The 56524-nt window shown below is 37.3% G+C and overlaps 5 protein-coding genes across 12 annotated transcripts; 3 read left to right on the top strand and 2 right to left on the bottom strand.

Moving 5' to 3' along the window:
• Window positions 1-9425: 9425 nt before the first annotated feature.
• On the bottom strand, window positions 9426-13709 carry LOC135612919 (putative chloride channel-like protein CLC-g). The gene is made up of 7 exons (XM_065109745.1): window positions 13416-13709; window positions 13113-13313; window positions 12863-13040; window positions 12055-12317; window positions 11369-11638; window positions 9997-11125; window positions 9426-9811 (listed from the first exon to the last, which is right to left on the bottom strand). Exons 1-7 carry the CDS (start codon window positions 13586-13588, stop codon window positions 9665-9667), a joined length of 2361 nt encoding a protein of 786 aa, XP_064965817.1. The 5' UTR covers window positions 13589-13709; the 3' UTR covers window positions 9426-9664.
• An 11426-nt stretch (window positions 13710-25135) lies between these two features.
• Window positions 25136-31437, top strand: LOC135585063 (pyrophosphate-energized vacuolar membrane proton pump-like). Of its 2 annotated transcripts, none has more exons than XM_065109743.1 (8): window positions 25136-25508; window positions 27882-28456; window positions 28680-29059; window positions 29133-29219; window positions 29310-29640; window positions 30412-30822; window positions 30974-31033; window positions 31103-31437. In XM_065109743.1, exons 1-8 carry the CDS (start codon window positions 25271-25273, stop codon window positions 31307-31309), a joined length of 2289 nt encoding a protein of 762 aa, XP_064965815.1. In that variant the 5' UTR covers window positions 25136-25270; the 3' UTR covers window positions 31310-31437. The 2 variants fall into 2 exon arrangements, with proteins under 2 accessions (XP_064965815.1, XP_064965814.1); XM_065109742.1 differs by having other exon boundaries at window positions 30412-30909.
• A 1-nt stretch (window position 31438) lies between these two features.
• LOC103985416 (arogenate dehydrogenase 2, chloroplastic-like) lies at window positions 31439-32786 on the bottom strand. Its single transcript, XM_009403100.3, has one exon. The coding sequence runs from the start codon at window positions 32602-32604 to the stop codon at window positions 31525-31527; it is 1080 nt and encodes a 359-aa protein (XP_009401375.2). The 5' UTR covers window positions 32605-32786; the 3' UTR covers window positions 31439-31524.
• Window positions 32787-33881: 1095 nt separating this feature from the next.
• Window positions 33882-46999, top strand: LOC135612916 (uncharacterized). Of its 4 annotated transcripts, none has more exons than XM_065109734.1 (16): window positions 33882-34096; window positions 34576-34845; window positions 34940-35068; window positions 35736-35943; window positions 36631-36777; window positions 37406-37480; window positions 38452-38523; window positions 38677-38748; window positions 39276-39347; window positions 40650-40721; window positions 41227-41298; window positions 41973-42044; window positions 42837-42980; window positions 45103-45174; window positions 46286-46432; window positions 46526-46999. In XM_065109734.1, the coding sequence occupies exons 2-16, from the start codon at window positions 34654-34656 to the stop codon at window positions 46708-46710; spliced, it is 1731 nt and encodes a 576-aa protein (XP_064965806.1). In that variant the 5' UTR covers window positions 33882-34096; window positions 34576-34653; the 3' UTR covers window positions 46711-46999. The 4 variants fall into 4 exon arrangements, with proteins under 4 accessions (XP_064965806.1, XP_064965804.1, XP_064965805.1 ...); XM_065109732.1 differs by having other exon boundaries at window positions 33886-34096; window positions 34525-34845; XM_065109733.1 differs by lacking the exon at window positions 33882-34096 and adding an exon at window positions 34153-34283 and having other exon boundaries at window positions 34525-34845.
• A 498-nt stretch (window positions 47000-47497) lies between these two features.
• On the top strand, window positions 47498-55198 carry LOC135585050 (protein ANTAGONIST OF LIKE HETEROCHROMATIN PROTEIN 1-like). 4 transcript variants are annotated; one of them, XR_010487148.1, is made up of 4 exons: window positions 47498-47652; window positions 52245-52388; window positions 52761-52883; window positions 52989-53289. XR_010487148.1 is itself a non-coding variant. In XM_065109737.1 (4 exons), the coding sequence occupies exon 4, from the start codon at window positions 53600-53602 to the stop codon at window positions 54914-54916; it is 1317 nt and encodes a 438-aa protein (XP_064965809.1). In that variant the 5' UTR covers window positions 47499-47652; window positions 52245-52388; window positions 52761-52883; window positions 53594-53599; the 3' UTR covers window positions 54917-55198. The 4 variants fall into 4 exon arrangements, 3 of the variants coding, with proteins under 3 accessions (XP_064965809.1, XP_064965810.1, XP_064965811.1); XM_065109737.1 differs by lacking the exon at window positions 52989-53289 and adding an exon at window positions 53594-55198 and having other exon boundaries at window positions 47499-47652; XM_065109738.1 differs by lacking the exon at window positions 52989-53289 and adding an exon at window positions 53590-55198 and having other exon boundaries at window positions 47499-47652.
• Window positions 55199-56524: the final 1326 nt, after the last annotated feature.

Raw genomic sequence — 56524 nt, 5'->3', positions numbered from 1 at the left:
ATATATTAAAGTTATTCAAGAATGAAATACTAAAAAGCTACAAAGAAAATAATAAGATATTTAAAAGGAACGAAAGATTATATGCTCACATATATTAAAGATAAGTTTGAAATGATAACATTTTTATATGTTAATTTTATAAATTACCTTAATAGTAGGAAATATACTTTATATTTTATAATTATTAGTTGAAGGGGTAATTTACGAAAAAAAAATTTAAGCAATATATTATTGCGTTATCAACTATAGAAGTTGATTTTGTGATATGCTTTAATGTTATTAATTAAGTTTTATGACTATGAAATTTTATCTTGGAACTTGGTGTGATCAGACTCAATTGTCAAGTCATTGAAGATACTTTGATATATCATAATAATTTTCTTCTTTAGGAATCATAAGTACTCTAGCAATTTTATGTATTATGATATAAAATACATGATGGTTAGATAAAATATTTAAAAATAATTAATATTAATTAAGAACTTAAGTCCCACTGTATTGATTGATGATCTATTCACTAAGGTCTTATGGTATAAAGTGTTTAAAAAAATATGTTTTTATAATTAAATCTATGAGCAACCCATAAAAGATATAGTAATATATATTTGAATAGATATTATAATTGATATTCTTGTTTACGTCGTTAAAATTATTTATTTCTGTTATTCATATTCATATATATACATATTATGATTGAATATGTATAATATAATTTTTTAATAAAATAAATTATAATGGTTATTTTGGACTAAATTAAGAAGGATTAACAATATTGTGACATATAGAAAAAAAATAATATTAATGATATACAATCGCTATGACACACGTTGGTAGTTAGACTCAATGTAATATAATATTTATTAGATTTATTGGCATATTTTATAAAATTTTTATGCATGTGTAAAATATTTTTTCAAAGTTTTCTAATTTAATTAAATAAAATTATTTTTAAATAAATTTTTAATTTATTTATTTTGATTTTAAATTTTTTTATATCTTACCGATTAATGGACTAAGTAAGAGAATGTTAGATTATATAATCCTTTCTAGTTAACTAATATATATTATAGATATGATTAGATTCTAATTATGATAATCGACTAATAAAAAATTTAATTATGATAAGATTCCATAGAAGATTACCTTGATGGCATGGACTCTTCTAATTATCATTTTAGACTTTTTGCTCTTGTCTATAAAAAGATATGGCCTCAAACAACTAGTTATTGAGATATTATAGATCTTCTCTTATCGTTCTTTTGCCTCTAATCCATTGATATAATGGTCCTATGAAGGATGAAAAGAGAGAATAAAACGAGTCTAGTTCTCTTTATAGATCAACATCACTATAGCTTTCAGATTCGACGACGGTGCACCTGCAAATCAAATAAAAACTATGAGCAACATCAAAAGGTACCTATCATATATTCGATCTATTATATTTTATTTTAATTTTTAATATTAAAATTTTTTATATAATAATAGTATAATCATGATTTTTATGCTTATAATAAAAACTCAGTTTTTCTTAGATAAGACCTACTTTGTTTCATAACTCTTTAAACCTAGAATAAGTTTTGAAAGGAAAGAGAAAAGAGCATGACAGGTTTGTTTATAATTATATTTAAACACAAACACTAAAGTGAGATAAAATACACTATAATACGAGTAGTAATTAAAAAAAAATTCTCAGTACTCAGTGATTTGTTCTCTTTCATGATAATACCAAAAAAAATTAGATTATATCATATCAATCTCATCAAGTAGAATTTATAATCGAAATCATATCAAAAATCAATCAAAGGGTTATTTTAAGTTTGAATTAGTAATTTTTTGAAATAGTTAATCTGAATCTTTGTCCACTTTTGATATAGGATTAATTCGACATTTTAAAAGTTTTACGTCCTCGTTAAGGATCAATAATAGTCTAGAATTAAATTCTAGTATTATACCTATGAGGTCTAGCTGAGTGATAACTTCATACTATAATATGCTTTAGCGCTTTAGCCTCGGATAATCCTTTCTTAAGTCGCTCACCGTGCTCCGATATTAAATCAATTTTAATATTATTAAATTATCATGATTCGTCCTAATGGGATGACCAACTCATTAGCTTCTTGAGCATATATCACTAACCTAAAATATTTAGACTCATAAACTAACAAACAGTAATATATTCATTAAATGCTGACTCAGGTGGTGCTAAATCACGATGGTACAATATGCTCATTCAAGTTGGCCTTAAGTAAGGTGAATTCCTTGTCATTGTCACTTGCCGCACAACGTACTATAGGGGTATGTCCAATAAAATCTCTTTTAACGCTTAAGTCGATTAAAAGTGAGGTGTTATTACAAGTGCAGAATTGTACGGCTCTTATGTTCTGCGGCCACCGTTGACCAACAGTATCAACTGTGAAATAGTGTGCTGACCAACGACAGATCTAAGCAGAATAAAAATGGTGTCGAATTTAACTCGCGATAGGAAGGAGATGGCAACCTAATTTTTCTCTTAGGATTCTTGTGAATCCCGAAGCTTCCTTTGGGAGACAGCCTCTACTTTTTCTGCTTATATACATCTCTTTTAAGGAGGACAGCCACCACAAATGTGTTCGAGGAGGAAAAGACTGAAGCTGTGGGGGCACCGGAAAGAAGAAGTGGGGTGTAGGGTGGAGTGGGCTACCGATGGGGCCATGGCAGCGGCGCCGCAGACACCACCACCAAAGCTATCACCCCTCCAAGCTTTGTTTGGCCATCGGAAGTGGCACCTCCCACCACCATCAATGAAAAAAGAAGAGAAAGAAACCACAGCTTTATTGGAGGGCCCTCACCATGTGATGGCAACCCATCCATTATCACCTCCTACATCTCAATCTTTTTCTTATATATTTCTATACATATAATATTAATAATATAAGTATATATCAGGTCAAGATATTTCTAATTCAATACTCGAATTGGACTAATCAAGGGTCTGATTCTTAATTCTTGATTCATAGCAATTCTCTTGATCGGATCATTCAATTCGATTTGGTTCTAACAATTAGAAGCTTAATAGAAACACTTGTCTCTAGTCGAAGGATTAAATGGTGGAAACAACACCAAGTCAAACATGAGAGACAATTTTGCTTGAGAAATCTGTGGATGGATCATAGGATCTGGTGGTCTTATTGCCTTCTCCATATGTTCACTTGGCACACACATGCACCTCCTATAATACACAAACAAGATGGCAATGCTACTTAGAGGAGTGAACTGGAGTTGTGGAAATCTTATGGTATTCATGCACAAACAATGACCTAATTAAACACCAAATTTTGTAGTAATAGATTATAAGGTATTTATTATAAGAATAACACATGAAAGAGGTTTGATGTTATTATAAGCACATCAGACACCTAAGCATTTCTCATTAAATTGTAGTGCATATTAAACGCCATCACTATTTCCTACTATATGTATGCATGTATGTTTTATTTAGACCATATGCAAGCTTTTTATGCCCTTGAGTTGTGGTGATTGCTTTGCTTTCTTGCATAGATTCAGTGAATCTTGTATCAGATATAGTCTAAGCCTACCTTCCATTGGCCCTAACTATGACCTAGGATCTTCTTTTTTATGTCTTGATCTTTTAAGATTAGAGAAACCTAAGCAATCAGTGATATTGTTGGATTGTAATCTCTCCCTTGTTATTCCACCCAAAACAGAGTCTTCATTTGAAAATTAATATGGAAGGAGTTCCAAGGAAAGAAGAATAATTATGTTGTAGTCACTTTATGTACTTAAGGTCAAATGTGCATCAGATGCATGATCCATTTCTAGTGCACTTTTAATATTAAATAATAATAGTGGATTCATATGGTCATCTTTCCTCTTGAAATGGACCTAATTAAAATGCTAATGCATAACCCATTACTAAAAGGATAAACCTTGATTTGTCTTCATTCCATGCACTGAGTGAAAGGAGCATTCTCATTCCCCTCTAATATCTACATACAACTATCATTATTATTAGTATTAGTATTATCATTGGTATTATCATAACCAACCTACCTGAGTAGTGGCTTACATCAATGACTAAAAGTGTCAGCATATTCCTAGTTTGAGGTGCTGAGTGATTCAAATAATCTAGGGTTTGTGATGTGTGAAGTTGTGGTTGAGGAATATGGTAGTGAACATTGAATCTTTCATCCTAAATCTATCAGAGCTTGGCAAATAAAGATCCACTAGCAATGAAGAGGTGCCTTCAACATCACACTTGGGGTCACCCATGCACTGATGCTGTCCCCCTTCCTTGTTTAGCCATCATTCTCCCTACTCCACCTCTGACCCCATCTTTTTGCCCCTCCCTCCTCCCAATTTAATCTCTCATCACCTCTTCCTCCCTCATCATTCGCATCTCTCTCTCTCTCTCTCTCTCTCTCTCTCTCTCTCTCTCTCTCTCTCTCTCTCTCTCTCTCTGTGGGTGCAGAAACAGCTTACTCTTGACAGGTCTTGACATGGAGAAGTGCAGGTCCTTCCCGGAGAACTCATCTTCCTCGACCGGGGGGTTTGGATATGATAACAGGTGCAACTCCTACAGCTTCAACGGTCCCAGTGGGAAGGATGATGGCTTTGCCAGCTCCAGCGATCCCGAGCTGAAGAGGAAGCGGCGTGTCGCCTCTTACAACTCCTTCGCCATGGAACGCAAGCTCAAGTCTTCGGTGAGGAACAGCTTCAAGTGGATCAAGAACAAGTTCACCGACGCAGTCTATGGAGTCTAACTACATCCCTATAAACTCCTATCTCATGTATATATATCTATAAATCCTTTCTGTTCTTCATCTTCTTTTTTGGTCTTTCCTCAGCAGGAGAGTTGCTTGCTTGTTCTCTTTCTTGTCATTGTAAGAAACCCCGGTGCTACTTCTCTCTCTCTCTCTCTCTCTCTCTCTCTCATGAACTGTTTCTTCCTGATTGAAGGTAATCAGATGGTATTTATCTTTCATGTACTTAAGCAATACAGTTTGTGAACATGGAGTGGTCTCTCTCTCTCTCTCTCTCTCTCTCTCTCTCTCTCTCTCTCTCTCTCTCTCTCTCTCTCTCCCATGAACTGTTTCTTCCTGATTGTAGGTAATCAGATGGTATTCAAATAATACTGTTTATGAACATGGAGTGGTCATGAAGTCTCTTTCTCCAGTAATCAATCATGAAAGATGATCTCAAGAAACCTTCAACAACAAAGCTTAATACTTCATGTCTACTAATTGTTGAACATATCCTTAAGTATGCATTAATTTAGAGTTCAATAATAACCACAGGAAGGCCAAAAGCTTAGTTCAGAGCTCAACAGAAAAGTTACTTGGTATGTCTATTACGATCATGATTACCTATTTTTGTACATGACCTTAAGCAGTCACTTGTCACACATACAACATGATGAGGCTTTCGAAAGCATGATTTATGCTTCTTGTAGTGCTTTATTTATTGATGTATGTATGGATGGATATGGGCCAGAATGATACCAAGAGAGGAGTGTGCTCCTACACAAGTAATACACAATGAACAACGATTAGCATGATCAGAAGCCACCACCAAAGATGCTCACAGTTTCTTTTCAGTATCATTTTTCTTGTGGGTGTAGTTTATGCATGTAAAAGTAGAGTTCCTACCCAACCAATTGATGACATCGACAACCTTCATTTTACTGTCCTCTTCATCATCCAACACTATTTGTGGAGCCTCAATTTCGTCTGATGCTACTCCTAACAAAACGTATGGGAAAACACTTCTTCTCTTACTTTCTAATTCATGTTTTACTCTTGCTGCATGAGCTGCTTGTCTTCCTTGGTTGTAGCAACGGTAACACATGAGATTTATTGGTGAACAAATGTGCTCTGGCTGATGAGTCGACACGGCTTAGTCCACGGGTCGATGTCGAGAGTCTTCTGTTGGCTTAGCTGGATGTCGAGGTAGGTCGGGCCCTCTCGATGGGGTGTTGATCGGCGTTCCTCGGTCCGGGCGCCGTCTATGTTGAGCAGCGTCTTCTCCATCTTCAGGCTGGTCTGCAGCTCACCTTCGTACACTGGATGGCAATTCCCAGGTTAAGACGCTCGCGGCTCGATGGTGGCTGCTTTCCTGTAAAAATGACCTTCGTCGGGTGATTCCCGACTTTGGCCCCTCCGACGAGCAAGTTAGTAGTTGTTTTTCCCTTTTTTTTTTCTCTTCCCTTGGCCGGATGTCGGCTAGAGGCTTTTATATTATTGCACGAAGGTCGATCACACGTGGGTTCGACGTGGTGGTTGATCCTCGAGGGACGAGATGATACTTCTGTGTGGCCGCCGTCCCGGGACGCAAGGGATGACGCCAGACGGTACCGTCCCGAGCTTCCGGGATGGGACATGCCAAACAGCACCTCGGTACAGATTCCGACTTGCGCGTGAGGGTGCTCCCCTTGCTGACTCGACTGTGGTGTGGCATGGTATCGATTGTGACGTGTCTTGGACCCAAAATATACCTTATCAAGATTATTGCTATAAACTTCCAAGAATATATATAAATGATGCAAGATATCTATGGATTGGAAGAGAACTAAAATATAATCTCACGTCACTGAGGATATTGAAAGAGCGGATCAAATACGTTAAATCTAACTTATGACTTAATAGTTTGAGCTTACCGATTGGAATGCAATCTCCAAGCGCTCCCTGTGGCAGCTGAAAACCCAATGGCATGTTGTCGGCGGTGCCATTGACGAGGCCAAGTGTGCCACCGTAGTAGTCTAAGGGGACGTCCGCTCGAAGAAGCCGTCGACGATGAATGAAGGCTGGTTAAAGCCGGTGAATTTGAAGGAGAGGGTGCTTCTACAGGCCTTGGAGATGCTGATTGCAGGGAGGTAGCAGGCCTGAAAGAAACTGTTGTTAGATTATGCTGCTGTTGGAGCAAAGCAAGTCGAGCAATCTCTGCGTAAATTAAACAAAAGATAATACTATCAAATTTATGCTACAGAATTGAAGAGTCACACACAGTGATCAAGTACAGACTTTGATGGTGACAGGACGGCATATGAACATTAATTGCACGCATCAATGATTTAGAGCGTGCCATGTGGTGCTGCTGCTGTCCAATTGGGTTTTGAGATCCTGAAGGGGGATTTATGTCACAGCTGAACGTGTTTATGGATCATGCTTTCTTCTGCTGAGCAACAAGTTGGAGCTTGCCCGGATGCATTAAAAAACGAAATAAATCCTTGGAGCAGATAAGAGTATTGTCGAGAAAGTTGGAGGATGTGAACAATGATGCAAGTTGAGGCTAGTGGGAAATCATGGGAGGGTCCATATACTGGTGTGGGTAGGCATGCAGGGCTTAAAACTCAAAGATAAGTATGCTTTTAGATGGAGTTGAAGGATAATTGAGTAAGAGAATAGTGATGAGGAGGAGGAAGAAGAACAAGGGTGATAGATAATTACAAGATGATGATGGTGATAGCTTTGGATATTTAGGAGAAGAAGCATATGGTGGCATCTTCATGCTAAAGAAAAAGGACAAAGCAGAAAGAACATAAAGGTCTTTTTATAAGAATCATTCCCATTTTTCGAAGATTGCTTCAAATGCTACATGTGAACCTCCCCCTTTTTTATGTCATCTTTCCATCTGCCAAAAGTAACCCATCAATAATATCAGTTGCAAAAGTAGACTAACAGAGAATATTAGTAACTAAAAATGTCCGTTATTAAGCTCAAGTGAATGATACTAAACCCATCTAATCATTATAAATTTATTCGATCTAATGAAATAATTGATCTATCAATTATTAATCCAGAATATTTAACCCCAACCTACTAGTAACAGGCTTATCTAACTCTTACAAGTTCAGTCCAACTCATCTTCCACTTATCAGAGCAATACAAGTTTATGTTCCACTTATCAGAGCATTACAACACATCTTAACTTTTGTAAGTGCCACTAAATCAGAGTACTACAAGTTATTTTAAATTCGTTAGCAGAGCATGTGTAAGGAGGAAATGATTAAATGAATGGGAGATGGGAATGTACCTCTTTGTGTTGATTCAACATGCTGCTACTGCTCAGGTTCCTGCAGAAAATTTTCTTCATGTCTTGTCATGGATTTCCTGTTAAAAGAGTAGGAAGAGGAATATGGTTTTGAGTAGCCCATGCTGCCATCAGAAGACACATTGTCTCACATAATATATTATGTTGCCCATACTTATCTCCTTTTTGGGAAGGACAAGATCAGCACAACTTGGTACAACAATATATTATCATGTGTTTGAGAGTGGTACCACATGTTTTCATCAGACTAAGCATTCATACACAAAATAGTGAGTCATATTAATCCAGTTTGCAACAATTTTATAATCAGAACAGTTTCATCCCACCTCTTCTGTAGCAAGAGTATCTTTCATTGTTGTGGCATGGAGGAGTATATTAGCCTGCCAAATCACATGCTGAAACAGGCATCCAAAGCTCAATAAAATGATTTAGTTCCATGAAAATTTTGAAGTACCAGCATTCATTCTTGAGGGTTATGATCATGGTATCTTATGCTTTCTTATATGCTAAAAATAACCAAAATGCTGAATGTAAAACTTAAATAATAATTAATAAAAAAATTGGCTATTCAGAGAGAATCTGTGTTCCAATATATGCAACTTAACATGCACCTGCCAGTCCAACTTATTCTTGCTTGGTTACATGCATGGGGGGGGAAGAAGTCTCAAAAGTGCAAGTTTTTTGTGGATAATGTCTAAATATTTCTGATGTAAAATTAACCTATAAAAATGAGTTCAAATTCAGAAAGAAATATAGAACTATGATAGTTTACACTTTACAGAACAATATAACTAGAGACATCTGGTGCTTTTTCTGTGACAACCTGCTATACCAACAGCAGTATGTTGGAGGACAATTACAGAAGTTCCCAAAGAGCTCCAACAGAGATCAGTTTCACAATTTTCTGCTAAATGTGTAAATATGAACTGGACATGTGATAGTAATAAATTAAAAACTTCTAAATTCGGGAAAAGATCCTTGAAATAAATTTTGGAAATTAATATGCTCACAAGTAGGTCAAAATAATACATGATACAAATGGGTGATTACAATATGTATATGACTGATGGATGGACTAGTAAGCTACCTGAAGGGTTTATAATAGATAACCCGAAGAATGGTATACAAACTGATAAAAACCTATAATGGAGTAACACATGCATCACATATATGTTACACTTTTCATCACAATCAGAAGGTACCAAATCAGTGTTGGATCCCTTTTGTGTATATTGACAGTGGAAGCAGATATACTGTTCTAGCACTACATAAAAGTTACATATCAATTGCAGAAATGAAAAGAAGCAGATTCACTAAGAAATGCTTCATCCAAGGTTGAAATGAAGGTCGATGATGAAAGGGATTCAAGACAACAAGAATGAGAGGAGAAAACAGATTGTTTTTTAAGTGAAAAAAATGTTCCTTGGGTCTATTCTACAGATATATGGAAAGATTCAAACTTATATCTACTTATGGACCCCCAGAGTAATTCCAAAATTTAGACATGATTTTGTTTCATTCAATCCCCAGCATCTGATATGAAAAACCAAAAAGGATAAATATTCCGGATCGAAATGAATCATATCTTTGTTTTGATTTGACAGACTCACTTCTCATTTCAACAAAGACCACTAAAAATTTCAATCAAATTTGATTTGCCTAAACGTATTGTCTTCCATCTGCTCTGCAATAGGAATGGATGCGTCCCAAGTATATGCTCAGGCATAAAATCGTGCCTTGTCAATATGCCCACAACAGGTGCCCGCTGCAGTAGTTCAAAAACACATTTTAGAGTCAGGCAAGCACCAAATAGTCTGTTAAAAATCAACAATAGACTAAATAGAAAATATAAAAAATTTGGTAAGAAATCTACACTAGCAAAAGAAACTGGGTCAGAGTATTGTATAAAATGATCAGTGCATGCACACTAAAGGGAGATAAGATTGCTACCGAAGAAGACTTTGGAATAACCAAGAGGTGCCTCAAGCCAACTTCTCGGAAAAGAATGAGAGCCTTTGCAAGTGACATCGTCTCAACAACAGTGTAAGGTGAAGTGTTGGTATACGGATGCAAGTCAACATACATGTCCATCTCTTCAGCAGTCAGGTCGATCCCTTCAATGTTTTCATGCTTGCCGGAGCCACGTTTAGCAAAGTCCTCGGCTGAGAACTGTTTTGAAACATCAATACTTACAAGTGTGCGAGCATGAAGAAATGTTTTCTTCTTCAACAGAACAAGTAGGTGTGCACGAAGAATCAGACCAAAAAGCACTGGTGAACTAGAAAAGGGAGGTTCATCTACCACAGGGAATCCATGATGGCCAGTTGTCTTCAGTAAATGGACTATGTTGCTAACTTTCTCGACACCATTGAAGATCTGCAAGGGACCTCCAACCACATCACCGACAGTGAGCTGTCTCATGTAAGGTTCAGCATGGGCTTCAAGATAAGGCAGCCCCTTCAGTTTTACAAGCATATCATAGACGTCGGCATTAAAAACATCAGCCACCGTCTTGGAAATAAGCAAAACCAGCATGACCAGAGGAAGCAGCAGGAGGTTGTTAGTCAACTCTAGTATAATTACACAGACAGAAACAGTCATTCTCATTGATCCACCTAGAAGGGAAGCAGAACCAAGGACTGCAAAGAGACCATGATTCAGAGTCGAATGTGAACCCATCAGCATCCCAACAAGGCGTCCATAAGTTGCGCCGGTCAAAATAACTGGCACAAAAAGGCCAGATGGAACTGCTAGACCATAGCTGATGATACCAAGAAAGTATGAGGCAATGAAAAATAAAAATACCGAAGATTTTTGAAACACATTATCTGTGCCAGCGCTGTAGAGGTTTCTGATTGCGTCATCATTTGTGTTAAAAAACAGACTAGCTAGATCATTATAATGGTCAGAAGCACACTGAAACTTTTTGAAATTTCCAGATCTACCTATTGAGGGGCAAGCTTCTGATAACCCAGCTGGGCAAGGTTTACAAGATGCAAGCCAAGGCAAACCAAATAGGCAACAAGACGTGAATATGGAAACTGAAGCAGCAAGAAGCAACTTGTAGACATGCCCTCTCCTGAAAATAAAGTTTTGAATATAATCTCAAAAATACTATTGAAGGAAATGTTTGCAAAACTACTTTTAAAGAAAAAAAATAGGAATTCGCATCAGAGATAGTCAACAAGTACAGTAAGATGCAACATTGATCCTCATAATGAGATATTGGCATAATAAAATACATTTGAACTGTTCTTTATGTCCTGAGTTAGTTTAGTAAAGAAAGAAGGCAATCGTAGTAGGAAAAAAAAGTAATACATACTCATTGATAAGAGTGTAGACTCTGAGAACCTTTTCCAACAGAAAATTGTAGAGGCTTCCTAAGATTCCTCCTATAACTCCTAGAACAAGTACTGGAGGCAAATCGATTAGGTGATAAGTGACATTGGCAGAAGTGACATCGAACATTATAAGACCACCCTTCCCAAATAATCCACATTTGCCACTATTGCAAATATCAATCAGTGCCCTGAGAATGACCACAACAACTGCTGTTGTGAAGAATGCTCTCCAAAGTAGTGCACTTCGCCACCTTCAAAGCCAAGAAAGCAACTATAAGGAGATGAAATGAAGACATTGTACAGCTTTCGAAAAGACAAAAAAAACCATAGTTCTCTAGTATCGGACAGTTCTCAGCATGGCTAATGTGCCCCAACTCATGATAGTTATGCATAAGATTCATTATCTAATTTCTCCAGTATGCTATGCAAAATATTGTGAACCCTCGATTTACTACTTTCCTCATAATTATTGCATTCCAAAAAGAGTAGACAATTTATGCCCCTTAAAAACCAGTTAAATTGTATGGCCATAAATGCTAGAGACCATATTAAGAATCACATGCAAACTTCGATCTATGTTAATCAATGTAATATAGTTAAATTAATATCTTACTATAGAACACAGAAAAAGAAAGGTGCATGAGACAGTTATCAATGTGCATGATACCATGATGATACACATTCCAGGGCAAACAGAACACCACCAACTGGCGCACGAAAGGCAGCAGCAACTCCGGCACCAGATCCACAGGTAACAAGATCCCGTCGATCTCTGTCGTTCTTAAAGTATCTCAGCCATTTACAAGTTAACTTGTACTTCCGAGATCCACCCTGCCCCAGAATAGAAGCAATGCAGGCACTTGTATGTATCATAGGACCGGCTTTACCCACATAGAGAGATGAGGAGACAGCAGCAATGCAGCCTACCACCTGTTGAGTCCACGAAACATCTACATCACTCACTTCTATCAGGTTAAAGACTTCAAAAGTACATCCATGATGATACCCATGCAACAAAGGCCCACATAATCTATTATTCAGCTAGGAATATGCAATACCAAAGGATTATACATGGATGGCAGTTTCGAAACATGTTCCATATCAAAATCTACTACCTTCACTTCCAAATTGAAGGGATCACATAATTATGATAATGCAAAGAAGAATAGGGAAAGCATAAGACATCCAGAGAAATATTAATTACCAGGTATCTCGTGAGGTTTTATTAATTAATAAATTGGCTTGAATTTCTTCTGGCCAAGTGTTTTCTAGGAATTGCAGATTGGCATTACAATCCCAATTAGTCTCTCGTTAATGCAGCTTGCGAAGATTTTTCTTCTTTTTTTTTTTCATTTTCAGTTGGGTATAAACAGTTTAACGTTCCACGAAGAGCTAATGCCAAATTCGTTTCATAAGGCATCTTAAATAGATGGTAGAGCACAGATGACAACCACTAGAGAACCCGAAAACCTCACCTTGACGAAGAAGGTCTTCAACGAGAAAATATCAGGGGCGTCAACACCATTGAGATAGGCCTTCACTTCTGGTATCCCCGATCCAGCCGCCGCCGGCGAAATGAAAGTCGTGATCATCGAAGCAAACATGAGAAGCACAAAATTGGTGCCCGCAAACACTCCGAAAGCCCATCCGAACCTGCCCCACCCACAAGAAGAATCAACCAAAGAGAACAGGCGACGGAGCTAGGTTCATCGGACCCAATCGTACTTCCTGACGAGCATCATGTTGGAGGTGATGACGAACTTGACGCCGGCGATGTTCTCGACAGCGAGGTTGTTGAAGAATCCGACGGCGCCAGCGAGGGCGCCGACGAGGAAGCAGAGGGTCCACTTGAGGATGACGTACCGCACGATGTGGCCCGGCCCCCGGCTACGCCAGTCCTGCTTGAGGAAGTCATTCTCGATCAACCTGCAATTCGTGCAGGGTCAGATCATCCCACTCGGAGTCGCCACAGATCGAAATTCGAAGAAGGAATCTAAGATCGAATGAATCGTGATCGAGAGGGAGAACTCGTAGTCAAGGCTTTCGATGGGGCAGAGGTTGGAGCCGATGAGGGCGACTTGGGAGGTGGTGTTGGAGGTGGAGCGGCGAATGCGGGAGCGGTGCTCGTCGTGACAAGAGACTGCGGACGAGATGAGGGGAGCCTCGAGGTCGTCGGCGTTGACGAGCTGATCGGCCGCCATCGGCACCGCCTGCTCGGGCGTAGCTACTTATGGACGGGGGAATTCTTCTTCGTCGCTTCCTCCTCCAGTGCTGGTTGTTCAGGTCTTCGACTGATGCGAGAGGAAGACGACAAGAGACGAAGAGGGGATTGGTTAAGTGGACCGCGGGAGCACGTGCCTCCATGTATTCACGAGAATGGCAGCTGCCCGCTGGGGTAGGTTAAGAGCCTCGTGCTTCTCATGGAATATAGCAAGTAAAAAATAAGAAGAATTTATATTTATATAAACATATATATATAAATATATAACTCAAAAAGATGCAAAAAAAATAAAAATAAAATTTTATTTGACTGGTAGAGAAAAGATATGTATTGATAACATGAAAAAAATTTAGTATATTAGATTTTTTTTTTTGATGAAATTTGAGGAGATAGATAATGGTTGGAATTCTTTTTATAATTTTAGATCCCATGGCCCCAAAAAAATCAAAAAAATTGGGAATTGGACTCTTATGTATGATATTTTTGTTCATATAACAGCTGAAGTGGGACAATGTACACAATCCTACAATTCAAAGAAATTATATTCAAATTTTAAATCTTGATAATAATAATAATAATAAAATAATGTAATGCAATAGTACCATTCAAAAATTATCTTTAAAATTTGAACATTAAGTAACCAGTGAAAATAAAATAAATAAATAGATTGAGATGGTGATGAAAGCATCTACTTTAGTGCAAGAACATTAAAAAGAAATATTTGATGGACCAAAAAGTCCAATTTTTAGAACTATCTTCACATGAGAATCTGGAAGAACAAAATTATATTCAAATTTTAGATCTTAATAATAATCATAAATAATGTATCCAATATTATTTATTACTCAAGAAAATATACTTCAAATTTAAATAGTAATGATTGAAGATAGATTGAGATTGTGATGAAAGAATCTGCTCTAGTGAAGAACATAAAAAATATAGAAAGGTTTGATGGACAAACAACTCCAATTTTTAAAAACATTATGACATTTGGATCTAGAGGAAATCATAGACAATGGCATCTTCTTGCATTGTTTAACCTATTGTTTTGACTAAACATGAGATCCACAGGTTCTTGAACTCAAGTAGGCACAGCTGCTGGACATCTTTGCACATGCATGCATCTCCACTGCAATACTACTCTTCTGTCCTAATGCACCAATGCAACATCCAATGTTGGATGTTGTTGTCACCCACTGGAAATATATTTTAATGTGGGCAACAAGTAGATATATATTTTAATGTGATGATTGGTGTTTGAACCACTGTTGTGTTGATGTCTGAGAGAAACAAAGCTAAGTGTTCCTCAAGAAGCTCTGGTGAACTAAAAGTCTCAGAGGAGAGTAAATAGTTGGTCAAAGATCCAAGAACAAATGAAATCTTTACATGCATACACCTTGAATTGTAGAAGATGATAAGATGTAGCATTTGGTGGAATCTATCATGGAATGAATGTAGTCCAAAAAACAGAACTTTGTGCTTGAGAGGATGAAACTTGGTATAATAATGATAAGATTTTATTTTATCTAATAATAATAATAATAATCATCATCATCATCATCTCTCTAGGGATAAATTCATATGTTTTTTTTATTAATTTAAAGGATAAATATCAATATACATGAGTGATATATTGATATTGATCGATATAGACGCACAATATCATGACCACAAATCTCATAGAAGTGACATAAAAATTATTCAATCGATTGATTTATGATTAATCTTAATCCATTTTATCATACCATGTTAATTTTTCGAATCTCTACTAAATTTAAGAGGATTAAAAGGCTCGGGTATAACCCAATATCTTCCGTTTTAAAGGTGAAGTACCATTCTACATACCTTCTATTGTATATTAGATTTTATTTTTGAAATATATATATATATATATATATATATATATATATATATATTAGATTACCCAAAGCTTAGAAAATGTGATGTGCTAAACTCAAAGGATGATTAGGTGAAAAATTGACATGATCATGAGCGACAAGACTAATAAATATATCAAAGTATTTAAAATAATAATATTCAATCGAAAAGCAAGCAAATGGATATCTAAAACTATGATTAGGAGACCCAATAGAGCTGATGGAATTGATGAGTTAGAGGAAGTCCAATCAGACTATAAGGTGATGTAAGTTGTAATGCTTCAAGTCCTTCCAACATGTAAGCGTATTCGTCACGAGAGAGAGCTAACGAGACTTGACAAGGAACTCTTCTTTCAAACATGATGCTTCTCTTGACATCCTTGACATCAAATCCTAAGACTAGAATCCGAATAGAGGATGTACTCCGTAAAAGTTGGGATTATAACTTTTAATACTAAAAGACACAAAGTGATGAGAGGAGTCCCACCATTTGAAGAACCTAAGCCTACCTACACCAAAGAACTGGCCCAACACCTCTTCTTATGTAGAATGGGTTGGTGTTGCTCCATCGAGAAGAGTACCACAGCGTTAATGTTACAACGAAATCTATTCCTATGATTAAGAATGGGTGTCGTCGAGAAAATAATATATAACTGGTAAGATAAAATGTCTGCATATTACTATTATTACTATACAACCATAGTAATAGAGGTTTATATCGAAACTATATAATATGTGCATATATACATTTAGCAAATATATATAATGATAATTTATTTATTGTCATAGTATAATGACTAACCAAATAATATTTTTAATCATACAAATTCTTACCCTGATTTTTCTGCAGTCGTATTATACTTAATTTAATTGCATGTATATATTGGGATTATCTCCATTTTATTTTTCTCACGTCGTCGTCGTCTTGGTAGTCGTCGTCATCGTCGTCGTCGTTGTCATCATCATCATCATCATATATATATATATATATATATATATATATATATATATATATATATATATATATATATATATTAGGATTATCTCTATTTTTATTTTTCTCGTATCATCATCATCATCATTATCTGTTAGGATCAAGTCGACACTAAAAGGGGGGAGGAGGGAGGGGGGGTAGTGAATTAGTGCTTTCGTAAACTTCATACGATGAAAAACAGTTTGCAATGAAAGTAAAGAGTTTAAAGTAAATGCAAACCGAGTTTTATAGTGGTTCGGTTGTCATGACCTACTTCCACTTTCGATTCTTCTTTCGTCGAGGCCACCGACATCGACTAATGGTCTTCCTTCAATAGGCGAGGACCAACTATTCTTACAACTCTATTCTCCTTTTGACAGGCTTAGGGGAGAACCTTTACAACCCCACTTACTCTTCTCTTAAACATAAATCAACACCTAGACTAGCAGAGGAGAATTCTCACAAGATTACAATAGAGTTTTCCCTTGTTTTTGTTCTCTGTTCTTGTGTACGTTGAGCATGGATGAGAGAGTTATTTATAGGCTCCAAATGGATTCAAACTTGGAGCCAAAACCAATCTCATCCCGGGGTACTAGCGGTACTACCGCTTGTGTTGGGCGGTACTATCGCCTGCAGCATTGACACTGGACAGTACTACTGCCTAACAAACTCTGAGAGACTGTGTCTGGGCGGTGGTCAGTACCACCACCCAATCTAGCGGTACCACTGCCTGACACAATCTCAAAGACTATGTCTTGGAGATTAAGCCTTTTGTCACGGACAAACTTTTAAACAAAATGTTTGATGTAATGCTTATGTATGTCCGTGTCTTTTTGTATGTTCATGCTTTGCATAGCATGTAGAGGAAAGGTTGAAGGCTTAACAGCCTAATTTTAGTTGGGTTTGGTGGCCTTATTTGGCTTGTAAATAAAGGTCGTGTCATATAGGCACTTGTGAGAGAGATTCGGTCTATAATAGACCATTTTAACCCTTTGTTGTGCAACTGTTCAGAGCTTGTAAAATCTGTTTATAATTTGCATTGTCTATGAAGTGTTTCCTGTAATGTTTGCTTATGGATCTCGAGTGAGACGTTTTCTCTAGCCTATTTTCTCTTTTGTGGGTCCTAAGGAACCATAGGAGGCTAGGGGAGATTGGCCTTTACAAACGGACACGCAAGGGTGCCGCACGACTTAGGCAAAATCAGCTAAGTCTGTGACACTTTGGTGGTGTCATCACCTAACCTAACTTTTGGGTCACTGAATGAGCCTTTTTCTTGGCCCAAAACAATCCCACTTGGGCCTATTGGGAAATTTTTGGGGGTGATATCACATGCGCAGTGGAAGAACAGAAAATAAAATCCCCTATTCCCAAATATATGTTCATCGTCGTACGAAGATTTATGCACAAAATCCACAAAATAGAAAACTGCGTATAGTAAAGATTATGTTATCTAGGGAGATCATATATCTTTGAATCCTTGCAGATCTCTAGGAGAGGGTGAAGGAGGTCAAGTGCTCTCCTCTAGCGGTGATCCACACAGCAGGGCTACGACGATGCTCTTCAAAACTCCAAACCTGCTCTGAGATAGAGATGGGGAGAATAATAAGAGAGGCAAGCAAAAGCTCTAACCTATAAACCACTTAATCCCTCCTATTTATAGAGATCCCCTATCAACTTAACCCTAATGGATCCTCCCCTATTGGGTATTGGATCTCCATCCAACTACCCAAGCCTCTTAGATTAATAGATCTCTATCCAATAATCTCTCATGGGCTTTTATTGTATTTCATCCATGGGATCCAATAATTCAAAGGCTTATTGGATATCCAATAAGATAGGGCCTCTTGTGGATATCTCATATCTAAACCTCTACTCATTACAACGCCTATCATATGTATGTGACCCTCTAGGCCCAATATCGAGTTGGCTATGAGTCATACCTATCAGAACTCCTTCTGGCTCAATGAATTATTATCTCCATAATAATTCACTCGACTCATCGACTACGGATGTATTAGGCCACTACGCCACAGTCCCCAAACGATACAGGGGAATTTAATCCATTGAATCTGTTTATCCTCAGTTACCATGTACATATAGTCCCTCATCCATCTAATATCACAGAGACCGTATACCGGGTTATGGTGCTGTCAAACCTATACGGTTTCTACTCGATTCTTACTCTTAATCGGATTCTCCCGGAGAACTCTTTCTCTCTCAATCTGAATGACCCTAGCTAGGGATTTGTTTGAGCAAGAACACATAGGATATTCCTCTCATGACCCCGAGAGTATATGATCCTCTATCGACACTAAATAACCCTCGTAAGGTTAGCTATCACTCTTGATGACTGGTTGTACTAGATCTGGGACATCCAAACGTATAAGTCCGGTATCAAAGAGTAGAGCACTCATACATGACATCCTTGGTGTCTCAAGTCTAAGGACTAGATACACCACTAGGATTACGGAATCGTTGTTTGATAATAATGTTGAATATCGGATTTTGATGATGAAACTAATTGATTGTGTTTATATGTTTAACTGTATTTTGAGTGATGCAGGTCTACTCGATCAGGATTAGACAGTTGACGCAGGAGGAATTAACATTGCGTCGGAGGAGATCACGTCAGGATATTGGACGGCAGAAGGCTTCAGACATCAGGCATCGGGCCAAGGAGAGCGGAATTACACCAAGGATATCGGGGTTGCGGAGGTCAACCGTCAATTGGGCAATAAGCCGCAAGAGAGGATGATGCGCTAAAGAATCGGACGAAGTGCCAACCAATGACGTGCCGGGCAACAGAATGTCAATTCGCGTTGTAATAATTATCTAGATCGGAGTAGAGTTTTGGCTTGTGTGTACAGGATTAACTACGATAACGATGAAGATATAAAGCGAAACAAAGTATCGAAGTCAAGCGCGAAGGATTTGTTGCAAGTTCGAGAGTTCGACGGAAGTCCGAAGGTTCGTCGGGAATGCTGCCAGAACTAGCCAAGAATGAGTAGGGAGCTTGCCGAAGGGTTTTTCGGAAGCTCGTCGGAAGGTTCGTTGGAAGTTCGCGGAGCTCGCCGAGAAAGGTCGGAGCTTGCCGAAGAAGCTCGTTGGAACTCGCGAAGATCAAATCGTGAAGTCTAGGAGCTTGCCGGGAGTCCGCAGAATGTTTTTCGAGAGTTTATTGGAAGACCGCCGGAAGTTCGCTGGAAGCTCGCCGAAAGAAGTCTTGACTTACGGACTTTGTAATAGCTTAGGAAATGTCTTTAAATTCGTAGTTAGCACATTAATTAGGGTTAGGATTAGGTGTTAATCTTATAACCCAAGTAGGGGCCAATTGAGCCCGAGTTTGGACTGGTTTGGGCCAAGTTTGGAGCCCAACCAATGAGCTAAAATAGTGTAGGCGGTGGCACCGCCCAGAACTCGAGAACTGAGCAGTGGCATCGCTGGATTGAGCGGTGGCACCGCCCAGCACCCGAGAGGTCCGGCGGTGGCACCGCCACTGATAGGCAATGGCACCGCCAGCCTCGGAAACCCAAGAGAATTCAAAATTTGGAGCCCAAATTTGAATCCTCTTGGGGCCTATAAATACCTCTCAATTCTCAGCTGAGATTACAACCTTTGAGAAGCATTAGATTGAGACAAAAGCCTTTGTAAAGTGTTTTGCAAGCCTTGTTTTCAATTGCTTGAGTGTTCACCTCCTTCCTTTTCGTTGAAGATTTGTAAGAGTGTGAACCATTTGTAAAAAGGTTGTAAGAGGGGTATTTGTCCTTCCCCTTCAAAGTGATTTACTAGTGGAAGTTGGGAGCCTCATTGAAGAAGGCTTCGCAAGTGGATGTAGGTCATTTTGACCGAACCACTTTAAATTGGTGCGTTCCTTGAATGTGTGAGTATTTACCTTCCTGAAATTGTCGTCTACACTACTGCTAGCTTTCGGATTTCATTTTCTCATTTTACTTAAGTTACTATCAAAATAAAATCTCCTCGTATTTACGAATTTGTTTTCAAACTTACGAGTTTTAATCCGCTGCACTAATTCAAACCACCTCTTAGTGCCGCTCCGATCCTAACAAATAAGGCATCATCAACCATCGAACATTCCGTAAGCAGATCAATCAGTGAACTCATTCTCCAATGAGCACATATACTGTATCCCTAGTGTCCTCACACGAGCAGCTATGAGACCAGCTGCATCTATCATATGGACAGATATACAATACACCAGTTTGTCTGGTTGTCTCGATGTCCCTCTCGAGTAATCTATGACCGGGATTATTTAGGCTTTGTGTTTAAAGGCGAATCGGTCTCACTATCATGATCTCATCATGATCCGATTTCCATTACACATATCCAAAGATATCACGATATATATATATATATATATATATATATATATATATATATATATATATATATATATATATATATATAATAAAGTGATAAATGTCAAAATATAATAAGCAAAAAGATTGTGTGTCAAGTCACACGTGTCATCACTCACGTGATTGGTTTGCCAGGCACATATGACTAACCGTGCCCAGTTGGCCCCTAATTGAGTTGGAATGGTTACACTCGAAACCAACTCAATTACAACCTAAACTCACTTGATATAGACAAATTATTACAAAGCATGAATTATATATTGTCCGACATGCCATTGGTTCTTTCGGCGTGTCGTTCGATCCTTCGACGCATCATCCTCTCCTTCGGCGTATTGCTCAATCGGCATGTTAACACCCGCAACTTCCGATCTCATTAGCGCAATGTTCGGTCCTTCGGCCCGATACCCGAACTTACGATACAAAATCTTCTACCAGCACATCGACCGATCCTCCGGCCCGACATTCAATCTCCTGGTATGTTCAACTCTGGCCCAACATTCAATTCCTCCTACTTCAATTAATTTGTCTCTCCTTGATCAAAGTTTGTCCTGTATTACTCAAAACATAGGTTTAATTGATTTGATAAGAGATTCAACATTATCATCATCATCATCATATGATATATATATATATATATAAAGGGAAAGTTATATATTAAAAAAGAAGCCTATGACACTATGACAACATAAGACTCTATGACATAATAATTTGAACTAATTTCTGCTAGCGTAAATTCTGATCGTATGAGTTGAAATAATAATTAAGATCTAACCAAAACTCATTTCGAGCTTGTCTCAGTTCTGTATAGCAATTCTCTAAGTTGTTTATCTTACAAGTCTAGGTCAGTAGTGTTTTCGATCAATGTCCTTCTAACAATCAAATTAGTTCTCAGGAACAAAATATTCAGATTAGTCAGTTTGAGATTAGGAGGAGCATGCCTTAAGTATATACTTAGAGTTTCGTTTTATCAATAATTCGGAAATAATTATCTTCATGATCGTCAACTACAAGAGAGGAACACAATTTTTTAGATGGGGGAATGATATGATCATCAATGTTCCTGAAGCCCATGTTATTTCCTTTGTGCCAATTACGTAGTTCAAACGTGATGGCTACGTTTCTTCGAATCCAATCGTCACGTGTTGATCATGTCCGATCGATATGGTATGGTCAACCTATTCCTCACCTATCAACATCAATCTCCATAGTGGCATTGTGCCAACTCCTTCCATTGTTAGCAGCTCTACCCCCAATTAAAAGAAAGTGCCGTTCACTAGAATGAACAAAGAATTCTCACCCATCTTAACTAGATTCTATACTAACTCGAGGCTCATGAATTAGATTTATCTCCTAAGAAATATACAAATTTTATATTATATTCATATGTTGATTATATTATGAAATCTTAGTTATTTTATATCATCCCAAATTATATTTATAAGTTATATATATTGACTCACCCTAGTTTCTATGTTAAGAAGCTTACTATTTAGGGTATTTTTTTATTATTGATAATCCTTTAAAAAATTAATAAAATGATATTTTATTATTTACAATCCCTCTTATTTTGATTTTTTTTAATTTTTCCTTCCCCATTTCGCTTGCGATCCCACTTGCACACCATGTCATCATGGATGCTAGTGATCTTTGTCATCGATCGTCATCTCCTAACCTACCTCCGAGCTCATGCTAGTTATTGATTAGTGTCTTTCAACTTGTAGTCATCGTCGCCAACCATCAATCATTAAACTCCAACCCCACTCATGCTCTCTTAATATTCTCTGATAAGAAAGAAGAAGAAAAGAAGAGAAGAAAAAGAATAAAAGTGAAAAAAAATTTTAAAAAAAGGACGAAAAAAGAAAAAGAATTTATGAAATGGTAGTTTTGAATAATTAATTTTTTTAAAAAAATTAGATCATAAATAATAAAAATGAGGATTATAAATTGTAATATCTTATATTACTTAGAGACCCGCACTAGATTTATTATTTCAAAATGTAGTATATCTATTTGTTAATTATATAATAAAATCTTAGTTATCTTACTCGCTTGTATCATTCAAAATCGAGGATAAAGAGAAAAGATGAGGCCACACGCTTCCCTTTCCACACATATCAAAGATAGAGAGATGAGATGAGGAAGAGAGAGAGGAGCACATCTTCACCACCACATGAAGGGGGTTGGAATCAAACAAAGAGTGCTCCTCCAACCAAACCCATGGAATCGAATGGAGCATAAAAGAAATATCTCCTCGAGAGGAGAGAGAGCACGCAAACCACTGTGGCGTTATCCACCGAGTCACGTCCTCTCGTGGATGGTGGATCGGATTCATCGAATCCAATTCGACCGTATCAGATAAGGATTAGAATTTTGATATCTTCCTATTTTTGCATATGTCATCTGACTTGTAATCTATTCGATCAGATTAATCGAATTCATTCATGAATTAACTTAACATTCTTAACATTGCAACATTCCAAAAAAATTATTTTAGTAGTTGTTATTTTAATTTTAAATTTAGCATATATACATATATATTCTTACAAAAGATATATTTTAAATATTATCCAATTAATAATGGGTGGTGTTTAGAGTACATCTTCATCCAATTCATTTTTAAATGAACATAATCAAATTATAAAAATAAAACAGATATAGAGAGATTGAGTAATATATGATTAACGCTTTGACTCTCAATAAATTTTAATAGATATCAATCCTTCTAGAATACATTTACTAGTTGAAATTAGATGAACCACATATCCATTGGTTTGTCATTGACTCTCTTAACTAATCGCTCTCCGTCACACCATAACTTAATTTCTTATGAATACGTTGACACAAAGAGAACATCACCTATCATACTAATTTTTTCTAAATTATTTATTTACTAATTAGTCATTCTAAAGATTAGACATTCACTCAATTTTTTTTTATTGTTTACTAATTTAAACATCGTAAAAATCTTATCGTACATTCCTTGACTTAGTTTTGTCGAACTCAAGCGAGTAAATTCGATGCACCACCTTGCTTTGCTAGTGACATTCTTGAAAAAAAAGATATGGTAAGATCCAAGTCATCTTCCACGAAGAAATTTTTTTATGTATGTACATTAATAATGATGTTTAAACTTTAGTTGACATATTAAATTGAATATTTTTATATTTATCCTTCGAATTTAATTTTAAAAATGAAAAATTAAATAACCAATGAAAATGATTAGATAAATAAAGATAATTAAGTTTAATATTTGATAACTTATTGATAATCATGATTATAGATAATTAGTCTAAGTTCTATTGGATAAATGTGCATTATTTTGTAAGATTGATTTGCATCAAATTTGGAGGAGAAGAAAACATATATGCCTATACAATTTTAGGAATTTTAGGGCAACAAGGTATAAGTTTTCTCCTTGGGAAAATTCCTTGAAAAAAAGTAATTTTATTTTTTAAAAATAGTAATATGAATAAAGGTAAAAATAAGATATTTTTTAAGAATTTGATAACATAAATTAAATTTAATATTTGTATATGATTAGTCTAAGTTTTATAGGATAAATATGCATTATTTCGTGAGTTTGATTTGGCCTCATACAATTTTAGGAATTTGAGGGCGACGCAAAAATCTTTTTCCTCTCCCTTTAAAGTAAAATTTCTTTTTATTTTAGAAATAACTAAATAATAAAGGTCTTATTTTCCGAATAAAACAAAAGCAAGCAAAAAGCTGTTATCCGCGGGAGTCTCACACGCCACCGACACGTCTGCACCTTATCTCGGCCCATCATTTCCGTCCACTTGGTACGACCCCCTTTCCGGACCCATCGCGGCCGTCCATGCACGGTACGGCTTTCTTCATCCTCGCGACGCGACAAAGGACGCGACAATGAGGGAAGTAGTTATTCTCCGATACACCCCTCGGAGACTGCAAGAATTTTACATATACATCCTTTTCAAACTTGAAATTATATATTATACCATTATAAGTTTTATATTACAATACATCTTTTGAAATGTTAGGGAATTATGATTTATGTAAATTTATTTAGATTCAAATTTTTTTAGTTATTACATTAAGATTCATTAAGCAAAAAATATATATTAGAAATTCATATGGTCTGCAGGGATAAATATAATATATTTATTATGTTTTCTCTGAAAGTGAAGACATTATATGCAACAGGAAAGAAATATATACTCTTTGTTGGTGCATTATGCAAAAAGCTCCTCTAACTTTATCTTTATCTTTATCTTTTTATTTTTGGCTCTCTCTCTCTCTCTCTCGCTCCCAATCTTTCCCTCTATAAGTCGTGAGTTATCGGGACGCCACCCTTTGAGAGTACGAAGTGTGTGAAGAGGAGGCCGCGAAACCCTCAGAACTCTCTCTCAGCCGCAGAAACACCGCCGCCGCTGACGTCCAGTGAGGATTAGTAGCCAATGGGGGCGGCGATACTGTCGGACCTCCTGACCGAGATCCTGATACCGGTGGCAGCCGTCGTCGGGATCGCCTTCGCGCTGGTGCAGTGGGTGCTGGTCTCCAAGGTGAGCCTCTCGCCGGAGAAGCCGGCCGGCAGCAGGGATGGGGTCTCCGATTACCTCATTGAGGAGGAGGAAGGGCTCAATGATCACAACGTCGTCGTGAAGTGCGCCGAGATCCAGACCGCCATATCGGAAGGTGGGAAATCTTTGATTTTAGCTTTGCCGAGATTTGGAGGGATTTAGAGATTACTGTCTCCATCTGAGGGGAAAAACAAGATTTTGTGGTTCACTTGTTTTCCTGTTAATGAATTTGTTTTAGCTCAAGTGGTATTTCTATCAAAAGAATTCGAGCTATCAAAATTGGAGATTATAATATTCACAAAAATTGGTTTACTTGATCTGATCTGATAGTTCTCTTTCGGCAGAATATATAATTTGTTTGGATAAAAAAGGAATCATAATATATGCTGCACTTCTCTTACGCCTTTTCTTTTCCTTCTCGTTTCTTGGAGCAAGATGGGTTAAATTATGAGGTTCAAAAAAATATATAATATGTATACTTTTTCGTGGTTACCGTTGCAATGAGTTCAAGTAATTAGAAGAATAACTTCGGTTTCTTTTACGTGCTTTACCTCCATTTGATAAGTGATTATGCTATGGTTAGATAGTACAAGGTATGGTCTCTTTCCAGAAGAATCTAACTCAGTAAATGTTTCTTTATTAGTCCATTATATGTTGCATATTTTCTTGAATGTTTTCTTTTATGCTGTTATACAATTTGTGACAATTGCTTCAATTGATTTGCTTCTTGTTGATGTTTGTCGTTATCTTATGCTAGGCTATGTAAGAGTAAGACTTGAAGACGCACATGGTTGCTTCATATAATCGTATATGGTTTGGTCCATTAAGTTCTATGATATTGTTGAATGAAAACATTTGGAAACAAAATGCAGCACTAGAGCATGTTATGGTTAATTTTAATTTGTCTAAGTTGTATGATCCAGTTCATATGCATTGTTAATTAATTAAATTGGTATTTCCGTGGTCCTGTACCTACTGTAGTGTTTAATTTCATGATCATCAATGAACATTACGAAAAAGGAGACCTGTAAATTTATCATGTCATTTGAACTGATTTTTCATGTGAGATGAACTTTGCATTCCTGTTTTGTGTTGAAATTGACTCTAATGCATTTAATTTAATTATCACTTAGAGATCCATTAATCACATGGAAGTCAATTTTATTATTGAATGTGTATCTTCTATCTGTAGTTCTACTTCTGACAAGCTTAAGTTGATTTTATAAGGTATTTCTGGAAAATGCAATGATTCCTTTATTTTTTATATTTGAAAAAAATACGATTAGGCCCAATGGTACTGAATCCTCTCAATTTATTTCAACATTGTATAATAACACAGACATTTATTTCATGCAATATGATACGTGGGTCTCTTAGAATACAGAAATGAAAGAATTGTTATTCTGATACTGCATAATGTATGCATATGCTGATTTAGCTGGCTTAAGTTGGATTAGCAAATATTTAATGTATGAAGTCCAGGTACCTAACCAATTACTTCTATTGTTACTAAATTGATTTTGTTGGAAGCTGATCTGGAACTTGTTATAATGGTTTAAGTTTATCTCCTTGTTGACGATTCTCATTTTATTAACCTAGCTATGTAAGAGCAAGACATGAAGATCCACTCCTTTGCTTCATCCAATCTTATATGGTTTCACCCAACAGAAAGTAGTGTAATATTGTTAAGTATAATATTGTTAAAGAAAACAAAAAGTGGAGCAACAGAGTATGTAAGCTTTATTTCAGAACATGTAAATGATCTGATTAACAAGGATTCTATATTTATATTAGGTTGTTTTTAGTGATTATATAGCTAATGTAGTGTCTGAATTTCATGATCATAGAAATTACAGCACAGGTTGCCCACAAACTTATCATGTTATTTAATCTGATTTCTTGTGTAACGGAATTCCATTTCCCCTTTTGTCTTCAGTAACTCTTTATCTCATTTAGTTACCACTTTGATCTCCATCAATCTTATGCAAGTCATATTTGTTGTTGAATTTGTAGCGTCAACGTGTGATACTCTATTTCTGACATTCTTAATTTTGTTTTGAAAAAGAAAATTGCACAGTGCGAGAAATCACTAAAGTTTTTAATGTGTAATGTATAGTATATCTATTTGGTGATTGACACATTTGATGATGATTGTCTGATCAAATTTTCTAAATTTAGTGCTTCATGCAATTTATAACTATCAGTATCATTGACAGAGACAAACCTGTAGTTGTCGCTCATGTAATGAGTATAATTTTTTCTGACTTGATTGAGTTATTGATTATTTCTTTATTGTACATGAATGTTAACTTCAACAAGTATTGTTTGAATAGGTTGCTGTGCACCTACAATTTGCTTAAGTTTTACTTCTTATGTGTTGATTTCCTTTTTTTTTTTTTGTACTTTTTGCATATTGTTCACTTTGATGAACAACATATGACTTATATGATGATAGTCTGATAGCAAACTTCTCTATACATGTGAACAGGAGCAACTTCATTCCTTTTCACAGAATACCAGTATGTTGGAATCTTCATGGTTGCTTTTGCTGTCCTGATCTTCCTCTTTCTTGGTTCTGTGGAAGGCTTTAGCACAAAAGCACAGCCTTGCACGTATAGCAAGGATAAATATTGCAAACCAGCACTTGCAAATGCTGGCTTCAGTACTATCTCCTTCTTGCTTGGTGCAATTACCTCCCTGGTTTCTGGTTTTCTTGGGATGAAAATTGCAACCTATGCAAACGCAAGAACAACTCTAGAAGCTAGGAAAGGTGTTGGAAAAGCTTTCATTACTGCTTTTCGGTCTGGTGCAGTCATGGGCTTTTTGCTTGCAGCAAATGGCTTGTTGGTCCTCTATATTGCTATCAACTTATTCAAACTGTACTATGGTGATGACTGGGAAGGTCTTTTTGAGTCTATTACTGGTTATGGTCTTGGTGGCTCTTCCATGGCTCTTTTTGGTAGAGTAGGGGGTGGCATCTACACAAAAGCTGCTGATGTTGGTGCTGATCTTGTTGGCAAGGTTGAAAGGAACATTCCTGAAGATGATCCTAGAAACCCAGCTGTAGGTTCTTTGAGTATTTCTGTACAGTTAAATTCTCTTTCCGTGCTCTTCCCTTAGTGATATGCCACTTCTTTTAATATTTTGAACTTTGCACCTTTAACTTTTTGTGTTAGCCTTTAGGATTTAGCGACCAAATGTTCCTGATGAATTTATCCAGTACCAGCATTTGTGACCGTAAATGGCTTTTCTGTTCCTATTTTTTTCTTTTGTATACATCTTACAGGTGATTGCTGACAATGTGGGAGACAATGTTGGGGATATTGCTGGGATGGGTTCTGATCTTTTTGGCTCATATGCTGAATCATCATGTGCTGCTCTCGTTGTTGCCTCTATCTCTTCATTTGGAGTCAACCATGATTTTACTGCAATGTGCTACCCTTTGCTTATCAGCTCCATGGGAATCATAGTATGCTTGATAACTACCCTATTTGCAACCGACTTTTTTGAGATAAAGGTTGTGAAGGAGATCGAACCTGCTCTAAAGAAGCAGCTCATAATCTCCACTGCACTTATGACCATTGGTATTGCGATTATCAGTTGGATAGCACTCCCATCGACTTTCACAATTTTCAGTTTTGGTGAGCAGAAGAAGGTCAAAAACTGGTAAGGCATCATTTTCCCTTTAATTCTGAAGATGGTGAGTTCTTAAAATGATCTAATCATTAGAGCTGAACAGGGAGTTGTTCTTCTGTGTTGCAATTGGATTATGGGCTGGCCTGGTTATTGGATTTGTCACTGAATACTTTACAAGCAATGCATATAGGTAAGAACTTGGTTCTTCTATTCTGATGAACACGAATTATGATGATTTGTGGTTCATAGATAATGTCTTATGTTAACTACTCATTTGCAGCCCTGTCCAAGATGTTGCTGATTCCTGCCGAACTGGAGCTGCGACTAATGTAATTTTTGGGCTGGCTTTAGGATACAAGTCTGTCATTATCCCCATTTTTGCCATTGCTGTCAGCATCTTTGTTAGTTTCAGTCTTGCTGCCATGTATGGTATTGCTGTTGCTGCGTTAGGCATGCTGAGCACCATTGCGACTGGTCTGGCCATTGATGCTTATGGACCCATCAGTGACAATGCTGGAGGCATTGCTGAGATGGCTGGAATGAGTCACAGGATTCGAGAGAGAACAGATGCACTTGATGCTGCTGGCAACACCACTGCAGCCATTGGAAAGGTAGCATAATTCTATTGCCAAAATAATTTGCTGCATCCTATTAACCATGGTTGATCTGCTCGAAGCTTGGCAAGGAAACTTGTTCCAAGCTTGGTAATTAGAATGCTATTGCCTTTGTTGGTGGCTTTATTGCATTTAGACATGTTGATGCACTTAGACCCAACCATTGTTTGGTTCGAATCAGAATCGAACTAGGTTCATCGATGAAGAATCAGAATCGAATCGGATCAATGGTTTGAGTTTCGAACTGCACCGGACTTGGGTTCTAGTGGTTCGAATTTGGTTCTTGGAATCTGGAACTGAAACCAGTGGTTTTGAACAGGTCAGAAAAATAAGAAAACCTAGATGCCCCTACAAATGATGAATTTTTCCCTCCCAATAGTTTAATAAACAACTAATTGGAGAGGTATTTTGGCAAAATTAAAAATAAAAGCAAAAAATCAAAATTGATGGTCTGGGTTTGAAATTGGAACTGAACTGCCCATTCTTGAACTGGAATTATCTAGAATTGATTCTGTTCTGGTTATAAATTTGACAGAATTGATGGTTTCGATTTTGGAACCGGGGTCTGCGCTAGATGCAGGATGGTGTTTTCTCATTATAGATAATATTTGCATAACTGCATTTGTTTAAGAAATTTGTTTGCAACTACCCTTGTGAAGCTGCTTTCCACTTTGTTTCCTTTGATTGCTAGCTATTAATGTTGCATTCAAATCATCACAACAGTCCTTGAATGTGAAAATGTTTCATATTTTAACTGCCTTTTCCCAGGGCTTTGCCATAGGTTCAGCTGCCTTGGTGTCTCTGGCACTCTTTGGTGCCTTTGTGAGCCGAGCAGCGATCTCCACAGTTGATGTTCTGACACCAAAAGTGTTCATCGGGTTAATCGTTGGTGCCATGCTTCCTTACTGGTTCTCAGCCATGACCATGAAGAGTGTTGGCAGTGCAGCTCTAAAAATGGTGGAGGAGGTCCGCAGGCAGTTCAACACTATACCAGGGCTTATGGAAGGCACCGCTAAACCTGATTACGCCACCTGCGTAAAGATCTCCACAGATGCCTCGATCAAAGAGATGATTCCTCCCGGCGCTTTGGTGATGCTTACCCCCCTCATCGTTGGAACCTTCTTTGGTGTGGAAACCCTATCCGGGGTTCTTGCTGGTTCTCTTGTTTCTGGGGTTCAGGTATGCAATAACTTACTTGCTGTAACCTTCTTTGGTGTGGAAACCCTATCCGGGGTTCTTGCTGGTTCTCTTGTTTCTGGGGTTCAGGTATGCAATAACTTGCTGTATTTACCGACACACGGTGATGGTGGTTTCTTTATGCTGGCTGCAGATTGCTATCTCTGCATCCAATACTGGTGGCGCATGGGACAATGCTAAGAAGTATATTGAGGTACAGCTACCCTAAACCTTTGTGACCTGTGTTGGAATGCAATTAACTGATCTCATATGGCGTTGTTAGGCTGGGGCATCGGAGCATGCAAGGAGCCTTGGCCCTAAGGGATCTGATCCCCACAAAGCTGCAGTTATTGGTGACACCATTGGGGACCCTCTCAAGGATACGTCCGGTCCGTCACTCAACATTCTTATCAAGCTAATGGCCGTGGAATCGCTCGTGTTCGCACCATTCTTTGCAACTCATGGTGGTCTCCTGTTCAAGATCTTCTAACTCTTACGATACTTGTTCTTCAGAGTTCTCTGATCTCCATCACATACCTTCCTCGCCTTTTGTTCGGTTGATGCTTGACGACGACGATCATTTTAATTTTGTGGTGTAATGACAGTGAACATTCTTGAGTGGATGAGACCAAACCTGTGTTGTTATCGCAAAGTAATAATGTGCACATACTTGACGAGAAGCAAAGGCACGAAGGAAGAAGGTCTTCAGTTTTCCTCGGCGCCAGGTGAACCGCCGCCGTTGGGACTCTGGAAGAGCTGCTTGCGCAGGTTGACATGCAGGCGACCGAAGAGCTCCTTCCTGAGGGAGTTGAATGCGAGCTCGAGGCGCTCGAGGAGCTCCGTGGAGTTGTTGTTGTACATGAAGAGGCCGTTGTAGAGGTCGAAGCTGTCGCTGCAGGTGTTTTCGACTAGTTCGAGCAGGGTCTCGAAGCCCTTGGTGTTGATGGGAGTTGGCTTGAGGTCGAGCTTGGCGAGGAGGCGGCCGACGGTGTGGGTCAGGAATTGGATCTCCGCGGCGTTCTCGTCGTGCTCCGTGCAAGACATCTCGACCATGCGGCAGCCCTCGCGGGCGAAGATGTCGAGGAAGCACCGACATCGGTTCGCGCGGTCCTCCGAGTCGCCGATGCGGACCTTGTCGTAGACGAAAGGCAGGCCGGTCCAGCCGTGCTTGCCGCTCTCGGGGCCGAACATGGGGTGTGTGCAGAGGATGTCGAAGTCCGGGGGGAGGAGTTGGAGAAGGAGGTTCTTGGGGAACTCCTTGACGGAAAGGACGTCGACGAAGAGGGTGCTGCGGCGGAGGCGCTGCAGGGGGAGGGATTGCAGCACGGCCTCCGTGGAGAGGATGGAGGTGCAGAGCACCACCACGTCCGGGTGCTGCTCGCACAGGTCGTGGGGGTCGCGGAAGAAGGCGGCGCCGAGGGATCGGGCGGCGGCGGAGTGGTCGGAGCGGGAGTGGCCGATGATGGCGTGGCCCTGCGCCGCGAACGTCCGCGCCAGGAACTGCCCGAAATTGCCGAAGCCGACGATCGCGATCTTGAGGCGCGCCCGTTGGTCCAGCTCCTCCGACGCCCCCGACTCGTGGTCGAACACCTGGGCGGCGTCCATCGCGCGCATCGCTCCGCCGGCCCCCGTGCGCCGCAGCCGGCCGGACGTCGTGAGGCGGAAGAAGGGGTTAAACAACGCGGGCTTCGGCCGGAGAGACGGCATATTCCGGAGCCCCCGCGGCGGCGGCGGCGGCGGAATTGGAGGGGAGGGCGAAGCGATCCGGTAGTGCGTGGGGAGCATAGCGAGAGGTGGGCTGAGCACGTGGCGAGGGCACGAGGCGCAGCGAAAGGGAGGAAGAGAGGCAATCAAGAGAAATACGTGGCAAAATAGCTGCTAATATATATAACCAATTACTTAATACAGATAATACAATTAAAATAAATGTAATACTCAATTTGCCTTCCAAATCAAATCACACCAAATCTCCATGGGATTCGATTTGACCGACTCAATCTGCGCCGGCTTCTCCTATTCGTACGTCCGCAACACGCGTACGGTTCACATACTCCTCTCTTTCTTTTATTATCGTTACGTCAGCTATGGGTGCCGAAGTGGGTCGCAGACTCGACTGATCAAAGAAATCTCCCCTGCATTAAGAATTATTAATTAGAGAGAGATATGGATAGGGTTAAGGATTAATACTTAATTCGTGGAAATTAATGGTGGGCCCACGTCCTTTTCGCCCCATGGGTTTATATGCGGGCGGAAACAAAAAGAAATGGGTTCTGTTTGAGGTGGCGTGTCGGCCGCGACCTCCTCATCGACCTTTCCTCCGTGGATCCGCTGTGCTTATCCAAACCCAAAACGCCGTGTGTTACCACCACGTGTTCAATTTGAACCTTATATATACAAATATATATCCAATAGCATTTTTGGTACAACATAGATCCCTCCCAATATTATATGTATGTATATATATATATTTAAATAATTAACTTTGTTTGGATTGAGAATCATTGATTCTAGTCGTTAGCAAGCCTTGAAAATATTGAAAAATTAAATGCCTAAAATATATTTTAATACTTTCACCATAAGCTTAAATGCAAGGGTAGAAAATATATAAAAATAATCATAGAAATATATGTAATATTTTTGAAGGATTTTAATGGTGAACTAATAGATATTAACTCATTGATATTTATCGTTGATTTTGGAGAAATATATATGTAATTTTGAGAGTATATTAATTTGTATACGATTGAAATTGAAGTCATAGCATTTAAAATTCTGGAAAAGAAATTATTTAAACATCATCGCTTTATGGTTTGCCTCTTAACAAAAAAAAAGAAATATATTATTGTCTTAAACCTTTCTATGTTGTTGGATATTACCATAAATTGGATATTTCCATGGAAATTAGGTGAATGTGTGCCACCATCTGGCAGCCACAATTTATTTGCCACGTGGTGTTCCATCCTATTTGGTGTCCCGTCCGCACAGCTGATCGGCCCTCTCGCCGCGGCCTTATCCTTGCCCCTACGAAGCGACGAGCTCTCGTTACTGTCACGAACACGCGTAGCTCATTGGTGGTTGGGCGAGTGAGCCCCGCCCGTCGGCTTTGGAGCCCTCTCTCTCTCTCTCTCTCTCTCTCTCGCCCTTTCCTCCCTCCTTTCGTGCCGCTTCGGGCTTCTTCCTCCGCCCTCACTCCCCTCTCTCCTCCCCCCATCCGCCACCTCGTCTCTACCATCCCTAAGCCTCGGTCACGCGTCACCTCCTTTCCTCACCCTCTAGGGTAAGCGTACCGTTATCGATCCTCCGGTTTGTGTGGCTTTGTGAGTTTCCTCTGGATATTTCGAACAGTCCGTCGCTTTCACACCTTTTTTTTGGTTGTTTCCCCTGTCTACTTTTGGACTTGGAATTATTGGATTGCTGATGGCGTTAGAAAAGACGGGGCGATGGTTGTTCTGAAGTTTTGCTTAGTATGAGATCATCGATTTCTCCTATTATGACGTAGAAGTCTTGCGATCTTGTGAATTTTTCATCTATCATGATCTTTTAAAGTTTAATCGGGGATTGACTTGATTTTCCATAAAAAAGATGATTTTGATTGTTTCTTCTCACAAAGATTCCTTTTTGCATTGGAATTCCAACTTTTTTTTTAAAGGAAGTAGCTTTTGTAGTATGCTGCTTGCGCTGACTTAGAATCTAATCTTACTATAGGATGGAGTAGGAGAATCACAAAAGGTTTTTGGGTTCTTGTGGATAGTATAGATGGAGGGGAATTAATCTTCTAACAGCTCAACTGAAGAACAACAAAGAAGTATCATCTCCGAAGTTAATCGTCATCCAATGGGGGGAGCTTGTTCCAGGAAGAGAGACCTTCTCGATGAAGATGATTTGCGCAGGTCTGGAAGATACTCTAAGAGTGGAAGCTCAAAATGGTTATTACTTATGCTGCCCCGTTGCAGCACAGATGTCACAGCTGGAAGGCAAGGAAAGTGCCCTTCGCTCATGGAGTTGTGTGTGGCTAAAGTTCGTGAGGTGCGTCGCTGACATACACATATTGTTTATGTTGCAACTTCTGTTGTGCTTGAGACAGTAAGTTACTATGTTAAAAGTATTTGGGTGAAAGCAGGATATAAAAAGGTATACCAGCTTTTCCATGCTTCCAAGAGACCTTAGCCAGCAGATATTCAATGAATTAGTGGAATCTCATTGCCTTACTGATGGATCTCTTGAAGCTTTTTGGGATTGTGCTCTTCAGGTGCACATTTTTTTTGCTGTACTCCAACAAATTCTATTGCTTTAGTCCAACGAACTCTATTCTTATAGTCCAACTATAGGAGATTGAGGTGTTCTATTGTAAATAAAGTTTGGATAAGGTTCTGCTCTAAAGTTCCATCTTTTGTTGTATAAACTACTCAGAATGATTTGCAACCATGATTAGCAACCAGAAGCAAGTGTATTTATCAGTATGCACTATTATTAACAAGGTTCTGCCAGAAGGAAGAATATCTCATTGTTCTAGTTAAACCCTTATTTGACAGGAAAAAGCTCTTTTCCAATTTCTCATCATGAATAGTATGAACTACAATTTATGGCTACTATAACCATCAAGGTAATGCTCTTGCTTAACCTGTATCAGAAAATAAAAATTATAGATAAGGTCTCTGGCAGAAGTTGTGCTCTCTCATATATTTTCTAGTTTAAGCTTGCCAATATTATTTAGAGGAATATCTGCATATTCATGTATGTGATAGAGAATTTCCAACCTAAGGTTTAATTAAATTTTTATATGGACAACTATGGTGAGCATTCCTCTGACTTGTAGAATGTACTAATATGAGTGTCAAATAATATGGAAGCTGTTCTGTTATTTTGGATCTTGTAGCTAAAGCTGTGGATACTTTTTTACCTTTGCTTGTCATCAGGATATTCATCTTGGAGAATATCCAGGAGTGAAGGATGGTTGGATGGGCATAGTTTCTTCTCAGGGGCAATCACTTTTGTCCCTTGATATCTCTTGCTCTGATGTGACAGATTCTGGACTGTTTCTCCTGAAAAATTGCTCCAATATCCAGAGCTTGAAATGTAATTACTGTGACCAAATATCAGATTATGGCTTAGAACACATATCTGGTAAATATCTTTGGCCTTCTACTCCATGTCTTGCTAATTTTTCTTAATTTTCTGAGCCTTTATTGCATCACATCATCGATCAGATAAAATGATCTCCTTATTTAGTGTATAAAGACAACCTTTTTGTATTTAGTTCGGAAGTGATGTTGTATCTGTGCTGTCATGTTTTATTACCAACAGGGCTAATGATGTCTGAGGTATACCTAGGTGTGAGGACAAGCTTTTGCATGTAACTTCTGACTGGGGCATGACTTCTAGCTTCTAATTGTGAAACTTTGCTTGGCTTTCTTCATGTTTGATTATTTTGTCTATCATGTGTTTGACTTTTGCTTTAATATGGAAACTGCAAACTCTTCAACAATATATCCTTTTGCTACATAGATGCTGAGGTTCTCTATATCTTCCCAAATATCTTTAATGTGTTGTCCTCAATTTGTATTATGACATAATATTGCCTGTATGTTCTCTTATTAATACTCCTGAAGACATTTCAGTATTGCTCTTCCGTTTGTTTCCTCACTATGGTTGAGTATCTTGAATGTGAACATTGACACTTTTTGCTGTTATGTTATATGAAAACTGTTCTAGATTTTCTCTTGTCTACTTTGTTTATTGATGAAGAATTAGACTCAATGATTTTGATATTTTTTTTACATTTTTCATCGCAAAGTTTGTTTCTTCCTTCAGGACTTCCAAACTTGACGTCTTTAAGTTTCAAGAAGAGCCATGCTATCACTGCCGAAGGAATCAGGTCTTTTACCAACTTAATTAACTTGGTAAATTTGGATCTGGAGAGATGCTTAAAGATTCATGGTGGACTTATTTATTTGAAAGGTTTGCTTTTTCCCATACTATGACCTTGGGTTGCCATGTTGTGAATATACTATTATTTTATATATGGATGAGTTGGTGAATTTCTATAGAGATAGAAATTTTTGATTTTTTTATCTTTAGTTTTCCTTAATGCTGAAACATGCCAAAAGTCACATAAGTACATAATTTACAACCTGCTATGAATTTTGCAAGGATTGGTAGTCATCACTGGCATCCATTGAATAATGATATTTTTCACAAGCGTTCTTTCCTTTCGGGAGGAGAAATATACTGTTCTTATAGAAGAAAGATGAAGATAGTAAAGAGAGAAACAAATCACAGCAATATATCAATAAAAATATCATATAGGTGCATTTGACCAGTTAGCTTATGTGCTACTTTTCACATTATAGTTAGCTTTTCTCCAATGACCAAGTCAGTGCTTCAGATAAAATTGGATATTGGAGGTGATAATAAATTTTTGTAGGAATTTGCTTGCTTAATACTGGCAGATTTTCTTGTTTCAATAAATTCCTCTTTTATATACTATGTATTAATACAGTAAGTTATATTGTTGACTGTTTTTTGTTTAAACACTGCTGCTTTTTATATTCTATCCTTCACGCAATTAAATGTGAACCTTCTGCAGATTTGAAAAAGCTTGAATCCCTTAACATCAGATACTGCAATTGTGTAACAGATGCAGACATGGAGCCTCTTTCAGGTTGGCCTCATTTGGATATGTCCTGCCGAGATTACTGCAATTTTAGTTGAGCAATTATCATTTTAGTTGGGCAATCCTGCCCAGAGGAGAAGTCATTACTGTGGAATAAATTTCATGTTTTATTTGTGAAGACATTTCAACGGTAGTCTACAGTAGAAAGAGTATGGCATGTACATGTAGCAATAGAATCACCCTTATTAACTCTGCGAGTTTAGAAATAAGATGTACACTACATACTCATGGAGTACATATTTGCTCAGCATTTTGGTGGTGCCTCCAATATTGGGTTGAAGCCACTTTGGCTGAGAAAGGGGTTGTATAGCCTTGGTTAGGATGAATGAGAGAGTTGAAGGATCCTATAAACAGTGGATGCACACTTCATTATCTTTTTAAAGCTCATTAAAGAAAAACATTATTGGCTGTAATGATTTTGTGAAATTCGATTCAAGAACTTTCCAAGTTCTAGAGCTTTCTTGTTATAACATAAAATTGCATTAGCTTTAATATTCTGATGAAGTATATGGTTTTATATACCGACTGATGGGAAAAATGTTTGAATGATGACGGTGATGATATGCCCCACCTATTCAGTGCTAAAGCTCAATTTCTTTTATTAATAACCTCAGTATGTATTCCTTTTGTTTGATTTTTTTTTTTCCTTTACCCCTTCAGATATAGGAGTTCCAGTTATTTGAACATTACAGAAACATTGCACTCTGTCGCATGATAAAAAGGCCCATTGCTAACTTATCTTCCTATGATATCATATGCCTCTTTTCCTTTTGCTTCTAGTTAGATAACCTAAATAGCACACTTTTCCTTATTTCACAAAGAAGAGTTGCACTGCTCCCTCCCACTTTCCTTTCCTTTATATTCCTCTTCTTTTCTTTATTTTTTTTGTAATATGGTTACTTTGTCAAGTCTCATCAAGCAAATTTTATCCATTTGTTAACATTTTATTGTTAAACTAGGTCTTACAAACTTAAAAGAGTTGCAAATGTCATGTTGTAAAGTTACTGATGTGGGCATCGCTCATTTGAGAGGTAAGATGTATTGTATATTTTCTGTTCTTGCCCTTGCAGTTTGTTATTCTATGTTTTGTTAATCTCTGTCCTTTGAAACCAATTGTCAGGGAGACTCCTGTTTTTCTATTCTGTTTCAAAATGCATTTGTTTCTACATTTAAGTTCCTTGCAGGCTTATCTAAAGTTGCTCACTTGGACCTGGAGGGTTGTCCAGTTACTTCTTCTTGCTTGGATGTTATATCAGGTTTTGGTCTTTTCCTTTGTCGTGATAAATTTATTGCTATTGTCCCTTTCCCTGTACAATATTCCTTGGTATCTTTTTCACTTTTACGTTTAAGTCAATTATTCTTTAGTTTCTTTTCCCTTTCTAAAGTCCTGCAAATCTTGGGGTTTAGTTATTTTGTTTCTGCATACTTTATGTATTATTAAATTTTTGTCTCATAGTGTACTAATTATTTTTTTCTTAAACAAGTTTATTTTTGGTAGGCAGGTAAGAAACAAGTATATATTTACCTGTAATATTTTAACATTATTTTTCAAGGTTTAATTACTATATAGCTTGTTGAACTCTGTATATAGCCTGTTTAACTTGTAATTTGTCCAAATTATTTTCTTTTAGCTGGGCTTTCAGAGCAGATATTCATTCATATCATGTATATTCTTTTGTTTTATTATTTTAAAGTGACTTGTCTGCTTTGGTTGGATTACCCTATCTGTATCCGCTCAGAGAAATGATATGTGATAAATATGGTTCTTTCTGGATCTTTGTAGGCTTCACATCATTGGTATTTCTGAACTTGAGCCGATGTGGTATATCTGATGATGGAAGTGAGAATTTTTCCGGTGAGTTATTCATGACACGTTAAAACTAAGATGTGTCCTATAAACATGCAATAAATGGAGAAGAATGTTTCTTTTGAAACTTCTCAGTGTTCATGTATATATTGTAGGTACCATAATGCCTTTGAATACTTGTAGTATTCTTTCAAATGTTGCTAGCTTTATGCCAAACTACAATATTTTTCATGAATAAACACCGTCACTTCTGATTAACAAGCACTAATTGGCACATAGGGTGTCACAGACTAACGCTTTCCACACCTTGGTGGGCCAGGCACACCACTTAATTATCGACTGATTCTATAGGGGGGCACAAGCTAGGATTTGGCGGTAACCACTCTAACCTCAAGTGGTAGCCCCCTTGTGTTTTCATGCCAAATGGGAAATCAAGGGAAACATGTTTTACATTGTTTCATAAAAGATTTTGTAATTTTAGCTGTGTGAATGTGTTACTTCAGATTTTTCGCTGATGCAGATCTATGTTCAAACTTTATTCATGCATGTCTAAGGGGACAAAATTCTGTTAATTTTCTTTTAGAACATGCTACTTCTTATATACTGAAAAGTGAAAACTCTAGATTTATATCTATATTCTCAACTAATTTAATTTCTGATACCCTGGATGCCATTTTGATGTTAGTTCCAATATCAATCTCTACTGATCTGGGAGAAAGTATGTTAGTTTGAAAATCTGGATTTGGGAGGCATAGGAGCTAACTTTTCTGCCACAGGTTGTGCAACGAGCCTCAGTTTCTAATAGGAATGGTACACCCTCTGATTGGAGAAAGAATATAAGCATTATCAAAGGCATTTTTGCTCTATGAAGCAACTAATTCCACATTGGACTTAGATTAGGGAAAGGATATTGATAAAGCAAGCAACGTGAACAGATCACGTATGAGGATATGATATATGACATCCATAACACTGCATCCAGTGCATCTTGTTGAAGCAATTAAACTCAGCTTCTAGCTGGTTACTTTTATGAATTAACTATTGTTTTCTGAAGGTGACAATTGACCCATGTACATAAGAGATGGTTTTAAAGGACACTATTTTTTTGGTGCTGATATAATCGTTGATATCCTTAGTACAGCAACATTGTTGTTTATACTTTAGAATATATAGAACTTTCAACTGCACACTAGGTCTGCTTTACGTGACAATGGTGTTTGTTTCTTTTGTAAACCAGTCAGTGATATACTTGGTCATGTATTAATTAACATTGTTCTCGTCTACTTATGTGTACATATTGTTCTATGCTTCATTTTTTCACTATTTTTTTGCACAACCATTGCATCACAGGGCTTCAGAAGTTGAAAGTCTTGAACTTGGGGTTCAACAACATTACTGATGCATGTTTGGTGTATCTTAAAGGTAAATCACATTTGATTTTGCATGTGCTGCTGACCTTTCATGAAATACGACTTTTCAATGTTTTTGCATCATAATAATCTTACACCTTTTAGCAAGAGATATTTCCCAATACCTCTCATTCTTGATGAGGTCTAGAAATTTGGCAGCCTTTAATACACATTTGATGGCCTACTTGGTGGCTTCCAACCCTGTATTATTGTATTTTTTATGCTTGATTGAAGTTTTAACTTTTAGGGTTTTTCTTAAGGATCAATAACTGGTTTATCTCTCCTAATGGCTTTGTAGATCTTTTGATTGCCTGGAATTTATTGAAGCAAATTATTGTGTTTATTTTGGTAATCACTTAGTACTTTGTCTTTTAAATTGATTTATAGTGGCTTTAGTTTTGCAAATAATTGAGTATTTAGTCATTGTCATCGGGTTTTCTGAATGCCATTACTGTGACAAATGTTGGAATAATATACTTTTCTATACTGATTGTCTCTTAATCCCTAATAAATTGTAGAATTGATCAATTTGGAGAGCTTAAATTTGGATTCTTGCAAGATTGGTGATGAAGGTTTATTAAACTTGAAAGGTAAGTGCTATTGTGCCTAATTAATCCAAGCTGTTACATGCATCTACTACCAACAAAAATCGATGAAATTTTAAGAAGTTTTAATTTCTGAATTTTTCTCCCAAATGATGGCATTTTGGACAAGCCCTGTTACTTCATTATTGTGTTTTCACTATGCTTTCACATTTGAATTTTCATGTGCTTAAATTACAACTTGATTTTTATGTTTTAGCTAACTTTGGTTGATCATTGAACACATGAGCTGGTGGTATATAAACTATTAGGTTGATCAACAATAAAAAATGCATGACACGATAGCTATGAAGTTTTCCACCAGGAAGAGAGAAAGTCTATGATATGATTTTCCTAAGGGGCCAAAGCACCATCTGCAGGCTTTCAGAGAGTGGAAAAAATGAGCAAATTCCATATCTTATGTCACCAACTGTAACCAAAAAAGTTATCCCTAGATTTCTTGATAATCTTTCCATAGTTGGTTCTGTTATTCAATTTGAGACCCTTATATTAAACAGTGCTCTTTCTCACATACCTATTCTTTTACTTTTCAAAATATCACAAAATATATCGAAACATCTATGTTTTTCACGGACAATTGTCATCAAATTTTTGAAGAAATTTTTGTTGATTGTGCCAAACTTATACTGAGATTCTTCACTGAACTTGTATTGCTTTTTTAGGCCTTCTACAGTTAAAATGTTTGGAGCTGTCAGATACTGAAATTGGAAGCAATGGACTGAGCCATCTCTCTGGTATGCTTTGCAACTTACATGTGATGGTGTCAGAGTTCTCATTTACTGAAGTTATGCAATTAGTTACACCTATGCTTTATCTGCACCTTCAATTCCACCCCTGGAGCCTTTTTCTTTGACCAACCCAAGTGATAAGTAGATAGAAGAACTAAGTGGCCACACTGCCTTGAAATGACCTACCCCCATGCTTTGTTGTTTATTTGCTTCTGCTTTGTGGGTACTTACCCATGAAACAAACAAAATTTATTGTGTTATAGTGTTTCTTGGAAGAAAATTCTGTTTCTTATACATGAAATATGTGTTAGTTCATTTGTTACAATGTGATGCTCAGCATAATATACTAGTTATGAAGTACATATCCAATCACATCATTTCCTTTTGGGCAAAAGTAATTGCAGTAGCAGTTTCTCCAAGCTAGATGTAACTATATCATTGTGAACTTTGTTTCATGGCCAACAAACATCTGTTACTTTATCTGTCTAGTGACATTCTCCCATAAACAATTTGATGCATTTCATGTTCTGTCTCAGTTCGTGACAGTTGAAAAACTAGCCTTTTAAGTTTACACCACGCGTTCCATTTTCTTCTCTGTGTTATGTTTTTCATTGTATTCTTGACCTGGGAAATATGGTGGCCTATGGCTTGCAATATCTCATTTTATGCAAAATATATGCAAGGTATCTAAGTTCTTTTTAGGTTTTAAGATGTGAATCCTTGAAAAATTATCTATATAGTTTGTGTAGTTAGATTATTACACCATAAGCAACCTGACTATGATTTAATCACTTTCAGGTTTACACAACTTGGAGAGTATCAATCTGTCATTTACAGCAGTAACTGATGGTGGTTTGAGGAGGCTGTCTGGATTAACTTCCATTAAATCTCTTAATTTGGATGTTCGCCAGATAACAGATGTAGGCTTAACGGCTATTACCGGTAAGACTTGTTTGCAAGCATGCATCATTATGGTTGTCCTTATATGTTTATGCTAATATTTATGATCCTGGAATTTGTTTGTTCGTGTAGGATAGCTTGTGTAATTTATTTGTCATCTCATAGCAGATTTAGAAAATTTTTCTGTCAGTTGAAAAACTAGATTTATGCTTAGTGATGATGTGCTGGTCTAAACAATGTGAAGACTTGGATATCTATATACGATGGTATTCAAGCATTTATTTTGTAACGTTCCATTTGAACTACAGCTGGCAGACCACATGAAAAGTTATCCTGAAATTTGAAAATTTTACTTGTTATTTTTTTACTATTGCTGGCTGCAAGTTTTGGGGGTGACTTCAAAATTTCAAGTGGTTCTCTATTCTGTTTAATTCCAATATTTAAATATAATTATGAAATATGATAATGCCTGTATAAACATTCATAATCCTCAGTTAGTTGTTGCACAGATTGTATTTATTTAACACCTACCTATCCAAAAGTCTGTGTGGGAAGCTTCTGCACTTGTTGTCTTTATGCAAATTAATTGCAGGAGGGTTTATGTAGAAAAACTCTTGTAGAATTTTTAGGTGCTTTTCTATTCAATAAATTTAGGGATATGCACTCATTCTAGTAAACGGCATGTGATAATGGCTGTTGATAACTTCATACTTTATCAAATAGTAGTAGTCATTGAGCTTATATTTGAACCTTCTACTCAAAAGGTGGCATCGAACTTCTGCACTTCTGATCTTGCTGTGAATTAACTGCAAGCGGCTGCATAAAAAAAATTGTTGCTTTACATGATTGCCATTCTTGGACTGTCTTGTACAAGTCAAGTAGTTAGAGTCATTCTAATGTTGGGCAAGTTGAAAATGATACAGCTGGTGGGAGTAATTGCTATGCTGAACGAAAGTGTAAGAGTGCAAACTCACTAGAATATAGGGTTCAGAAAGCTATAGGAATAATAGACTTTTTTTTTAAATTATTAGTTTCATACATTTGTTTGCCATATGGGTTTTTATTAATCTTTATCTGCTAACTGAAATTCCTTCTACAAGTTTTGACCAAACAAGGTTTTGGATGCAATGTCCATGTTGAAATTATTTTATGATCAAATGTGTTGAGGAACTTCACTTGCTTGTTAGGTTTCACTTCACTTGGGCCTTTTAACACCCAAAATAATTGCTTATTAGATTTTGGTTTATGCTATTCTGCTCCAATTTGCACATGCAGTAACATAATAATACAATACATTAAGTATTATTTTGTTAATAAATGGGTTAATTATTATTTGAATGTAATTTTATGATCTATTCTGTTCCACCGTAAGTTTCAAATGATTTAGCTCGAAAAAGAGAATCATGCACCACTTTAGTTCAGGTACATTCCTTCTACAATGTTGAGAACCTGATAGGTTATTTGCTACGAGCAATATGTTGTTTACTTCTGTTAAAAGCTTTTTGCATATATCCATGTTTGAGTACTTCATATTGATGTATGCTAACAGTCAGCTACCTAATGCATCCTTTGTGTCGGGATCTAAAATTGGCTCTGCAAAGGTTACAACATCAATTTGTATGAAGCTATGAGGTGAGGAAAATGATGTAGAAAAGTTGGCAGTGATGATGGACATGCCATAAGAATGCTGGGAGCAGGAGGGAGGCAAAGAGGACCTATTAAAACTGGTAATATGGGAGGTGTCACATATGAGAGAACTATTGAAGGTGATTCTGGCATGTCTGGAGACGACAATTAAGTGCTCCTGCAAGGATGGATTAGCCTATTTAAATTATGGATGTCATAAATGTGTGGGGAATATCAAAGAAAATTAGAAAAAGGCATGATTGTAGTTGACTCAAATTAGAGGTGTCTCAAGTTGGCCAGGAAGATCAAGGAACACTTGATTGGAAGCAACAAAAAACGTCATGATTGTCCTCTGACTATTAAGAGAGATACATAGGAGCGATCAACATATGGTTCATCATATATTCTTGTTTCTTGTAGCTTTTATTCTAATTTATGATTATTTTTTAAGTTAATATGAAAATTTTCCTTCAGGTGCCCCTTTAATAGAACTTGGAAACAGATAGTCATTTGCTTAAATGCTTGTTGTGTCATTCAGGTCTTACTGGATTAACCCATCTGGATCTTTTTGGAGCTCGTATCACAGACTTAGGGACAAACTGTTTCCAGCGTAAGTTATTTAACTTTTCTATGTGCATTTTTCAAGGGTCCTCTCCAGTTTTTGTGCTATTTTATTTTGGTTCTATGGTTTCTATCATCCACATTAAAAGAAGAAACATCACATCTCAGTCAAGATTGATAATTTTTTTATTTTGATAAAGACAACATCAATGGAATATTTCACTAGAAAGAGGAAAGCAATAGATAGGAGTACCACAACATCTCATGCAGAGGCAATTTACTCCGTCTAACAGGCAACAAGATAACCGACTTAGTCTCTAAAGCAACCTTATAATAACATCATGTAAGTGAAGAAGAGAAGATAATTTTGCTTACGAGATGTAGGGTTAATAAACATTAAATGATAAATGTGGTTTATTCATGATCGTGAGACTTATGGAAGATAAAATCTGAAGATTGCTTACTGCCATAACTTTCAGGGAGATTGGTTGCCGCTTGCTTGCGACCATATTAACCTCAAAATTCAACATTGTGTTTTTAGATTGAATAGTCCAGGATCATAAAGGCTTTTATGATCAATTCATTGAAATATCAATTATTGGGACTTTAACAAGATTAAAAGTGAGGAATGTCAAATGACTCCTACATCAAGAATGTTGATACTTACGAGAAAATGAGACAAACAGAGCAGCAATTTTGGGGGCCTTTATCTGAACTCCTTTTGGAGAACTCTAGAGGCTCTTATTGTCTGCCATGTTCATGCTTATCATCATAAAAAGGGCATTGGAAATCATATATATAGAAAATGATAGATCCTGTAGATCTTGAATCAAAAAGGAAAATTTCAGGTGATGCATCTAGAGAAGCTTAAAATAGATTCCCAGTATTGCTCTTCAGTTGCACGTGCGAGTTATATTGGAAATTTTATTTCTGGTTGTGATATCTATTCTCTTTCAATTAGGATGCCTGCTATTAATGCTCTTTCACCCAGGATGCCAAGTTCTTAGATTTTGGTAGACTTGTAAATTGCTTTGGGGACATGAATTATATGTTTATCAATGGACTGTATTGTCAGCTCATCTACTGTTAGATCTTACATTAATCTGAATTTTGAGTTTCACCTAGTTGTCTGATGATGTTGTTTCCTGTAATCTAAATAGATTTCAAGAACCTGCAGTCACTTGAGGTATGTGGTGGGTCGATAACCGATGCTGGAGTCAAGAACATCAAGGACCTCAAATCTCTTACTCTATTAAATCTGTCTCAGAATTGCAACCTCACAGATAAGACTCTGGAATTGATTTCAGGTACTTTACTGGCAGTTTGCAATTGTTCTTTACCGCTTCTCAATTGTTTAGCTCCAAAATCCACCTGTGTTGACATGGTTCATTCAATTGCAGGATTAACTGCATTGGTTTCTCTTAATGTATCAAACTCACGCATAACAAATGCTGGATTACAACATCTGAAACCACTGAAGAATCTGAGATCACTTACCCTGGAGTCATGCAAAGTAACTGCTACCGAAATAAAGAAGCTACGGTTGGCTGCGCTGCCAAATCTGCTTAGCGTTCGACCCGAGTAGTTCGAGGCCAAGCATCTGTAGATAGTCTGCCTCTGGACAGATGACAGTGTGTGCACATATAAGGTGATCTGCCAAGCGGTAGGGAATCCGACGGAGTCGTAAATAATGGGTGATGTCTAGTCCTTGTGTTCTGATCTAGTTTAATTTAGAGGTGGGCAAACTTGCACATATAACTAATGCAGTAGTATGTAAATATGCTTCATCCTGAACACATGCAAGTATTCTCACCTGAAATAATGATTGTAAATATTTATGTACATATGTTGGGATTATGTTGGTTTCTGTTTCAGCATCTCTGTAGATATTGTATGATTGATTGCTCAAAGTATTGGCATTGCAGTACAGATCACAAGTCTGCATAGAGAGTTTGAATTGCCACCAAATACAGATTTTTGGTAATAAACTGAGTTGCAAATTATGGTAAGAAATATCTGATGATAATAGCAGGTTGAATTGACTCATTTAAATTAAATTTAGGATTTCTAATTCAGGTTCAACATTTTTTTATGCATATTAAATATACATATACAGTAGAAGTAATTAATTCCATGTAAATATGGCAAAATTAAGTAATGCTAATCTAGCATGATCACACCCATGTATTTTACTGCTCTATAAATGAATTTAATTAAGTTCATATAGAATAATTTTCTTTTATTTTAATTAAATTCAATTTTTATTTAAAATATAAATAAAATTTCGTCATCGACCAATGTTTGACGAAATAATTAGTGTGCCGGCATCAGCGCCCGCACGATGTGGATTCTACGGTGACAGATATCGCGCAATTCCGTGATATATGATCGACGCAGGGTGGCGTGGGATATGCCAATTACAGCATTCAATAACACAGTGAGAGAGAGAGAGAGAGAGAGAGAGGAAGGACTGCGAGTTGCGGCCGCCATGGCGTTGGTTTCTCGTATCCTCTCACGATCCAGACAGGTGAACTGCCTTCCCGCCCCTACCCGATCTCTATCGTCCCTTTGAATCGATCTCTTCTCTTCGAAATCGTATCCAGGTCCGATGAGACGGGCAGATCGCCCCCCCCACGCTCTGCGATGTTCCCGTCTCCCTGTCGATCTCGATCGATGCGTTGTTTGTGATGTGTTCGTTGTTTCTTTTTTCTTTTTGATTTCTTTAATTGCCTTTCAGCGTCGTGAAACCCTTATCGTATGCTGTGATTTCTTTAGATTGTAGATTTGCGTGTACTGGCAATGATTGAAATTGATGACGCTTTGATGATCCTTCATTTGGGGCAATATTGCAGAAGTCGTTTATAGAATGATCAGCTTATATTATTTACATTTTAGTTTGATGTATGAGTCAATCGAGAATGATGCTACAAGGGAAGCTGATTGTGGATATATAACTTCCAAAATGCTAGTCTGAGATAAACTAGCAATAAATAATCTGAGGATCAAGGCACTAGTGCAAATTTGGTTCGTATCTTTCACATGTAATGAGTCGATAAAGTAGTTCGTCAAATTTATTATCTCAAATCTGGTGGTTCTTTTCGCTCATCTACTCACATAGCATGCTTTGAGAATTGGGATTGTTAGTTTGTACCTGCACCATAAATTTCATCCTCGTATGGATAATTTGCTCTAGTTTGATGGAAGTTGCTCAAATATCATTATGTAGCAAACCAGTAAACAAAGTCTATAGGCCTTCGTCAATAATTTTTGTGGTGGTTCAAATTTGCTTGCGGTTATATGATGGTCAGATCATTTTGCAGCATGATAATGCAATGTCAGTTTGATCCTATGCAGAAGAAGCTGCACCTTCTAATCTGCCTCCTCTTAAAGGAGATTGTAAGAGTATTAATATTGTCATATTGCTTAGTTCATGCTTCCTTTTAGTATTACCATTATAGTTGTTGTACCTGTTGATAATTTGTCTGCATAGGTGTAGTATTAATAGCCATATTCCTTTTGCCATCATATTTGGTCTCATGTGATTATCATGTAATTCGAGTAGGAAAAACTCACTTCGAGATAGGAAAAAGAAATTTAAGTATGTGTTAGCAAAATTGAATAATTCTGAGTGCTTTGCAATCTATGATGATCATATCCTAGAAATTAGTGTCTCCGGTGAGAGACTTATGAGTGTGTTGAGAATTGGATTGAGCTGATTAATAATGTTACTGGTTAGAAGTACTCTGGAGAGAATCAGTTAGGATTCTTGTAAAGTGAGTTTAGAAGGAAAAAAATGAAGATAAGTAAAACATACGTGGAAAATAGGAAATCTAAGCAATCCTTTCATGTTCTCCCATTGCCCTTGAATGTTAGAGAAAAACTATTTCTTTTTCTCTTAAATCAGGTAATCACATCTTAAGAGGTATATGGATATATTTTCTTTTATATGAGAAATGATAATCTTGTAGCACTGTCACCTCATCCATTCATGTTCCTTTTTCAAGCCAGACCCCTATGCCATTGACTTTACTGATGAGAATGGGTCAAATGATCTTTTTCCTATTTAATCCAAATTAATAGGATATGACACCCTTATGGGGAGAATTCTCTAAATCAAGGAGGAAAATAGGTCTCCTATGGGTGAATGAGAGAGGAGATGTCTTACTAACTAATCCAGATATTTGATGCCATATAAAAGTTACTAGTCCATAGTGCTTACATTAACTCATATATATGACTTGCTAAGGTATCTTGCTGGCAAAATTTCTTTTTTTTTTAGTCTCATCGCTCCTCAAAAACTTACCAAAGAAAACCTCTAGAACTCTCCAAATACAAATCTTAGTAGGTAAACAAGTTTACCTATATTATATCATATTAAGACTCTTAGACATCATATAGATTCAATACAGTTTTCTAGAGGTTAGCAACTATAACTAATGATATATATTTCGTTGCTCATGAGTGGGTTTAATTTTCTCATGTGTTTTAGTGAATTAAAAACACATGATCATCAATGAAGATATTATTTATAGAGTAAAAATAAAATGATTAAAATAGCAAGAGGCGTTATGAGTCTTGTGTGCTCATTGGATACTTTTGAGATTATAAAAAAAAATTTATAAAACAACTATGACACGAATAATGCTTTATAAATCTGAATATTGGATAGTTAAGAAATAATATATATAAAAAAATTATATTATCGAGATAAGAATATTGAGATGGATGCATGGAGTTATTAGAAAAGATAAAAAAAGAAATACTTTTATTTATGAATAATTATATATCATTTTGATAAAAGATAAGATGAGATAAAATCATTTAAAATGATATGGGCATGTATTCGGGAGACCTTCGGACGTGATAGTTAGAAGAGGTAAAATGATTAATATTAATGATACGAGAAGAGGTATCAAAGCCTGGTTCTTATAGAAATTATTTTTCTTCTTTCTTTCGACCTTAATTGTTTAAAATATTTTTCCTCTATTCGGCCACTCTCTGGATCATCCCCAACTATTTCTTTATCCTTGTTTGCTTGTGAGGAACCTATGCTATTATATCTGGAGGAGAGAATGATATCTATCTCTAACAAACAACATAGGTGATAATTCATCGTTGTTGATTACAACGCATAAACTCAACAGAAAGAATTTTTTTCATTGATCTCAATTCGTAAAATTGTATATTTGAGGAAGAGCAAAGATCGGTTATTTGACCCGACACCTGTAGAGCAAAGGAGGATCCCAAGTTTAAAGTTTGGGATTATGAAAATTCCATGATCATATCATGATTGATAAACTTTATGGAATTAGAAATTAGCTAAATATATATGTTTTTACCAGCAGCAAAGGAGTTGTGGGATCCTATGGTCAAGACATATTCGGATATGGGGAACTCATCTCAAGTATTTGAGATTACAAACAAGATCGAAGAGCTTAAATAAGGTAATACTAGTGTTATAAAATACTTTAATACCTCGAAGACACTATGGTAAGAGCTTGATATTTTTTATGGTTTTGGGTGATCATGTGCTACTGACAGTGCTCGATACTTAAGAGGGATCGAGCCTCTTAATTTTTAGTAGTTTTAAACAAAGAATTAAATGAAATTCTTGGATGGATATTAGGAAAGGATTCATTATCATCTTTCCAAGCTATATATTCTCCGAAGTTAGGATGGTGGAAAGTAGTAGACAAGTCATGATAGGATCTTCCACTCCATCTATGATTGTAGAAAATTTTACAGTTGAAATTAATTCATCTGCTAATGCTGTGCAATGTAATCAAAGGAAAGGAGATGATAAAACCAAAGTATGGTGTGATTTTTGTAATAAACCAAGACATACAAAAGAAACTTCTTGGAAGATTCATGGAAAACAAACAAACTAGAAGAATAATTGAGTTCTAGATAAGGCTAATAGCCAAAATGCCTCTGTTTAATAAGGAACAAATTGAGCAACTGTTTAAGTTTCCAAACCAATCCCAAAATCCTAATCCTTCTCATCTATCATCTTGCTTTTTAGCCAAGAAACGTAATTGTTTCACAGTTTTGTTTACTTCTTTGGATCTTAAGGCTCATTGGATCATAGATTCAGGTACAATAGATCATATGACTAGCCTTTAAACTTATTTTTCTTCTACACACCTTGTCTTGGAAACTCTAAAATAAAAGTTGTTGATGGATTATTTTCTTCTATAGCAGGAAAAGACATAATTATAATTTCAATTTTTTTTATTAAATTTTGTGCTTCTTGTTCCCAACTTACTAAAGAGAGAAGAAGTTTATTATTTTGAAGAGGACATTACTGGAAACACATAAGCTCAGTTGACAATAAATAGTAACACTACTACTAGAAGTGAAATAATATCGTGGCACTACGGACTACGCCACTTAAGCTTTCCTTATTTGTAAAAGTTTTTACCTTTATTATGCAGAAATAATAATAGTTTTCTATTTCAATGTGATATTTTTCAATTTGCTAAATACCATCGTACTGTTTTTTTTTTCTTGACCTTACAAAACCTTTTAGTCTTATATATAGTGGCATTTGGGTCCTTCTAAAGTACAAATCTATTTGAAATCAAGTGATTTAAAATATTTATTGATAACTATACAAAAGGGTTTACCTCTTAAAAGAAAATTCTAATGTTAAAAAAACTTTCAAGAACTTTCATAATCAAAAATCGATTTCAAGCAAAAATATAAGTTTTGAGAACCGACAATGATAGAGAATACTTTAGTATCATTTTTTATTCCTACTTGTTAGAGAATGAAATAATCTATGAATCTCCGAGCATTGATAGTCTCCGATAAAATGGTATTACAGAATAAAAAATATACACCTACTTAAAGCATGTTCTTTTTTATTTACCACTTATGTTGCTAAATATTTTTTGAGGAGATGTTATTCTTATTACTCCATATTTGATTAATCAAATATGAATATTTAATTTTTAAATACCTTTTTATCTTTATATTTAGTTGTCATTTTTACTTATGTTGCTATATATGTCTTCCCTTGTATATATAAAAATTATATTTATTTATGTTTAAAATTACTACTTAATGTTTGCACATCTTGGCTTATTGATGCGCGGATTGTACAATTTATGATGTCAGGAGTGGCCTTACAGATTATCTCGGTGCTGAGGCTATGATGATGAAAGCTTTGGAGAAGTTGAGAATGTTATCCAAAAGCTGCTATTGAGGTCTGACGAGAAGAACATGGCTCTTCTCTGTTGAATTCGACATGATCAACACAAAGTAAGTGGAGAGGTTTCATTATCTTTAGCATGTAGTGGTGGCTTTTGTATCTTATCTGTTAATCCGGTATAATACTGCTATAGCCCTTATTACTACTGCCATTAAATTTTATGGTGACTTACTGTGCCCTATTAAGAGATGCCACAATCATAGTTCCAATGGGATCATTTAACTTGATTCAGAGGATTATGGTTCATGCATCAATGAAGTTAAAAAGGTATTGCTAACCACTTAGTTCTGTGAGTTTTTCTGTGGATGTAACATCAATCTCAATTCTGTACTCAGACCAATATCATGTCTACATCCCCCAACCTATTTAAGCCAAAAGTTGGATGTTTACTCAATTTTTTCTATTTCTAAAATTTAAATTAGGTTGGGCATTAAAAAGGAGGACCTTCCCAAGCATGAAGAACAGTTGGAACTTCAAATTGCCCGAGAGGATTTGCAGGATCTGAAGAAGGATGCTATGGAAGCAATGTAAACCCAACTCAAAGGGTATGTTTGTCTTATCCCCTCACTAGAGTCTATAATATATAAAAGAAAGATGGGCTGGATGGATGGATGGCTATGTATCACACTAATTGCTCATAACTCTTGCAGTGAGGAAGTCAAGGATGAGGAGATGGTTGATGTCAAATCATTAGATATTAGGAACTTCATCTAAGATTTTGCTAAAAATTGTATTGCCTAAACCCTAAAGGCTCTGTCTCTCTGCTTTCGAAAAATTTGAGTTGCTACAAATCTGCAATACTTTTACATTCACTCTGCTGAATGTATAAATAATAATAAGAAGCTGATTTTGCTAGTTATTGATGCTTTTGTAAATGCAACCGTCTGTAACATATGTATAGTTTTGGCAATTAAATTTCAATTGATTTTTTTTAAGGAACAGTGTAAATAGAAAGTGGTATTTTAAGAATTTAGAGTTTCTTATATTTTATCAGATTCATTGCTGTCATGTATGTTTAGCAATGGTTAATTCGTTCATTAGATGAATGCTAAGTAGTATGTATGTATGTATAATGTTAAAGTATATGGGAATTTTTATGTTATATAAAAAGCCAAAGTAAAATTTAATAATAATTGTTATTCATTTTAAAGTAAATTTCTTTTGTGGCCTTTTTGGGTAAATGTGTTTCGTCGTCTTGCAAATGCTCAATTACATGTCGCCATCACTCCACTAATGCCCAGCGTGCTTTAGACAGAAGGAAATGGTCGGCGGCACCAAGCGACGCTCCGCCGCTGCTACCACCTCCTCCTCTCCCCTGCCGCCGCCGCCGTCCGCTGCTAAGAAGCGTAAGCCGCAGCCGACGCCTTTCACGTCCGAGGAGCTGATGCCGCTCTTACGCCTCCTCGCCTCCGCCATCTCCGGCCCCCTACGATTCCTCTCCTCCGCCGACCACCTCCTCCTCCCCTCCCAATCCCTTTCCCTCGACTCCTCCATCGAATCCGCCGCCTTCTCCCTCTCCGGACTCCTCTCCCTCCTCCCTCCCGATTCGTTCCCCCTCGATCCTCCCCCTCCCCACTCCCCTTGGTTTTCCCGCTTCGTCGCTGCCTTTCCCGCGGACGATCGCCGCTGGGTCGAGTCATTCCGCATGTCTAAGCTCTCCTTCGACGGCCTTCTCCAATCTCTGTCCCATTCCCTCCAATCCGACCCCTCCGCAGCCGCCGCCGTGCCCCCCGACGTCAAGCTCGGTGCCGCGTTGTTCCGCCTCGCCCACGCGGCCCCCTACCGCGCCGTCGCCTGGCGCTTCGGCCTTCCGTCGCCGGATGCTGCGTGCCGTGCCTTCTACGAGGTCTGCAAGGCCATCACCGACCGGCTTGTTTCCCTCTTCGAGCTATCCTCTGACCTTCGCCGCGTCGTCCGGGGGTTCGAACAGCTGTCGCTCCCCAATTGCTGCGGCGTGCTTGGCTTTGCCCGATTCGCCGTGGAGGGCCCCACCAGAGGAGGATCGGTGATCGCACAGGGTTTGGTCGATTCCGAAGGGAGGTTTCTCGACGTCTCCGTGGGATGGCATGGGTCGATGTTGCCGGCCCAGATCATAACCAGAACCAAGCTCTACAAAGCCCAGGCCTTGGTGCTGGGACTTGGTTCCCCGATGGAGCTCAATGGGGGTTCGGTGCCTCAGTATCTGTTGGGTGGCTCTTGCTGCCCTCTCCTCCCCCGGCTGCTGACACCATTCAGAGGGGTGGATTCGAGCTTGAATTCCTCTAAAGCTGCATCTTTTAACAATGTGCATGCTCGCGGCATGGAGTTGGTGTACAGATCTTTCGGAAAGCTTCGTGCGCGGTGGCAGCTGCTTCAGACAAGTTGGAAGAAGGAGTGTGCCGACGCCCTGCCCTATGTGATCGTAGCTAGCTGTTTGCTTCACAACTTCCTTGTTAAATGTGGTGAGCCCATGGATGATGAGATTGAGACGACAATGGGAGAACTAGATTTTCCAGATTTCGAGGGGAAGGGTGATGAGGATGGAGAGAGGATCAGGGAAATGCTTGCCTCGCACCTGAGCTTGGTAAGCAGTGAATGACATGCTATCTTGTTTATTATCATGTATTTTGTGGTGTTTGAATCCGTCTGGATCCTTAACACCAATTGCAAGGTACTGTTCAAGTAACTTATGTGGCTTTATTAGCAACAATGCTGCATGACTTCATAGGTTACCAATCTGAGACTGATGAGGTAGATATGGGCCTTAACGATAGTTCTTCTCATGCTAAGTCTTCATTTTCTCATAAACTCAATTAGCAAATTTTTCTTCCTAAAGCACCATATTTGTAAATTTGCATATTGAATGTGTGTTCTCGGTCAAGTTTCTTTGTCAAAGGTTGGAATTTTTCCTCTGATTCCTATCATGTTTCTCGGTCAAGTACAAAAGCAGTCTTTGAAGTCCCAATTCCTCTCATTAGTGCTGATAAGTTAGGCTTTAGTTTTGCGCTCTGCTTTGTTAGGTGCTAATACTGTGGCAATGAAAATTTTGAAACAAATTTTCTCAAAGATGGCTTGGGACAAGAAGATAGTATTCTTATTGCTTGGTTGCACTTTGTTTCATCTACAAAACGACCTTGAAATCAGGTTCTTTTTGCTGCTTTTTTATGCTGAAGAGACGCTTAAGTGATAATTTGATATTTAATTTTGCTGTTAAATAGAAAAAGTGAAATTCATTTAGGTGATTAAGTGCATCCTATGAGAACAGAAAATAAAAAGAGAAGGTAATTAAGTGTCATGTAGGTAGCAACTGGAAAGAGAACCCTATTGCTACGAGTACAGGGATTCAGATCAAATCTTCTTTTTTTTTTGTCTTTTATTGAGTTAAATAAGGAGGTAAAGATGTGCCATTGTCCATGAGAAATACTATTTCCAAAATTGGTTCTATTTCTTCACAAATGCTTTCTCATTGCCTTTAACACAACCAACTTACCTATTCTCAATCTCTGGATAATTATTTTACCATTCCAGATGAGAAACATGCATAGGTTTATCCTTCTGCTCCTTATGCTACAGTTCCAGTTTAAAAATGTTATGCTGAGGACATCATAAGATGATCATACAAGCCAACTAAATTTTGTAGATTGAACTACAAAGACTTGTCATGCTGTTGTGCTTTCAGTTCATTACTCTTGATAAAAAAACAATGTTTTATGCGGAACCTTCTGACTTTTCATTATTATCAAGATTTATGTGCTTTCCCTCTAACTATTATCCTTTTTATCCTATATTTTTTAGTACATAAACTATCTAATATCTTATGAACAGATGACTTCTGAATATGTAACTATTTATGTGATTTAATGATTCAGTTCTGAAGATGCAAATTAATGTATCATGGATATCCAAATACTATATTAATTCAGTAAGATTTTAGAATTTTTTATGGTAATTTAAACTTAGGATCTCTAGAATAAGATGATTGCCATCATGTACTTCTAGAAATGTTTTACCTTTAAATAGACCTGCAACTGTTTTGAACTTTGGCTGACTAAACCATAATTTGGTGTCAAAGTCAATGATTTAACTTAAGTTGATATTGAGAGGATAAATAGTAAACTGCATCCATTCAATGGCAAATGTCAATGAAGTGTACCAGTATATACAGCCCAGAAGTTTGTAGTGTACTTGTATGTGTACAAGTAATCTT

Source organism: Musa acuminata, chromosome BXJ2-5 (assembly GCF_036884655.1).
Source record: "Musa acuminata AAA Group cultivar baxijiao chromosome BXJ2-5, Cavendish_Baxijiao_AAA, whole genome shotgun sequence".
NCBI lineage: Eukaryota > Viridiplantae > Streptophyta > Magnoliopsida > Zingiberales > Musaceae > Musa > Musa acuminata.
This window is presented reverse-complemented; position numbering and strand designations above follow the sequence as displayed.

Bases quoted from the DNA above. Each gene is read 5' to 3' on its own strand.
- LOC135612919 (XM_065109745.1), bottom strand. From the start codon at position 13,588: ATGGCGGCCGATCAGCTCGTCAACGCCGACGACCTCGAGGCTCCCCTC. The intron at 13,041-13,112 runs GTACGATTGGGT...TGGGTGGGGCAG, and splicing joins AACATGATGCTCGTCAGGAA to GTTCGGATGGGCTTTCGGAG. The intron at 9,812-9,996 runs GTAGCAATCTTA...GAACTACTGCAG, and splicing joins TTATTCCAAAGTCTTCTTCG to CGGGCACCTGTTGTGGGCAT.
- LOC135585063 (XM_065109742.1), top strand. From the start codon at position 25,271: ATGGGGGCGGCGATACTGTCGGACCTCCTGACCGAGATCCTGATACCG. The intron at 25,509-27,881 runs GTGGGAAATCTT...ACATGTGAACAG, and splicing joins CCAGACCGCCATATCGGAAG to GAGCAACTTCATTCCTTTTC. The intron at 29,641-30,411 runs GTAGCATAATTC...GCCTTTTCCCAG, and splicing joins CCACTGCAGCCATTGGAAAG to GGCTTTGCCATAGGTTCAGC.
- LOC103985416 (XM_009403100.3), bottom strand. From the start codon at position 32,604: ATGCTCCCCACGCACTACCGGATCGCTTCGCCCTCCCCTCCAATTCCG.
- LOC135612916 (XM_065109734.1), top strand. From the start codon at position 34,654: ATGGGGGGAGCTTGTTCCAGGAAGAGAGACCTTCTCGATGAAGATGAT. The intron at 36,778-37,405 runs GTTTGCTTTTTC...AACCTTCTGCAG, and splicing joins TGGACTTATTTATTTGAAAG to ATTTGAAAAAGCTTGAATCC. The intron at 37,481-38,451 runs GTTGGCCTCATT...TTGTTAAACTAG, and splicing joins AGACATGGAGCCTCTTTCAG to GTCTTACAAACTTAAAAGAG.
- LOC135585050 (XM_065109737.1), top strand. From the start codon at position 53,600: ATGGTCGGCGGCACCAAGCGACGCTCCGCCGCTGCTACCACCTCCTCC.